Below are 72,089 nucleotides of genomic sequence, written 5' to 3'. Positions count from 1 at the left end.
AAATTATTCTGGATTTCCCAAATTGCTCAAATTTCATTGACAGTGAAGTAACTGAGAGTTCTTCATCTATAATCCATTTCCAAAACAGCATATTATCTCCTTTTTCCTCACCCAGGAAGAATTTGCCCTTTAAGCTTGAATATAAAAGAATCAAAAATAACCAAATAGATAACTAGACAATGAAAGCTGGCATTATGGGGCAGTGGGGAGAGTGTTTAATTTGCATTGAAAGGAGCTAAGTTGAAATCCCCATACCTATTCAAGTATGTGTGACCTCCTTGTAATTTTACTTTTCTTAGCTTCACTTTTCACGTCCATATTATGAACTAGACCTCCAAGATTCTTCTATACTTGTAAAGATAAGGTTTTGTCCATTCTCGACTATAGTATTTTACATTTGTACCTATTAAATCTCATCTTGTTAGCTTCAGCCCTAAATTTTATATCCTTAATCTGCCATCCACTGTTAGCTAACCTCCCAACTCTGTCATCTTCAAGTTTTACAAATTTAACAACCATCCCTTTAGACAAGTAATAGATAAAAAATATTGGGAAAAAAACAGGACCAAGGACAGGTCCTGGGAACACTCTACTGGAGACTTTTCTCCACTCTTTCATGAATCCATAAAAGACTTATTTTGGTCTAGTCAGTCAAGCAGCTCTGAATCCAGCAAATTATCTTCTCACTTGGTTCAGATTTCTCTATATTGTGGAAAGGTTAGCATAAGAAACTTAATTAAATGCTTTGCTGAAATCTAAATATAAAATATCTGCAGTGAACTTGTCTGAAAAAGGAAATGAGATTAGTCCAGAATTCCTTATTTTTGATAAAGTCATATTGCTCCTTAGAAATTACAATATTTTTTCCAAATGGTCTGAAATTATCTCTTCAGTCATATAGTCTAGACTTTAACCAAGAACTTAAAGGCAAGTTAACCAGCCCATATTTTGAAGACTTCATATTTTTCTTTAAAAAATTATTTGCCCATTTTCAGTCACATGACACTTCATATTTTCTATGATTTTTTCAGAGATCATTGGCTATATCTTAGAAGCCACATATCATTTTTTCAAAGTACCCTCTTCTGCATAAAGTCTTTCCTGATCCTTTCAAGTACCAATGCCCTTCTTATAAAACTACTTTGCAAATAGAACTATTTTGTCTATGTTTACATTTCTTAACTTTATATTTATGCTGTGTGTATTTTTGTATTTGTGGTCCCTCCATTCAAATGTAATCTCATTTAGAATTGGGGCTTTTATTCTTTAGCCTGTATCCCCAATGCCTAGCACAGCACCCTCACACATAATAGATGCTTAATAAGTACTTTTTAATTGATTGATTGGAATATTATTTATACTCTATGAACTAGTGAACTGAATTCAAAGAAAAAAACTAGGCACTTTCTTAATATATTCTTTTTGCCTTGACTTCTAGCCCATCGTCAGCATTTCTGCTCTATCTCCAGACTGAAACACTATTCCTCCCTGGTAAGAAATCAAAAAGAAATTAAAAGTTAAATAAGTTTCCCTTTTGTTTATTATCATTAGTTCATTTGACCATTCTATCCATTCTTTGATTTTTCTCTTTTCCCCAACATAGGTTTTAAAATTATTTTTATTGTCCTTGTTAATTACTACTGGTCTTACCTCATTCTGAGTTTTAGCTTTCTTGACACTATTCTAATAGAAAGATACCACTCTTATGTGCCTTACCTTCTATTTTCTAATCTTGTTGCTTAAAAAAAAGTTAGAGGTTCTCATATGCATTTACATTAGTTTCCTTAGCTAGCTATCCCTTTTACTCTAAAGAAAATATTTTCATTCTTTAGAATTCTACATCTTTCTTGACTGAATTCTCTTGTGGAATTTTAGTATATGGAATGCTACCTCTCCTTACCCTGAATACTTTGAAATCTACTTTCCAATAGGGTATTCATAAGACTACACCCATTTCCTTCTCCTTCATTACAAATCTTAAGATAGGTCTCCTCCTTCCTACTTTGGCAATCACTCTTTATTTATCAGAATGGAGTTCAAAATAGTTGTCCCAATTTGCTTCCATCACTTTTGAAGAATGAAATAATCAAATCAAAGAATTTTCCATTATTATGCTTTTGATAGAATATTAATTTCCCAGATGTCTGGAAGGCTGATGTCACCCCAATTTGCACTGTAATGAAATCATATTCTTGTGCCAAGTTTGTAATCAATTTCCTGAACTATTTTCTTCTTCTGGCAGGATGATCTGTGATATACTTATTTGATGATATTGTTTTTGTTTCTACCTCCACTAATCTTCACCAAAATACTCTCTGTCATGCTCCTTGCCATTACCTATGTCCCAGCATTCTTTGCATGAGTTTATTTTCACTATTAATTAGAGAAATGAAAATTAAAGCAACTCTGAGATTCCACTTCACCTGTACTCTAATTGACAAAGGTGACAAAAAAGAAAAATGGCAAATGTTAGAAGGATGGAGGAAAACAGGCATATTAATATACTCCTGGCAGAGCTTCAAATTGTCCCAGTCATTCTGAAAAGTAAATTGGAATTATGCTCAAAAAATTACTAAATTGTGTATATCCCTTGTCACAGTAATAATACTATAAGGTCTTTATCCCTGAGAGATTAAAGAGGAAAAATACCTACACGTACCTATTTATAATGGCAAAGAAATGGAAACCAAAAGGTGCCCATCAAATGCAGAATGACTGAACAAAATATATTATATGAATGTAATAAAACACCACTGTGTCATAAGAAAAGACAAAAGGGATGATTTCGGAAAAACCTGAAAAGACTTGTATGAATTGTTGCAGAAAGAAGTGAAAAGTAAAAGAACAATATATACAATGACAGCAATGCAAACAATAAAAAGAAATAACACAAACAATACAAACAATTTTGAAAAGCTTAAGAACTCTGATCAGTGTAATGAACAGTAATGATTACATAAGACCAATGATTAAGCATGCTACCTGCTTCCAGCAGGATAGGTAATTTATCCAAGATGTAGATTGAAATGTACATTTTATATACCAATATAGAGATTTATTTCGTTTAACTAAACATATTTCTTAGAAGGCTTTTGTTTTTCTTATTTTTTCATTTGGGGAAAAAGGAATTGTTGAGAGAAAATATAGAGTTAAGTAAAAAAAGCAAACTAAAAATGTTGGTAAGCCTGCCATCCTATGGCTTTATCCAAGCCATTCATTAAAAGTAATATATTAAATAACACAAAATCAGTTGAGAAATTAGGAACCCTATAGGTTGAAGGCAATTCAAATCAGAACATTTACTAATTGACAGCTTAGCATAATGTAAATGGTTAAAGGCAACTAGAAATCCAAAGTAAATAAGGATATGGTAAGAAAATACCTAGTTTCCATCGATGAATTCAGTTCACCAGTCCTAGAAAAACTACATTCCAGTCAATCAATCAATCAGCAACAACTAACTGATTCAGTTTATGACTGATCTCATGTATACTGGCCATTCCATGTTAGAGGACCAATGCTCTCAAGTATAAAAAGTCTCCAAACCCTATACATTATTGACAAATTCAAGTAAGATCCCTTTTGAGAAGCATGCATGATGTCCATATTTAAAAGATACACTATATCTCTTCAGATACTACATTACACTCAACAAAAGCAAAAATAAAGGATCCACCATTAGGGCAATGTCCACAGCAACTAAAAGTCCTAAAGGGAGAAACTTACTGCAAGAGATTTCAGAGTATCTGTTCTAATCCCTTCCTTTTACTGATGAGGAAACTGAGTCCCAGAGAATTTAAATGACTTGCTCAAGATCACACAGATAGCAGGCATCAGGACTTCTAACTCCAGACTTTGTAGATAAATGCCTACCACACTGTCTGGTATATAGTGGGCACTAAATAACTGATTTTTTCATATTTACAATTATATTATATAGGATGGAAATAATTCTGGTATTTACTAAAGCCAGATTAAACTACACAACCAACTCCAGTCCTTTAAGTAATAACTCTCTGTTTGCACAGTATTTTAATTGCCAACATTCTTTCACATCTTTCATCGCATTTGTTATTATTACTTTTAAAAACAATATTTTACATTTGTAAAACACCCTGCTGTTTATGCTTGTTATAACAAGCAAAAATCATAGATTATTAGAGCTAGAGGAGACCAAAGAGATTTTCTAATCCAATCCCCTCATTTCCCAGTTTAGGAACACAAAATCCAGAAAAGTATCATGAATAGAGCTAAGTCATGTAGACAGTTACTGAAAAACTTAAAATTACAACTGTGTGTTTTGACTCCCAGTTCAGTGCTCATTAAATCACACCATACTATCCTTCCACTAAAATACCCTTGGCAATATGTAGGAGAGATATTGTTATTAACCCATTTCACAGATAAGGAAACTAAAGCATGTCCTGTCACAAGTTAAATTATTTAATGACATATCCTCCTGACATTTTCTGAGAAAACTCATAGCATATTTAAAGACATTTAGGAACCAAAATGAGAGCACTGGGTACTGGGGATTGTTGTAGATACTATAGAGAAAGAAAAATGGAACGTCAGAGGAAATTGTTCTATTTCATAATTCTCCTGATGGCTATCCCTTCTTAGAATTATCTCATTGTAAACATCACAGCTTTGCTTTCCTAATTTCTGATTTTAAATTGGCAACCTTAACTTAGTGTGTGTGTGTGTGTGTGTGTGTGTGTGTGGTGTAGGAGAGAAAAAAAATGGGTCAATATAAGCAGACTTTTAAAAGCATACAATTTATCACTGTAATAATTATAATATATTTTACTTTACAGTCACCCATAACCAAAAGCCTCTAGGCACCTTAACAAAAACAGCTGAAAGAAAAAAGGAAATTATATTAAGCAAAGGAAATACGACTATAAAAACCTCAATAGCCAAGGAACTAAATGAACAACATAAAACCTCCAAACAGCAAAACTACAATGAAACCAAAGGGGGAACAAAGATAAAAGCATTTCACAAGCTTTACCCTGAAGGATTCCACACTTCCAGATCACATCTGTTTAAAGCATCATAATTTATAGATATGACATCAAATCGTGAAGCAGCCACACTCAGTCTTTCCTGTGGAAACCCCCTTAGAAAATAACCAGGTGATGGGTGTGGGGTCTGGAGCATGGAGCCCCAGCAGCAAAGGCTTTTAAATTTTATGTTCAAAAACACATCCATGTGAATTTTCAAACCTCCATATTGAGATATTGAGAGAAGTTCATTGTATAGGTAAGCAGAATTCATAAAAGCAGCATATTTTTCCTAAGAGGATAAAAATTGGGGGAGGGGGAAAATCATCCATCCCTGTTTGTTTATGGCACCTGTTTGGAATTCATTTTTGCACAGATAATTTCTCATAATTTTTTTTCATAAAAAGAAGACAATGAGTCCCAAATGGAGTGAAACAAGCATTCTTTTCCCTCTGTCTTCCCTTTCCCCAAAAAAAAGCTCCACAAAATATTCAATTCATAAAATAAACATTTTATTGAGAATATGTTACTGGTTCAGATGTTGCTCACATTTCCAAAATAACAACTTTTTTATAAACATTTGTTTAGAGTTCCCTGTAATACTATAAATAGAATCCCATGGGCTGGAATTTTCTTATCAAAGACTTGGAGTCAAATTCCAATTTTGCATGAAAGATTAAGTAAAGAAGAAAGTAGAAAGAAAAGAAAAGGGAAGTATCTATAGTAGGAGAGCAAGAGGAAGTGATGGCATTATTCATTTTGTATGTATCAATATGTTTTTATTCAGCTTCTCATTTGGAATTATCTGAGCATTTTTGTCTATTAAGTGGCTAAAATGATCATTGTTAATACTTATATAGCCACCTACTATGTGCCAGGCACTGAGTTACAAATAGTAACTCATTAGATTCTTACAACTATCTTGGGAAGTAAATGCTAGTATTATCCCAATTTTGTGGTTGAGAAAACTGAAGCAAACAGAAATTAAGCGACTTGCTCAAGTTCACATAGCTATTAAGTATGTTAAGGTTGGATCTGAAGTCATTTTCCTGATTCCAAGCCCAGCAAGTAAATGGTATAAGGAATAAAGTGCCCAATTTGGAATCAGAAAAACATGACTTCGAATCATACTTCCTATGCTTGTTTTGAGGATCAAATGAGATTACAAAAGAAAGGTCTTGCAAACTTTAAAGTGTTTCACAGATACTAGCCATTATTACTCTAATTAAACAGAATATTCAAAGAATAGATCTATCATTTTCTTGAAAATGGACCCATGAGGATTAACTTTGGAATTTCATTTAGGACTGAGAAACTTCTTCTGTGTTTTGTGAGAAAGAAACCCCATGGACTTATTTATAGGGATCCACTCCAAGGTGTCAGGATAAATAGTTTTTCCTAATAGATCCAAAATTCATCTTTAGTTGTGTTTTCATCCTGATGAAAATGTGAATCAGATTCTTGATCCAGTTGCCAGGATACATGATATAATAATGCTGATGTTGCTGCTTCAATTAATTGGAGATGGATCATTATGTCCTCTGTTGTTTGTACCAATCATTCTTTTACCTTGCTCACTTGAACACCACTGTTTATGTTCCAATATATTCAAGAAAGTGAATTTTCCACAAATATCATGATTACCTACTAAAAAGAAGAGGGAAAGGAGGAAAAAATCTCTCTCTCAAGACGCAAGTCTGATGGATGAAAACAGGTTTTCAAATTCAGTTATATATTTGTTTGATCCCACTGATCAATTTGACCAGTTCAACAGAAATCCGCTGTCTAACTTAGGAAATGGGAGAAAAAGTGAGAAACAAAGAAGGGAATTAATTTATTACTTTCATCAAGATTATGATACTATTGTCATCCATATCATAGGGCACATAATCAGCTTATATGAATGGGAAATCCAGAAAGAACTTTTTCTTTCTTTAAATGATCAGGAAGAAAACTTGAAAAATAATCAGAGCATTAGGTCCTAGAAAAGATATTCTTCTTTGTCTCTATCTCTGTCTCTGTCTGTGTGTCTGTCTGTACTTCTCTGTTTCTGTCCGTCTCTGTCTCTCTCTCACTGTCTCTGCTTCTCTCTGTGTCCATCTCTGTCTCTCTCTCTGTTCATCTGTCTCTGTCTCTGTCTGTCTCTTCTGTCTCTGTCTCTATGTGTGTGTTTCTCTCTCTCTCTCTCTCTCTCTCTCTCTCTCTCTCTGTCTGTTGTCCATCTGTATGTGTGTCTGTCTCTGTCTGTGTGTGTCTCTGTGTGTGTGTCTCTGTGTGTCTCTCTGTCTCTCTCTCTCTCTCTGTGTGTGTCTCTCTTTCTCTCTATCTGTCTCTATATCTCTGTCTGTCTCTATCTCTGTCTCTCTTGTTTTACAACCCAGGCCCAGATGGTAGTACTCTGATGGAAAGGGACAGTGAAAGCTTGAGTCAATCAAGGAGCAAAGCAGGGTATCCTCTGTAACTATAAATTTCCTTGTCTTCCTTAAATTCAGTGTATAAGACTCACATTCCCTTTAAAACTGAACCTTGAAACAAATACAGTTTGAGAAGTTACTTGAATATTACATTTCTTGCTGATTCTTTAGATTAAGAAAAAGGAATAGACTCATTTTTCTAGATGTTCTTGGGGAGCTAAGGGTTGGAGAGAATAGCCATTGGTTGATTTAATGATTCCATCTAAAATTAACGCTTGGGTTCTATTTAGAATTCAGCAAATGTATGCAATCTATATAGTGCAATTCAAGTCCTCATTCTAAAGACCAAGTTACTAGAGAGAGCTATTACTCTTTATTTAAATTGTGTCCACCCTTTTCTTCTCCCAGCATATATGGAGACAATAGCCAGATTGTCCCAAGCAGCTAGGTGATACAGTAGATAAAATATTAAGCCTGGAATCAAAAAAATTTGAGTTCAAATCTGATCTCATATACTTCCTCACTGTGTGACCATAAGCAGATCATTTTCTTCATCTATAAAATGGAGATAATAATAGCACCTACTTCCCAGGATTGTTGTGAAGATCAAATGAGATAATCATTATAAAGCCCTTAACACATACCTAACAAATAATAAGTTCTATAAAAATGTTAATTATTATCATTATTTATCCCAATACCCAAGAAATCCTGAAAAATGGAAGTTAGGCTAACTCGAAAGTTATCATAACCCAATGCCAGAGCATTATTCTCTCTTGCCAAATTGAAAAGAGGAAGAAGCAGGTTCTAATACTTTCCGGGAATATATTGTCACTGTTATAACCAGCCCACGTTCACCGAAGCTGCCAATTATTCCCCAGTCACCATTTTTTTCCTTGAGATTGATCTCCTGCTTGAGGCTCTTTCACACCCATGACTCTGAAGCTTCCCTAGTGGCATGTTGGCTAATTAAGAGCAAAATCCATCTCTTGATGAAATAATGCTGCCACTGAAAAGGATTTCTACATTTTTTTAAATTCTTAATCAGGCTGGAAGGAGCAGTATTCTAACACTTGTATTAAGCATAGGAAAAAGGTCTACAGCTAGCAATTAGCGATGATGAAAAGGACAGCGATTTAAAGCATGTTGCCGTGACATTTTTATCAAACTAAATGAGTTTGCTAGGCCCACCAGCTGCATATGCTTATTGTCATTTAGTGTTTGGACAGCAACACATCAGCCACTGAGTATCGGGAGGTGCCGAATTTAATAAGTCATTTTGACACTGGTGTGAAACGAGGAGATCAGCATTCTGAGGAATGTGTTCACACTCCGAACAGACAGGCAGACATTCTAAGCATGTGAGGTGACACCAATCAACAGGGGAAAAAATGATGAAAGCCAGGCTAGGGAACAGGCAGCAGCAGCCTCGGCAGTAGTAGAGACACACCACTGTGAAGAAAGAGAAAGGAAAAAGGAGAAGGGGGAGAAATGAGCAGCCTACTGTCTCTTGGTTTAACTAGACCATTCATCTAAAGAGGCAAAGACTTTTTGGTAACCCAGGAATGTATATCACATTCTAGATGTGGTAAATTTTCATTTATAATTTAAAGTCCTACATAGATTCCCTTTAAAAAAAAAAAAACAGCACTATGCATAACTGGGAAATGTTCAGGGGTTTTTCCTACTTTTAGATTTGAAATAAGGTATACCATCCAAGAAAATACAATATCTCACTGCTGGGAAGATAGAACTAATACTGGGTTACTGAGGGCAGTGGAGAATGTTGGCATTTTCTGAGGTTTGTTATATTGGAGGAGTGGTTGTTGCTGTTTTCAACAAACCTTGTTTTAGAAAATGAAATGAGAAATGTCATTCTAATGTTTCCAAAAGTTTTTTTTCCCCTAAGGGAATATGTGATACCCAATTTCCTAAACATGTCCCTGGCACCAGAGTGAGCATGCAGGAGTACCTATATTGTCAATTACTTCCTGGAAACATACAGGTATAATTTCTCCCCCCCTCCCAAAAACAGGTAACAGGAATGAGACTACCACTTCTGAAGTTCCTGATGCCATCTAGTGGAAATGGTAAATTTTATAAAGTGCAAATGAAAGGAAAGCACCAAAACTAGGATAACTATCAATATTTCATCTCATATTCAGAAACATACAAAAAAGTCAGATTCTGATCTCAAATGCATCTAGAAAAATTTGTTATGCTGCTTTCAGAAAATTGGACTATGACTCAGAGGATATAATTTACTTGGGGCATCCTGAGGTCTTTAAATGCTATATGCAGAGTCAGCTTTAGCATCAACCTATTGCCCAGGGACCCAGTGGTCCCTTCTCCTGTTCCTTTCTTAGCCTACAGCTAGGAAGTAGATATGCTTTCTTATGCTATTTTGCAAAACGATTGAATTCAATCAAACCTGAACATGCTTTCAGGCATGAATTGTTCTCCTGGTTTTAAGCTGTATGACGTAGAGGGAAAAAAAGTTTATTTTTTTAGTATAATATAAGCCAGTGTGCTCTGAATCTTGAATGAGAAAGGTAATATTGAGCATTTTCTGCTTTATTAGATTGTTAAGAGAGAAAGAATTATACTATTTTTCATTTTATCCCTGGCAACTTGCACGTAATATGCTTATTAAATTGTTAAACTTAATTGAATTTTATCCACAAAGATGATCATACCAATATAAAAAAAAACAGACTAGACCCTGTTCCTATTTTTGCCTTTCTCAGAAAATGGTAGAATGTTTAGCATGATGTACCCTGCTTTTCTTGTACAACATAAGTGCCTTCAGGAACTCATACCTCAGCTGTTCTTCCATGACATAGTAATTATCTGAAGTAAGCATATTGTTACAGTAAATGATCTTTTTGATGTCTTTTCATTGTGGTATTGCTACCTTGAATTAATCTAATACCTTTGTCAGAGGATCCCCAAGTATGTGTTTACATTAACTGATCCTTTCAACCTCTCTGTTAAGTACGTGGGTCATTCTAGTCTCCTTTTTTATAAATGGGAAACAAAAAGGTGACGAAAACTAACAAAGATCACAATAGAACAGGGAATGGAATCCAATTTGGCTGTATCACATCCTACTAACTAACTTTAATATATTATATGATTCATTGGCTAGAATGCCTTCTTAAAGCTAAAAGAGAGAGGAAAGGTAGATAGCACTATTACTACTTGCCCAAAGAGTCTGTGTCAAAAATGCCAAGCAGTCTTGGTTTCCTGATAGTAATTTAGAACTATATTCTGTGCAGTGCCACCTATCTCAAGGAAGTTTTCCCAAGGACATATAGAAGATGGAGATTAAAATAGACTAAGACAGGTGATTATATGGGTTAATCCACATAAAGGAGAAAACATAAAATTTTTCCTTAAAAAAACTGCTAAGTGTTTAACACTCTATAGGAGATCCTGTTTCTATGGTACCTGCCATTATATAGACCAAGAAATTTATCTGGCAAAGCAATTGAACTAAAATTGAAAAGCTGTGAAAGGGTAATAAGTGTGGTCTCTAGTTCCTCATCTTAGCACATCACTTACAATGTTTCTCAGAAGGTTTAGCAAGAGAGATGTTTTCTGGATAATTTTATATTCTAAAAGCATAGTTCCTCGAATTTTAACCCTGGTTATTTAAAAACCCAAAAAAACCCACTTCCTCAGACACTACCTGTCTGAAATATAAGACAATGTGACAGCCTAATACAATGAAAAAACAAAGGCTGTGGAGTTTAATTCCCACCCCTAATGATCTACCTGCGTGATATGGAGCAGATCATTTAGCATTTCTGAGTATTAACTCATCTGAAAAATGAGGAAGTTAGACTAGAAAATCACCAAAGTCCTTGCCAGGTCTATATCTTTGCATCTATAGTCCTCTTACATTTGCTTTATAGCTTAGGACCTCTGAGGCAATGTTCAAATCTACCCCATCAGGACCTTACCCCAGTCTTACAGAATAATGAGTAATAAGAAAAAATCTGCCAGTGAAATGGGAGACAATTTATAAAATACCATCATTGTAAAATAAAATTTAATAGACTTAAGATCTCTAGTCATGCAATGACCAATGATTATTCCAGAAGTTTGGTGAAGAATTATTCTTTTCACTTACTGACAGGAGTAATGATTTCAAAATATAGACCGAGACATACATTTTTCAAGATGGACAATGAAGAAATTTGTTTTTCTTGATGAATATTTGTTACAAGGGTTTAATTTTCTTCTAAATGGGGAGAAAGAGAAAATAATTTACCATTTCTTAATTGAAAAATAAGATAAAACTGTTTTTAAAAAGAAAGAAACAACAGAGAAAAGCAGAACCAAAATGATAAAATACAGGCAGCAATCCAGCTTAATTTTTCCAACATTCCCTTCTCTTAGAACTTTGAAAACTCATTAAATCAAATTTCAGGCCAGCAGAATCTACAACATAACAAAGACATTTTTCAAGTTTTAGACAATTTAGGAGATTGACTGGCGAGGTCTAGGATGTTAAGGTGGGATCCTACCCAGAACATAATAGGAGCACCAACAGTAAGCTTTTACCACTGCAGCAGTAACTGCTGTTTCTGAAGCTCTTAGCTCAGACCTAGTAAAAGGGTCAAACAACTGGTCAGAAAAAGGGAATAGAAAACCCTTTGCTGATATGGGGTACAGCTAGAACTGATTGGCAACTTTATTGCCCTTAAGTTTTCAGCTGTGGTTCTAGAATGAAGAGGAGCACTTGTAATCAGTCACAACAATCCCAGAGCCAAGAGAAGTGCTAATACTTGTGGCTACAAGTACTAGGGATCTTTTCTGGGTGAAATTCAGACCACAGACCAGCAGAGCAGTATCCACATGTCTCTCAGAATAACACCACCTTGCCTAGCTGTACCTGATCTAAAACTATATTATAAAGCAGCAGTCACCAAAACCAGTTTGTATTGGCTAAGAAATAGATTAGTTAATCAGTGGAATAGGTTAGGTTCACAAGACAAAATAGTCAACTATAGCAATCTAGTGTTTGACAAACCCAAAGCTCCTAACTTTTGGGATAAGAGTTCATTATTTGACAAAAAATTCTGGAATAACTGTAAATTAGTGTGGCAGAAATTAGGCATGGACCTACACTTCACACAATATACCAAAATAAGATTAAAATGGGTCCATGATTTAGGCATAAAGAATGAGATTATAAATAAATTAGAGGAACATAGGATAGTTTATCTCTCAGATTTGTGGAGGAGGAAGAAATTTGTGACCAAAGATCTAGAACTAGAACTAGAGACCATTATTGATCACAAAATAGAAAATTTTGATTACATCAAATTAAAAAGCCTTTGTACAAACAAAACTAATGCAAACAAGATTAGAAGGGAAGCAACAAACTGGGAAAACATCTTCACAGTTAAAGGTTCTGATAAAGGCCTCATTTTCAAAATATATAGAGAATTGACTCTAATTTATAAAAAATCAAGCCATTCTCCAATTGATAAATGGTCAAAGGATATGAACAGACAATTTTCAGATGATGAAATCTCCACTCATATGAAAGTGTTCCAAATCACTATTGATCAGAGAAATGCAAATTAAGACAACTCTGAGATACTACTACACACCTGTCAGATTGGCTAAGATGAAAGGAAAAAATAATGATGAATGCTGGAGGGGATGTGGGAAAACTGGACACTGATGCATTGTTGGTGGGGTTGTGAATGAATCCAACCATTCTGGAGAGCAATCTGGAATTATGACCAAAAAGTTATCAAACTGTGTATACCCTTTGATCCAGCAGTGCTACTACTGGGCTTATGCCCCAAAGAGATACTAAAGAAAGGAAAGGGACCTGTACGTGCCAAAATGTTTGTGGCAGCCCTGTTTGTAGTAGCTAGAAACTGGAAAGTGAATGGACGCCCTTCAATTGAAGAATGGTTAGGTAAATTGTGGTATATGAATGTTATGGAATATTACTGTTCTGTAAGAAATGACCAGCAGGATGAATACAGAGAGGCTTGGAGAGACTTACATGAACTGATGCTAAGTGAAATGAGCAGAACCAAGAGGTCATTATATACTTTAACAACGATACTGTATGAGGATGTATTCTGATGAAAGTAGATTTCTTTGACAAAGAGAATCTAACTCAGTTTCAATTGATCAGTGATGGACAGAGTCAACTACACCCAGAGAAGGAACACTGGGAAATGAATGTGGCCTACTTGCCTTTTTGTTTTTCTTCACAGGTTATTTTTATCTTCAGAACCCAAATTTTCTTGTGCAACAAGAGAACTGTCTGGATCTGCTGTATCTGAGATATACTTTAACATGTTTAACAGTCTTATACATATAAAACTGCCTGCCATCTAGGGGAGGGCATGGAGGGAGGGAAAGGAAAAGTTGAAACAGAAGTGAGTGCAATGGACAATATTGTAAAAATTACCCATGCATATGTACTGTCAACAAAAAGTTATAATTAAAAAAAAAAAGAATAACACCACATTGGAATCACCGAACACTTGCACATCCTCAGTACTTGCTCTGAAAACAGCAACACAAAAAAGTCTGAAGCTTGGCACAGTGCTACCCCATCTCCAGATGAGCTGAGTCCAACTTTAACATAAAGTTCAGAGTCAAGAAATAGGCCGAGAAAATAAATAACTAACAACAACAATAACAACAACAACAACAAAGAACTTGACCGATAAAAGCTACTATGGTGGCAGGAAAAAACAAGACAAACTCAGAAGAAGAAAATGTGAAAACTGCTAGAAACATGTAAATAATAATTGCATCCAAGTCCAACAAAATTCCTGGAAAAGTTAAAGAGATAAGAGTAAGAGAGGGGAAATGGGAAAGAGAAATGGTGATGACAGAAAATTATGATAAGAGAATTAAATGCTTAGTAAAAGAAGTACAAAAAATGCTGAAGAAAATAGCCTTAAAAATAGAATTGACCTAATAGTAAAAGAGATATAAAAATATTCTCTTAAGAAGAACAAGTCAAATTGGAAAGGTTTAAAAATTCACTGAAGAAAAGAACTCCTTAAAAATTAGAATTGGTCAAGTGTCAGATGATGACAACATGAGACATCAAGAAACAATAAAATATATGATGGTATACTTAGAGAACCCCAGAGATTCTACTAAAAAGCAATTAGAAATAATTCATAACTTTAGCAAAGTTGCAGGATACAAAATAAATCCACATAAATCCTCAGCATTTTTATACATCACCAACAAAATCCAACAGCAAGAGATACAAAGAGAAATTCCATTCAAAATAACTGTTGATAGCATAAAATATTTTGGAATCTATCTACCAAAGGAAAGTCAGGAATTATATGAGCAAAATTATAAAAAAAAACTTTCCACACAAATAAAGTCAGATTTAAATAATTGGAAAAGTATCAAGTGCTCTTGGATAATCCAAGCAAATATAATAAAGATGACAATATTCCCTAAACTAATCTATTTATTTAGTGCTATACAAATCAGACTCCCAAGAAAATATTTTATGATCTAGAAAAAATAACAACAAAATTCATATGGAAGAACAAAAGGTCAAGAATCTCAAGGGAATTAATGAAAAAAAAAATCAAATGAAGGTGGCCTAGCTGTAAAACTATATTATAAAGCAGCAGTCACCAAATCCATTTGGTACTGGCTAAGAAATAGATTAGTTAATCAATGGAATAGGTTAGGTTCACAAGACAAAATAGTCAACTATAACAATCTAGTGTTTGACAAACCCAAAGATCCTAACTTTTGGTATAAGAATTCATTAATTGACAAAAACTTCTGGGATAACTGGAAATTAGTGTGGCAGAAATTAGGCATGGACTTACACTTCACACCATATACCAAGATAAGATCAAAATGGGTCCACGATTTAGGCATAAAGAATGAAATTATAAATAAATTAGAGGAACATAGGATATTTTATCTCTCAGACTTGTAGAGGAGGAAGAAATTTGTGACCAAAGATGAACTAGAGATCATTATTGATCACAAAATAGAAAATTTTGATTACATCAAATTAAAAAGCCTTTGTACAAACAAAACTAATGCAAACAAGATTAGAAGGGAAGCAATAAACTGGGACAACATCTTCACAGTTAAAGGTTCTGATAAAGGCCTCATTTCCAAAATATATAGAGAATTGACTCTAATTTATAAGAAATAAAGCCATTCTCCAACTGATAAATGGTTAAAAGATATGAACAAACAGTTTTCAGATGATGAAATTGAAACTATTTCTAGCCATAAGAAAAGATGTTCCAAATCATTATTAATCAGAGAAATGTAAATTAAGACAACTCTGAGATACCACTACACACCTTTCAGATTGGCTAAGATGACAGGAAAAAATAATGATGATTGTTGAAGGGGATGCGGGAAAACTGGTTCACTGATGCATTGCTGGTGGAGTTGTGAACGAATCCAACCATTCTGGAGAGCAATCTGGAATTATGCCCAAAAAGTTATCAAGTTGTGCATACCCTTTGATCCAGCAGTGCTACTACTGGGCTTATATCCCAAAGAGATACTAAAGAAAGGAAAGGGACCTGTTTGCCAAATGTTTGTGGCAGCCCTGTTTGTAGTGGCTAGAAACTGGAAAATGAATGGATGCCCATCAATTGGAGAATGGTTGAGTAAATTGTGGTATATGAATGTTAAGGAATATTATTTTCTGTAAGAAATGACCAGCAGGATGAATACAGAGAGGTTTGCAGAGACTTACATGAACTGATGCTAAGTGAAATAAGCAGAACCAGGAGATCATTATATACTTCAACAACGATGCTGTATGAGGATGTATTCTGATGGAAGTGGATTTCTTCAACAAAGAGAAGATCTAATTCACTTTCAATTGATCAATGATGGCCAGAAGCAGCTACACTCAAAGAGAGAACACTGGGAAATGAATGTAAATTGTTTGCATTTTGGTTTTTCTTCCCGGGTTATTTTTACCTTCTGAATCCAATTCTTCCTGTGCAACAAGAGAACTGTTCAGTTCTGCACACATATATTGTATCTAGGATATACTGTGACATATTTAACATGTATAGGACTGCTTGCCATCTGGGGGAGGGGGTAGAGGGAGGGAGGGGAAAAGCCAGAACAGAAGTGAGTGCAAGGGACAATGTTGTAAAAAATTACCCAGGCATGGGCTCTGTCAATAAAAAGTTATAATTATTTTAAAAAATAATAAAAAATGTAAAAAGAAACAATAAAAGAAAGTCAAAAGAATGAAAAAATAGAACAAAATGTGAACTATGTCATCAGAAACAACTTACCTTGAAAATAGATTGAGTATTTAGATAACTTAAGAATAATTGTATTACCTGAAAACCAAAATAAAATTTAAAAACATCCTAGATATCACATTTCAAGAAATTATCAAGGAATACTAACCTCATATCTTAGATCTAGTGGGATAAATAGAAACTGAAAGAATCCACCAATCACCTCCTGAAAATATCCCCAAAATAAACACTCCCAGAAATATTATAGTCAAATTCTGGAACTCCTTTATCAAGGAGAAGAGATTTCAAGCAGCCAAAAAGAAACCATTTAATATCATGGAACCACAATCAGGATCACACAAGATAACAGCTTCCACATTAAAGAATCAGAGGATTTGGAATATGATATTCCAGAAGGCTAAGGATCTATAATTAGTGAATAATTAAAGTAAAAGAAGACTAATGATGAATAAAAATTTTAACATTGAAACAGAAGATACAAGAGAATCAAAAAAGATAAACATGAAAAAGTATTCATGATACTCAATAAAGTTAAAATATTTATAATTCTATTTGGGAAGATAATACATTATTAGGGCAGTTAGAAAAAGTCTATATAGATAGAGGGCATGAGTGTGCATTGATTATGTTGGAATTATCTCAAAAAATAAGCACTCACACACACACAAAACTGAGTATAGAAATCCATGTTACCCAATAAGTAAATAAAAGGGGGAGGAGATGAGAGACATGGATGGAGGATAGTCAAAAGAAGAACTGGTTTAAAAAGATAATGGTCAGAAGCAAAAAAAAAATACTTTTGAGGAAATACAGGATGAAAAGAGAGAAAGAAGGATAAACAGAAAAGAATAAGATTGAAAGAAATAGTTAGAAATCATAACAGTAAATGTGAATGGAATGAACTTACCTATTAAACAGAAGCAGACCGTAGAATGTATTAGAAATCAGAATCCAACAATGTGTTATTTAGAAAAGATACCAAGATACATATCAAGTTAAAATGAAGAGTTGGAGCAGAATTTATTGTACTTCATCTGAAGTAAAGGAGAGAGAGAGAGAAAAAGAGAGAGGGAGAGAGAGAGGGAGAGGGAGAGGGAAAGGGAAAGGGAGAGAGAGAGAGAAAAAGAAGGAGGGAGGGAAAGAGAAGGGTAGCAATCCTGATCTCAGATTAAAGCAAAAACAAAAATATGTCCAAATCTAAAAGATAATCTGGGGAACTACATTTTGCTAAAAGGTATCATAGATAACAAAGTAATAAAAATAATTTTTACAGCAAGTTTCTCTGATAAAAGCTTGCTTTCTCAAATATATAGGAAACAGCCGAGTGTATAAAATGAGAACTACTCCCCAATTGATAAAGAGTACTTATTCCCAAAAGATATGAACAGATAGTTTTCAGGCTGAAACTGAAGTTTAAAAGGCAGCAAAGCCCTCTAGAAAATTTTGGAGTAACTATTTACACAGGCTTCTCCAGACTGCAGGACTCTGATGCATTAATCCTATGATAATAGTACCCATTACTGTCCTTTATATTTGCTAGATATGATCTTGAACTAACCATCCTGCCCTTGCTATCAGGTTTCTAGAGTCTAATCCAGCCTGCCTTATTTTCTTTTCCTGCCCCAATGACCTCTTTTTTGTAAGTCAACCTGGTGAACCCAAGAATATAACTATCAACTAGCATTACCAAGCAGCTGGCCCAGGTATACCCAAGTATGGGTAGATATTGTCAGAGGCAATCCCCCTTATAGTCATTCTCAGATATTTGGTCAGCATATGCTTGCACAGTATATCTTTGTAATTGATTTTTAAAATGTGTATATCTAATGCCTCTGAATTTTCTCATACCCTAGTGAAATTCTCGTGTTGATAGATATGAAATTCTTTTTTAAATTTTATTTTATTTTTTTCAGTGAACAAAAATCTAGCTTCTCTTCCCTCATAGATCCTCACTGCCATTGAAAAAAGAGAAAACAAAAGTCTGGTAACCAATTTGGACAGTCAAGCAAAAAAAATTCTATATTGGTCAAGTCTAAAACATACATGACTCATATTGCATTCAGAAGCCTCTCTGTCAGCAAATAGGTAACATACTTAGCAAAGAAATTCTCAACATATTCACAAGGTTCTTCTTAATACCTATCTCCTTGGAAGCAAGGCACTTTAAACAACATGCCAATTCTGGAACCCTTGGGAAGGCTCCCAGATAACTTCACAGGCTAGGCAACAAATTACTGTAATCTAAATAAATTTAATCTATAGCATTCCATTGATCTACCAGTAAAGAATTATGTCAAAAAAAATATGCCTGATATGATCTGTACTTGATGAAGTCATGCTGGTTCTTTATGATTACCATTTCATTTTTAGATGATCCCTAACCATCTCTTTAATAATATGCTCTAGAGTTTTCCCAGAAATGGAAGTCAAACCAATAGACTATAATTTGCAGATTCCATTCTCTTCCAATTTTGAAAATTAAAACATTTACCCTTACAATAGGTACTCTCTAGTATCTCTCTATTCTCCACAATCTTCCAAATATTCGTGATATTCAGTTTAACAATCATATCTGCTGGTTCTTTCAGTCCCCGAGAATGTGATTCATTAATGCAAGATGAACTGAATTCATCAAAGGCAGCTAAGTGCTCACTTGCTATCTTCTTACATATTTTGGATATCAGTTCTCTATTAATCATTTTTATTCCATCCTTCCTCGTCCAAAGTTCACTCTCCTTGGCAGAGAAAATAGATGAAAAATGAGAACTGAACATCATTATCTTCTATCTGTTTTCCTTATGGGCTTCATTTACAAGTAGGACTGCTACCCTTTCTTTGATTTTCTCTTTTCTCTACTAAAATCTTTGTTCATTTATTTCTTTACCAGTCTTGACTCAGTTGACGATTTAGCAGAACTGCTATTCTTCTCATAGGATTGAAATAAGTTTTTGTAGTCATATGTTATTACCTTTCCTTGCTTCCATCTTCTGCACATACCCCTTTAAAATCTAAGCTGGTGTCTGAGTTTTCTATGCATCTATATCAGTCTCCCCAGAAGTTATTTTTAAGCACAACTCTCCCTTCCATCTTAAAATAGCAAGAAATGTTCCAAATAAAGCAACAGAACACCTGAAATAAAAAGAGGAAAAAGGAAAGAAATCTTCCCATGTAATTTTTATGGAAAATAACAGCAAAAGGTTGTGATATCAGTTCACTACTCTGCTCTCTGTACTATCTTCTTGACATTCCCTAGTCCATCTACTGCTTTGAACACCCTTCAGCTAGTGCCATCTATGATTGCCTCTTAGAATCTCCCTTCAGAAACAATTGAGAAGGTATTTTGAATTCAGGCAGCCTTGGTGATCTGGAGAGAAGCCTTAGAAGGGGGCAAAATCAAGTAGAAGTAAAGGAAAATACTTCTATCAAGAAAACTGGAAGGCTGGATTAAAACCCAACTCTATTGTCTAGTTCCCCGGAACAGCAAAACAAATGCATCAGATAAAGTGGATGGAAAACCTAAAAGAGGAGAAAGGAAAGAATTATTTAAAGGAAACTACTACAGAAACAAAATTATGAGAAACTGAGGAAGTAAGCAAAGAAACATTTTCTATATAATGAAGAAATACTACAGCCAGTCAACAAGCATTTATTGAGCATCTACTATGTACTATACAATAAGAGAATCTGAAGATAAAACTCCAGAAGAAAAGACTCCATGAAATGTTAATGCCAAGGATGAACACAGATCACACAACAAAGATCACAACCCATCTATAATGAAAGTCTTAGAGAGTGTTTCAAAGATGGAGATGTAAGTGACTTATAGTCATCTCCAAGTTTATGATTTATACCAAAGTCTTCTTAATATCCCTTAATCATAAGCATATCATTTACTATTCCACTCTCCTCTGTAATATCTTCAACAAAAAGAAAACTCTAGAACTGAAAATCCCACAAGAATCCCAGTCCTTGCTGGAAAGTCTAGTAAACAAACTGCAAGTATTGATAAAGAATGAAATTAAAGGTTTTAATGAAAACTGAAAAGAAAAACTGGAAAGAAAAAAATATCAATAAATTAACTAAACCCACAAAACTTAAGCAGCATATATTCTAAAGAGGCAGAAGAATGGAGTAAATTGAACTCAAAAAATTAGATGACACAAGAAGAAATATTTGAGCAAAGTGAAAACAGAACAAAATTGGAAGAAGATCAGATTTATCTACTACCAAAAACAATTTATGGAAAATAATATTCCTAGAGTGAATCTGAGAATTGTCTGGCTCTCAAAAGAACATGATATAGTAGTCAGTATTTTTTTATTTCAGGAAATTAACTGTAAGTATTGGAATCAGTAGGCAAATTATGTATTTTTAGAATCCACAGGTCACAACCAAAAGATAATCCCATGTTTAACTTATCCAAAAATGTAATTAACATGCTCCAGAGCTTCGAGGTCAAAAAAAAATACTAAAAACAGTAAATTCACATATCAAGAAGCCTTTAAACCCCTACTCTGTGCCAGGCCCGATATTAAATACTGGAAGAAAGAGATCACATGTGAGGTAATTAACAATCAGAATCACTCAGGATGAAGCAATAACAAGATGGAAAAAAATATTGTGATTTGATATTCTTTAAAGGGAGATGGGGGGAAGGAAGGAAATATCTTGGACCCAAAAATATCTTATTCTGAAAATGTGAGCATAAACCTGTAGATGGAAAAATGGACTTTAACAGAATTAATGACTTCTGATTTTTCCCATTGAGAAAACCAGTTTGGGGAAAAGTCTTTGAAATACAAGTAAAACAGACAAAAGAAACTTAGGAAACTAAATAAGTCTGAAGATCCTAAAAGAGATAAATGGGGAGCCCCTCTCATCACACTAAAATCCTTCAAGCAACATCTATATATAACACATTAGTGTCCCAATTTTCCTATATTTCCTTCGATATGCATCATTTTTCTTTTGTCATATTAACCAGACTGATAGGTGTAACACTGTTGTTTTTATTTCTATTTCTCTAATCAATAGTGATTTAGAGAATTTTTTCAAACAACTATAGAAACTCACCAACTAGATGAACAAATAGTTAAGAGTAAATGGAAAATCAAATTGCCAACATTTCAAAATGATAATCTAAGTAGTAGGAAATTGACTACTTTGATTTTGCATTTGCAACTCAAGAATGAAGCACATTGTCTTGCATGTAGTATGCACCTATTAAATTTTTGTTGAATTTATTGACTTGAAAAGGAAGATTTCATACTGAATGGCAAGAAAATACAGAAAATTATTTTAAAATACAATGCCAAATCACATGGCAATAAAATTGAAATTTTTAATGTAATGTGCAATTACAAAATTAATTTTAAAAATAATTACAAAATAAAAACAATATGTAAATAATCTAAATGATCAAATCTTAAAATTAAAAACTGAGTAATCCATAAGTAATCACCTCTCACCAAAAAAAAATGAAATAAATGGATTATAATTTAATGCAAACATTTGAATTATAATTAATAGCCTATGGCAGCTAAATTGTTTACAAAAATAGAGAAAATTGTAGATTCCAATTGAAAATACACATTGATACAAAAATCAAATTAAATCTTATAAAGAAGTCACAAAAACATATCCAAAATTTACTCATATAACTAAGTTGGCTTTATGCCAGTAATTAAAAGATGGTTCAATCTTAGGAAAAATATGAATATAAATAATTTAGTGACAAAATAGCTAAAAAACCACGTGACTATATTAGTAGATGCTGAAAAAAAAACTTTTAACAAAATAGAATTTACATTTTTTGAACTCTAAAAAGGACATTGTAGTACTTTTTCTTAATATAATTATATATACATATATACAGCATTTACTAAGCACTAATTATATGAAAAATATTATGCCAGGTAGCAGGAATAGATTATCCAGTCCAACACATATCCTAAAAAAGACTTTCCTTTACCACACATCCAATAAGTAGTCATCCAACCTTTACCTGAAGAAATCCAGTGTCTCTGTTTCCCTTTCTCTACATTGTTTGCTACCAAAAGACTTTCCTAATAAGATTTTTCCTTAGATTCAATGAGTACTCCTTATTGGTGCCTACTGCCATTTTTTCTAGATTCCTTTCTCCATCCCCCTAAGCTACCCTTTCCCTTATAGTATAAAAATTCATTCACCAAGTCTGATCAGGACTCTCAAGATCCAGATCCATCTGCCTGAAAGAAGCAGCTATAGCCAGACCAATAACTGTTCATTTTTGCATTAACTACTATCAGCCATACCAGAGACAGATATTCTAATGTTAGCCATTTAGTCATAATCTTTTATTTCAAGGAAACTGAGGCATAAGAAGGAAACTCACACAGAAAGGTAAAAGGTGACTGGGCAGAGGATGGTGACTAGCTATCACTATCACTCCAATTCAACTAAAAATAGAATAAAATGGCACTGGTTTTCAAACTGTCATGGGAAAGATTAATAATTACAAGAAAGAACCAGACTAGATTTCCATGTCTCATCCATCTAGCCTTTTTTTTTCTTTTCATTTCAACCATTATAAAGATTTAAATGACTTATGGGGACAGGGTAGATGTCTGTTATGTATTCCTGGATCTCATAAGAAATTTAATTTTGTTCTAGCCATCTAAAGGTTGGTATATTCACAAGTTGGTACTTGGGGACAGATTTTCAAGTTCCAATAGTGTAATGTATGAATAATTATCTTTTACACAAAGAGAAAAAATATGGAATTTGGAACAAGAACAATTACTGTGCATTTCAGTCAAATTGGTCAGTTAGCTTTTCCCTGTATACAACATTGCAACTCCAACCTCCAACCTTTGCATATATAACTGGTCCCTTATTGCTAGGATAAACTTCTTCCTTTCTCTACTTTATAGAATCACTAGTTTACTTACAAACCTTACATGAGATTTTTCCTGATTTCCCACTTTTTAGCACTCTTGCAATTATATACCATTAGACTTGAATAATAAAGATCACACCATCAAAAAATTCAAGAGTGGGCAGCTAGATAATGCAGTGGATAGAGCACCGGTCCTGAAGTCAGTAGGACCTGAGTTCAAATCTGGTCTCAGATACTTAACACTTCCTAACTATGTAACCTTGGGCAAGTCACTTTACCCCAATTGCCTCAGGGGGAAAAATTCAAGAGAACCAGATCAGATGTTTAACACTTATGGCAAAACAGAGAATTAGTCATTAAATAAAGGATAGAAGAAATTACAAAATTAAATCAATGCAACTAGGAAAAGAAGTTATCAGTTAGGAAAAAAAATTATTTGTACCATATATTTCTTTTAAGGATCTGAAATCCCATCTAAATAGGGAATGTTATAAATATATAACTCCAACAGCCATTCCCCAGTGAGTAAATGATGTAAGGATATAAGCAAATAGCTCTCCAAAGAACTGAAAATTATTCACAACTATGTGAAAGATTTGTCCAGTTCACTAAAATAAGAGAAAGAATCAGTCTAAACAACTTTGGAGATTCATTTTATACAAACTGATAAAAATGACCCCAAAATAGTCAATATTAGAAACACATTAATACATGGAAAAACTATAAAATGATTCAACTATTCTGGAGATCAACTTGGAAATATGCAACCAAAAAAGTGATTGGAATATTCATACCCTTTGATTCAGATATTCCATTACTATATGTATAACCCAAAGGATACTGAAGATTTAAAGACAGTTTCTTCATATACCAAAATATTTTAAAATCATAGCTTTCATGGACAGGAAAAACTAGAAACAAAATTTATATTCATTAATTAGGAAACAGTTATATAATAGCATAGGAATAAAGCAGAATATTGTCATTGTTCCATGAGAAATGAAGAATATGAAAATTCTTGTACCATGTAAAATTACAAATATAAAGAATGAAATGAGACATGGAGAAATTCACATGAATTAATGCAAAGTAAGTAAGCAGAATCAGGAATTTATATATAGATAGATAGATAGATATAGATATATACAATGATATGTATATAATGATATATGTAACAATGTATAGAGAAAGAATAACAGCAAATTGAATTAAATGCTATCTAACCATAATGACCAAGATTATGGTACACAGTTTTAATAACCAAAATTGACCCCAAGGAAGTGATACAAGAGTTCACTTGATTTTCTTTTTTGGGTGGGATGGGGGATGTCAAGGAAGATTAGGAAAGAATAGCATGGAAGTGGAATAATGCATATATTGTCAAGTTTGATTGATCTAGTGATTACTGCTTTTTCTTTCTTTTTTGTATTTTGTTATAAAAGATAAAGGGATATATTATAAATGCAAAGGGGGCAAAAATAAAAACTAACAATAAAACTGACTTTACAAGATATTACTTTATATGTAGTTTGTATTTGCTTATTTTCATATTCATTCTATTCTACCAGAGAGTATAAATTCCTTGAAGGTAGGAACTATTTTTAAACTTTTTCTTAAAAAACCCAGTGTGTGGCATACAGTATGCATTTAATAAATGTTTGCTGAATTTTTTAATTGAAATTCTAAAGATGTTCCAAACATTTCAGGATGGATATTTCTTCAACCCAATTGAAAGGACAAAAATAATAGAAAAGATCAAAGTTTCCTTTGAACTTAAGACATCCAAGAGAAAAAGAAAATGATTCGAAACTGTGGTAAGCCATGGGTAAAAAGAAGTCACCCTCCCATCTATTTTCCAATCTGTCTTTCCACCAGCCTGCTGTACTTTCTCCACTCATACATTCAATATTCTATAAGTTAGGATCATCGTCAAATAACATTAACATTTAACCATTAGCACTGAGTGAGCTCCCACAGGGTTTATGGTCCAGCCTGGAGCCATGTACAATCATTAGCAGATGTTAAGTTTTTGTGGGACTTGTTAAGAGGAAGCTTGAGGAAAGGACACCCACATAAACACATTAAGCAGGCTCTTATCACTTCATCTAACTCAACAACAGAATAGTCCAAAGGAAGTGTGAGGAAGATTCCTGGCTGAGGGATAATGATGACACAAGCATCTATTGATTCCATCTGAGACAAGAGGATGGGAAATAACAGACAGCAATATCATCAATGGTCACAAGCTGGTAAAGAGTGGACATCTCCCACCTCATTAATTGAATACAAAGCATGCTTCAGAATAGTCTCTGGAGGATGGGTAAAGAGATTCTTCTTCTTGCATTACAGAAATGAAATCAACACCAGAAAATTAGTAAGTAATTTTTTTTCCTATAATGCTCTCAGCCTTCTCTCCCTTAGCTTTTTGTTCCCTCTGAGATGTCCTCATTGACCCTTCACTCCAATCAGGTACCCAGAATTCTATGCTATTCTTCTCAGACCCTCCAGAAAAATATTTTATATTTGGTATTTATGGATCTGTTGATGACTTAATTCTACAAAAACAACTTTTCCTTCCAATAACAACAGGAAAAGATTTATCCCATAAGACAGGAACTTCACAACTCAGCAGGACAAAGGAAAAGAAATCATTTGGCATAAGGAGATTTTCTCTTGAAATCACACTTTCCATGCAGTTCCCTCCTTTATCTACATGTAAGCTCAGACCAAATTTATATACAGAAAAATTATGTTATATTCAAAGTCTCCAAAGAACCTAATGTCTATGCTCAATTCTTAAAGAAATGACTCATCTTACCAGGGATGCCCTAGCAATAGATAAAGGCAAAATAAACTTTCCCTTTATCTAACCTGGCAAATCAGCCCTTCCCCTCACCACCACCAAAATACAAAAAGGAGTTTCTCCTCATATAATGGCAAGCTTATCTCCCCAATACCTTGCCCAGTCCTATCCAAACAAAGCCCTTAAACCATTTAAATGATTCCTTATGTGGTAAATAATTCAAAATTTTCTATTTTACAGGTTATAAAGTCATGGTTTCTATGAATGAGTCACATACTTAAGTGAATGGTCCAAAGTCACAGTTTTAGCAAAGCTAAATCCTATTGAATGCAAATCCAGAATTATGTATTATGCTTGGGTAATCTCTCTCTCTCTCTCTCTCTCTCTCTCTCTCTCTCTCTCTCTCTCTCTCTCACACACACACACACACACATGAATATGCAGTACAAGCCACATGACAGAACAGATGCCACATATAATAACCGTACCATGATATTACTTTTATAGCACTTTATAGTCCCTGAAGTTGCTCTCCTCAGAGCAACACAGTGAAGGTAAATATTGCTGTTCTTCTGCTCTTCAGTTATTTGCAGTCATGTCTGACTTTTTGTGATGCCATTTTAGGCTTTTCCTGGCAAAAATGCTAGAGTGATCTGCCACTTCCTTCTCCAGCTCCCTTTACAATAATGGAAACTGAGGCAAACAGGGTTAAGTGAATTTCCCAGAATCACAAATCTGGTAACTGCCTGAGACCAAATTTGAACTCAGGAAAATGAGTTTTCCTGACTCCAGGCCAGATGCTCTGTGCACTATGGTGCCACCTAACTGCCCTGAGAACCTCGAGAGAACTCTGAAAAAGAGATGAAAGTTAACATACTTGGTCTTCAGGCAGTGAAGGCCAAAGTAATCAGTGTTACAATGCTTTCAAGTTCACAAAGTATTTCCCATGTGTTAACTCATTTATTGTTAACAACAATCTTGTGAGGTAAGTGCTATAGTTATTTCCATTTTGCAGATCAGGAAACTGAAGTTGAGAGAGTTAAATGACTTGCCCCACATCTAGAAAATGTCTAAAATAGAATTCCAATTCGTGTCTTCCTGATTCCAAATTCTACACTTTATCCACTTGGCTACCTAACTATCCATATGTTAAGGAGAGACATTATTATATAGAACCATAGAAAGAAGACTATATCTGAGATCAGAGTATTTAAGCTCAAACCTTTATCTGCCAAGTCCTTCATGCATGACCTTGGACAATCTTTCATGGATTTTCATTTCCTCACTTGTAAAAATGAAAGGTAGATATCAATGGTTTCTAAATGCCCTTATAGCTCTAGCTCTGTAATACTATAATCATTTATAGAAAGGGATGGTGTTGAAGCTAGGAGGATTGCAAAGGAGGCACCATATGGCTCATCTATAATGCATAGTTGGTTTTGCTTCTTTTCCTATTCCGACCTCTCAGAGTTTCAATCAGATAATAAACTATATAAAGTCTGGAAAACAGATCTGGGTGGACTTTATGCCTCCCAAATCTAAAATTCTGAGTCTTTAAGTTCATTGTCCATTTGGAATAAGTATTTTAGAAAGAACCTGGAACTGACTTGCACATTCAGTATCTTTTCCTTCCGTCTAAAGAAGAAAAAAAAAAAGAAAAGCTTTTTGTACGTGCAAGGAAGGATAGAGAAGGAGGTGTTAATCTGCTTGTGAGAGCTTCTTTATTTTTTGATAAAGGTTGTTGAAGCGATTGACAAGATCATTGACAAGTCAATTACAGACCAGAGTGAGGGAACCCATTGCTTGTTATCCTCTCTGGTTCTCCTCCTGTGCTTCTGTTAATGAAAACATCCTGGGTTCTACTCTCCCATCCACTTCATTAATTTTCACAATTATTGACAAGCACAAGCCCCTTCACCCTCTTCTCAGCCAGTTCCAAAGGCAGCCTATGTATTAAGGGCAGGAAACAATGAAGGCTGAGAAGATAGGTCTGAAAGGCAGGAAGATGGGGAGCAGAGTTAAGATGTGGGAAAATGTTAAATAAAGGAGTAGTCAGGGAAGAGGGTATCAGAAAGTAAAAGGCAAATCAGAAGAATTGAAAATAGTAGTGGAGGACTATTCAGAATGAGCAAGCCATAGGAGAGAAAAGTAGAAAGAGAAAGATACTGAGCCAAAGGCAGAAAGGGGAGGCCATATCAAGGGGAAGGCATGATAGAAAGGCTTCTTCATAATTTCCCATATGAATAAAGAGATATAATTTGCATCTGTATCCAATTGAACTCCTTGGGTTGCCAAAATAAGGTTACAATCCATTCTGCTTGCCACATCATAGATTAGCCTAAAAATGCAGTAGATTTGTAAATTCTCCTGTCACACAGATACACAGTCTAAGTTCTCTAGCAGTTGCAATGGGTTCAATTCTAAGCTCAATTTTGAGCATCCTTTTATAAAACCTCAGCAATGAGTTCAAGGCAAAACCATGAGATTCATGGCTCGAATTTTTCTTCTACATTGAAGTAAGTGTCAGCCCTGTTTTACAAACCTAGTACAATATCTACGGTGTTCTTCCCCTCACTACAAGAATCACAAATGACCTTCAATTCTTACAAAGCCAGCAATGGCATGTCAACAGCTATTTAATGTTAAAGAACTGTAGGTCTTGAGTGTTGAAACACAGGGTCAAATTGTGACCATTTAAAAGATTCTGCATCTGCCTTCCCTTGAATATTTATTTTTTTCTTTCTTAAACATTCTTTTTTGTTACAAAACAATGTGTTAGCATGAGGGATAGAGTACTGGCCTTGAAATCAAGAAGACTTGGCTTCAATTACTATTTCTGGCAGTTACAAAGTGTGTGATTGTAGAGAAGTCATTTAAGCTATCTCAGCCTTAGTTTCCATGTTTGCAAAACAGAAATGAAAATCAGAATTGTAGCATCTGTCCACAGTTTTATTTTGAGGTTCTAAAGAGGTAATGCATATGAAGTACATTGAAAACATCAAAGCACCATATCAGTGTCATATATTGTCTTTAAACCCATTATCAATCAATAAACAAACATACATTAAGAACTTACAATGAGTCAAATACTATATGAAAATGTTGCAGGTATAACTTTTATATATGAAAAAGTTTCTGCCCTTAAGGAATTTATATTGTCAGCATTCATAATATCTTAGACTCCATTCATAGAAGCATAACATTAAAAACAGGAAGTCTTTTCTTCTCTGTTACCTGAACTTCTTGGACAACAGTCTACTGAGCAATAGTTGGTCACTTTCAGTCATGTCTAAATAGTCATGACACCATTTGGGTTTTCTTGGCAAAGATACTGGAGTAGTTTGACATTTCCTTCTCCAACTCATTTGACAGGTGGGTAAAGTGAGGCAAACAGAGTTAAGTGACTTACCCAGACTCACACAACTAGTAAGTATCTGAGGCCAGATTTGAACTCAGGAAGATGACTTTTTTTTACTGGAATCCGGAATTCCATCTACCACACCACCTAGCTACCCAATTGGACAACAATATGTTTTCTTAAAAGCATAAAATAAAATTTGCAAGACTATAAAGGAAACCAATCATCATACAGTTTTCAAAGAAAAAAATCACCTAGATTAAAAATCTCTAGTCTAAAGTAAAAAATAAATAAATAAATAATAGTCCTGCCATATACTCTGTTCTGATCAGACACATCTGGATAAAATGAACTCTTCCATGTGAGCTCTTCTATGGTTGCGAGAGAGTTAAGTAGGGGTGGAATGAGGAACAAGGAAGTAGAGAAGCTTACCTAAGGAGAAGGCATTTCATGTCTTCATTTCAAGTAGATGCATAAAAATTTCCCAAGCTTATTGATAACATTCTTCTTCTTGCTCCTGCCCCTCTCTTTGCTCCCACACCTCACCTCACAAACCTAAAACCCTACCTTAACTAATCATCAAAATCCTCTAGGCTCCCAATGGGATCTCCCTTCTCTAATTCCTGAAACTTCTGGGGTTTGGGACACATAATCTGGTTCTTTATGTCATAATAAGGAAAATAATTTCCTTATAATTTAGACTATAACTCAGTAAAGGACTTTATTTCGTATATCTAAGCAGAAAAAAGCAACTGTTGGTAAATAGTGAAGTATGTCTCTAGATAGTAATTGGGCTCCTCAATATATAAGCTCATTATTATTATTATTATTATCATCATAATCATCATCATCATCATCATTACACAGTCTTGCTGGGTTCACAACCAGTCAGACTGGCATTGAAGAAAGTTTGTTATGTTTCAGTGGGACAAATAGAAATATCCTAATCAGCTAGCCTGTCATTGACCTAGGATAGGATCTGAGGTAGTACTTACTCTGTATGTCTTATAGTTGGTCTTGTCTACCAACACTTATTTTTCATATACATAAAAGTTTTTCATTTATATGTGCATATCTTTTTTCCTACTTTCCCACATACTGAACAATTTAAAAAGAAAAATTAAACCTTTATTTTAAAAAATCCAACAAAGACTAATTCCCACATTGACCATGTCCAAAAAATTGTCATTTGTAATTTCATTGATCAGAATTCTAAAAATTTCCAATTTTCTTTATAATACCGTCATTGTTGAATTGTTCTCCTAGTTCTCCTCATTTCACTCTATATCAATTTACAAGTCAATCTAACTCCCTCTGAAACTGTCCATTTTATCATTTCATATGGTCCAATAATATTGCTATATTCATGCACCATAATTTGTTTAGCTATTCTCTAATACATGGATATCTCATTACTTTCCAGGGTTTGGCTACCATGAAAGTGACTGACAAATATTTTTGTACTTAGGGATACTTTTCCTCTTTGTTTGATCTATTGGTTTATATGGGCATAGTAATGGTATTGCTGGCCATAAGGTATGGACAATTTAGAATTTTAGAAGGACATACATAAGGCTTATCTCCTCAATTAATATAAACTTCTCATTGAGTGGGATCATAATACACACTTCAAAGCTACACACCTTCACTGTTAGTGTTTTCTTACATTTGAACAATTTGCCCTGATATCTCAAAATATCAAAACGTCCAGAATTTCAATATGGTATCAGAATATTAATATCTATGAACTAGTATTAAATATGCATGTTATCTTAGACTGTATTTAAAAAACAGTGACTAAAACTCAAAAAAAGAAATAGTCCTGCCAAACCTGCCTCAGTCTAATAGAATTAGCATTTTGTGTCCAATAATACATGTTATTTGCTTAAGAAGGATGTTAACAAATTGAAGAACATCCAAAAGAGAGCATGCTGGATAGGCAGCAGTCTCGAAATCATGGCATATGAAATTGGACAGTTAGCTCAACTAATATTGTCTGGAGGAGAAAATTCCTGAAAAGACTTCAAATATCTGAAAGGTTTTCGTGTGGAAGAAAGGAGGTGCCACAGTGGGCAAAGAATTGGAAATAGAAGTGTTTTGTTTGGCCTTGGAGGACAGAACATGTTCTACTGGGTGAATTTTTTTAAATAGTTTCAGCTCTATATAAGGAAATTTTTCCTAACAATTTTGTTTTTATTAAATTATTTCAGTCATGTCTGACTCTCTGTGATCCTACTTGAGATTTTCTTGGAAAAGATACTGGAGTAGTTTGCCACATCCTTCTCCAGCTCATTTTACAGATAAGTAAGCTGAAGCAAACAAGGTGAACTTGCCCACGGTCACACAGCTAATGTGTGAACCCAGATTCAAACTCAGATCTTTCTGACTCCAAAACTGTTGCTCTATCCACTATGCCCCTTAGTTGTGCCTTTCCTCAATAATTAGTACTATCCAAAAGTGGTTTGGGATACTTTAAGGAATAATAAGCTCCCCATCAATAGAAGTCACCAAACAGAAGTTGGATCACCATTTGGTGGGAGTGTTGTAAATTGGATTTATAATTTGATTAAGGATTAGACAAAGAAGTATTTGCTTATTCAATCAACCAACATTTATTGATTGCCTACTATGTGGAAGGCATTAAAATAGTTTCTGAGAATACAAATCTATCAATCAGCAGTAAAGAAGCACAATTAAATGGTACCCTTTGTCAAACACAGTGTTAGATACTAGAGGTACAAAAACAAAAAAATTAAACAGGCTCTCTTCTCAAACAGCTTGCAATCTCTCAAGTTATACTTATAAATGTGAACAAAGATAAATACAAGGGGGTGGAGCCAAGATGGTGGAAAGTAGACACAACTTTCTGTGACCTCCTCTGACCTTCTCTCAAACCAATAGCAGATTAATCCTCTAATCTGGTTTTGGAGTCAAAGAACCAAAAAATATTTGGAGTACAACACATTCCCAGAAGAAAATACCTTGGAAGAACTTTCAGAACAAGTGTGTTTCAAATGGGCTTGGTGACAGTCTGCCAAGCCCAGATTGCAGCACAGGGAGACTGAGGCAAGGAGCTGTGGCAGAGAGTCAGAGTATTGTAGTTTCCACTCAACTGGGAATCTTCTATGAGCCTCTTAGGCTACTCTGTCCTGGTTACAAGGAGGTGGTCTGGAAGATTTGCTACAAAAGGCAAATTGTAAACCACTAAGTCCCAGAAGTACACAGGACCTAGTCCAGCACCAAAAGTCAATCAGCAGAACTGCCCCAGGGCAAATTAAAGCAGCTGTTGCTCTTTTGCATTAAGCAGATGTCAAGCCTTAAAAAAAATGAATTTTAAAAAAAAAGAACTCTCACCATAGATAGTTCTAGATGAAGAGAGAGAAGAATAAATTTCAAATCTCATGGTTCCTAAAGGCAAAGCAACTCCACATGAAGTGCCAAAGGGAGATATGAGCTGATCCCCATTTCACAAGGCTTTCTTGGAAGACTGCATAAAGGATCTTAAAAAGAGAGTTAGAAGAAAAATGGGGAAAGGAAATTTGATCATTGCAAGAAGGAATGGAAAAAGCATATAATGCCCTACAAAATAGATATGAAAAAGACACCAATTCACTGAAAAACAATTTGTGAAATAGAAAAAAATGCAATGAACAAAATAATTCAATTGGCCAAATACAAAAGGAGCTTTAAAAAGGTAACTCAGGGAAATAATTCATTAAAAATCAAAACTGAACAAATAGAAACAAATGACTCAATGAGACATCAAAAATCAATCAAGCAAAACCAAAAAAAAAAAATGAAAAAATAGAAAAAATGCTAAATACCTAACTGGGAAAACAACAGACCTCGAAAATAGATCTAGGAGAGATAATCTAAGAATTATTGGACTCCCTGAAAATCATGATAAATAAAAGAACCTAGACATTTTTTTCAGGAAATCATCAAGGAGAACTGCCCAGTTGTCATAAAATCAAAAGGTAAAATAGGCATTGAAAGAATTCACCTAACACCTACTGAAAGAGACCCCAAAATTAAATCCCCAAGGAATATTGTGGCTAAATTTCAGAACTATCCCACCAACAAAAAGAAGTTGCAAGCAGCCATAAAGAAACAATTTAAATTTTTGTACAAACAAAACTAATGCAGGCAAGATTAGAAGGGAAACAATAAACTGAGAAAACATTTTTACAGTCAAAGGTTCTGATAAAGGACTCATTTCCAAAATATATAGAGAATTGACTCTAATTTATAAGAAATCAAGCCATTCTCCAATTGATAAATGGTCAAAGGATATGAACAGACAAGTTTCAGATGATGAAATTAAAACTATTACTACTCATATGAAAGAGTGTTCCAAATCACTATTGATCAGAGAAATGCAAATTAAGACAACTCTGAGATACCACTACACACCTATCAGATTGGCTAGAATGACAGGGAACGATAACACAGAATGTTGGAGAGGATGTGGGAAAACAGGGACATTGATACATTGTTGGTGGAATTGTGAATACATCCAGCCATTCTGGAGAGCAATTTGGAACTATGCCCAAAAAGTTATCAAACTGTGCATACCCTTTGATCCAGCAGTGTTACTACTGGGATTATATCCCAAAGAGATTATAAAGAAGGGAAAGGGACCTGTATGTGCACGAATGTTTGTGGCAGCCCTTTTTGTAGTGGCTAGAAACTGGAAACTGAATGGATGCCCATCAATTGGAGAATGGTTGAGTAAATTGTGGTATATGAATGTTATGGAATATTATTGTTCTGTAAGAAATGACCAGCAGGATGAATACAGAGAGGATTGGCGAGACTTCCATGAACTGATGCTGAGCGAAATGAGCAGAACCAGGAAATCATTATATACCTCAACAACGATACTGTATGAGGATGTATTCTGAAGGAAGTGGATTTCTTCAACAAAGACAAGATCTAACTTAGTTTCAATTGATCAAGGATGGACAGAAGCAGCTACACCCAAAGAAAGAACACTAGGAAATGAATGTAAACTGCTTGCATTTTTATTCTTCTTCCCAGGTTATTTATACCTTCTAAATCCAATTCTCCCTGAGCAACAAGAAAACTGTTTGGTTCTGCGCACATATATTATATCCAAGATCTACTGTAATCTATTTAACATGTATAGGACTGCTTGCCATCTTGGGGAGAGGGTGGAGGGAGGGAGGGGAAAAATCGGAACAGAAGTGAGTGCAAGGGATAATGTTGTAAAAAATTACCCTGGGATGGGTTCTGTCAATAAAAAGTTATTTAATAATAAAAAAAGAAACAATTTAAATACCGAGGAGCCACAATTAGGATTACCCAGGACCTAGCAGCTTCTACATTAAAGGAAAGAAGGTCCTGGAAGCTGATATTCTGAAAGGCAAAGGAACTTGGATTTCAACCAAGAATAAGCTATCCAGCTAAAATAAGCCTTATATTTCAGGGAAGAAGATGGACATTTAATGATATAGGTGAATTTCACCTGTTTCTAATGAAAAGACCAGAACTGAACAAAAACTTTGATCCCCAACCACAAAACTCAAGAGAAACATAAAATGGTAAAAAAAAAAAAAAAAAAAAAGGAAAGAACTCTTGAGAACTATATTTCTGTTATGGGTATACTTAGAGAATGCAGGTATAATTTGATTTTATTATGATAATATAAAAAAGAAACTAGAGGTGGAAAGAGGATCATCTGGAAAAGGAGATTAAAGGAGGTAAAATAAGGGAAATTACATCTCACAAAGAGGCAAAGAAGACATATTATAATTGAGGGAAAGTAGGGAGGGGGATGAGCACTGTGTGAATCTTATTCTCATCAGATTTGGCTCAAAGAGAGAATTTCACAGAGAAACTTGTATTACCTTATAGGGAAGTGGGAGGAAAAAGGGGGAAACTAATAGAAGGGAAAATAGAAGTATTAGAGGAGATTGTAAAAAAGGAGGAGGGGCTCTAAAGAGGAAGAGCTGATTAAGGGAGGTGGTCATCAAAAGTAAAATTCTGGGGAGGAGACAAGAGGGAAAAGAAAGAGAAAAGCATAACTTAGGGTAAATAAGATGGCAGGAAATACAGAATTAGTTATTTTAAATGTGAATGTGAATGGGATGAGCTCTCCATAAAAGGGAAGCAGATAGCAGACTGGATTAAAAGCCAGAATCCTACAATATGTTGTTTACAAGAAACACATTTAAAGCATAGTGATATATACATAGTGAAGGTAAAGGGATGGAGCAGAATCTATTATGCTTCAGGTGAAGTAAAAAAAAAAAAAAAAAAAAAAAAGCAGTGGTAGCAATTCTGATCTCAGATCAAGTAAAAGCAAAGATAGATCTAATTAAAAGAGATAAGGAAGGAAACTATGTTTTACTAATAGGTACCATAGATAACGAAGCAAAATAAATACTAAAGATATATGCAACAAGTGGTATAGCATCCAAACCAAGTAGGATTTACACCAAGAATGCAGGGCTGGTTCAATATTAGGAAAACTATTAGCATAATTGACTATGTCAATAATCAAATTAACAAAAATCATATGATTATCTCAATTGATGCAGAAAAGGCGTTTGACAAAATCTAATACCCATTCTTATTAAAAACACTAGAGAGTATAGGAATAAATGGACTTTTCCTTAAAATGATTAGTAGCATCTATTTAAAACCATCATTAAGCATCATATGTAATGGGGATAAACTGGAACCATTCCCAATAAGATCAAAGATGAAATAAGGTTGCCCACTATCACCATAACATTTAATATTGTATTAGAAATAGTAGCTTTGGCAATAAGAGAAGAAAAAGAGATCAAAGGAATTAGAGTAAGTCATGAGGAAACCAAATTATCACTCTCTGCAGATGACATGATGGCATACTTAGAGAATCCTAGAGAATCAACTAAAAAACTACTAGAAACAATTCACAACTTCAGCAAAGTTGCAGGACGCAAAACAAATCCACATAAATCATCAGCATTTTTATTTATTACCAACAAAGTCCAGCAGCAAGAGATACAAAAAGAAATTCCATTCAAAATAATTGTATAAAATATGTGGGAATCTATCTGCTAAGGGAAAGTCAGGAACTAAATGAACACAACTATAAAACACTTTCCACACAAATAAAATCAGATCTAATCAGTAGGAAAAATGTCAAGTATTCATGGGTAGCAGAGCGAATATAATAAAAATGACAATATTACCTAAATTGATCTACTTATTTAGTGCCATACCAATCAAACTCCCAAAAAAATATTTCACAGATCTAGAAAAAATTGTAAAATTCATCTGGAAGAACAAAAAGTCAAGAATTTCAAGGGAATTAATAAAAAGAAAAGCCTTCATTTGAAGGTGACCTAGCTGTACCAGACCTAAAACTATATTATAAAGCAGTCATCAAAACCATTTGGTACTGGCTAAGAAATAGAGTAATTGATCAGCAGAATAGGTTAGGATCATGGGAACAAAATTATCAATAATTATAGCAATCTAGTGTTTGACAAGCCCAAATATCCCAGCTTTGGGGATAGAACTCACTATCTGATTAAAAACTGCTGGGAAAATTGGAAACTGGTATGAAAGAAATTAGGGCTTGACCCACACCTAACACCACATGCCAAGATAAGATCTAAATGGATTCATGATTTAGACATAGTGATATTTTAAGCAAATTAAAAGAACATAGGATAGTTTACCTCTGAAATCTGTGGAGAAGAAAGGAATTTGTATCCAAAGAAGAACTGGAATTTATAATTGAACACCAGATAGATAATTTTGATTATATTAAGTTAAAAAGTTTTTGTACAAACAAAACTAATGCAGACAAGATCAGAAGGTAAGCAATAAATTGGGAAATCATTTTTACATTTAATCATTCTGATAAAGGCCTCATTTCTAAAATATATAGAGAATTGACTTAAGTTAAAATTCAAACCATTCTCCAATTGATAAATGATCAAAGGATATGAATAGACAATTTTCAGAGGAAGAGATTAAAATCATTTCTAATCATATGAGAAGGTGCTCTTAAACATTATTGATCAGAGAAATGCAAATTAAGACAATTCTGAGATACTACTACACACCTCTCAGATTGGCTAAGATGACAGGAAAAGACAATGATGAATGTTTGAGGGGATGTAGGAAAATTGGGACACTAATACATTGTTGGTGGAACTGTGAACAGACCCAGCCATTCTGGAGAGTAATTTGGAATTATGTTAAAAAAAAGTTATCAAACTGTGTGTATACCTTTTGATCCAGCAGTGTTTCTATGGGCCTATATTCCAAAGATATCCTAAAGGAAGGAAAGGAACCTACATGGGTAAAAATGTTTTTGGCAGCCCTTTTCGTAATGGCAAGAAACTAGAAACTGGATGCCCATCAGTTGAAATAAGTTATGGTATATGAATATTATGGAACATTATTGTTCTATAAGAAATGATCAGGAGGATGATTTTAGAGAGACCTAGAGAGACTTACATGAACTGATGCTAAGTGAAATGAACAGAACAAGATCAGTACACAGCAACAATCAATTCTGATGAATGTGACTCTTTCCAACAATGAAATGATTTATGCCAATTCCAATGATCTTATGATGAAGAAAGCTATCTACACCCAGAGAGGGGACTGTGGGAAATGAAGGTGGATCATAATATAACATTCTTACTCTTTTTGTGATTGTTCACTTGCATTTTGCTTTCTTACTCATTTACTTTTCTATCTGATTTTTCTTATGCAGCAAGAGAATTATATAAATATGTTTATACATATTGGATTTAACATATATTTTAACATGTTTAACATATATTAGATTATTTGCCATCTAGGAGAGGGGATGGGGAGAAGCAGGAGAAAATCTGAAACACAAGGCTATGCAAGGGTCAATGTTGTCAAATTATCCGTGCATATGTTTTGAAACTTAAAAAAAGATAAATACAATATGAAAACCTCTCTCAAGGAGATTATAATAAAATAAGAAGAAAATACATATACACTATGATACAAGGAAAAATAAGATAAATATAAAAGAAAGATTTTTTTAAATTGCAAAGAGAAAAATTGAGTAGGGAAGATCACTTTCATCTGAAAAGATTCAGGAAGGCTTCATAGATAAGGTGGTGCATTGTTGGAATCCTTACAAAGTGTTAAGTTATTAGAGTTGATAGAGACAATAATTATCTAATTTAGCATCGTTCAGTATGATTGATCTGATCCTATGAGGAGATGTTATGGGCCAGAACTTGAAACAAGATACTAAGTAGAACTGATAGAAACAATGCTTGTGTTCACACTTTTAGAGAGCTCATATAAGCAAGAAGCTCTTAGGGCCAGAGAGCATTCTGGGACAGACACGGAGCACTCTGGGACAGACACAGAGCATTCTGGGAGAGCCAGAAGCCCTCTCTCTCGGAGGCAAGACAGATTCACTCCAACTTTCACCTTGGTGCTGGCCGGAGACATTCGGAGTTAAGCTAGAGGAGTCAGATTCATTCCATTTTCCACCTTTGTGCTGGCTGGAGGCTGAAGAAAGCAGAGGCAAAGGACAACTGCAAGAGCTCTTGGAACCAAGCAGAAAGATAGGCCTCTAAGAAAACTAACCGGGCTATTTTGGAAGGAGAAAATAAATGTTTGAACTTTTATCACCTGGCTGTGTTTGGGTGATTATTACTCTTAACTGAAACTAAGGCTGCCTCCAGAAAACCTCCCCAAGAAACCTGCTCCCAGAAAGAACCATTATATTTTAAAGAAGAAAAACACCACAGTGCATGAAGTGGAATTTGAGTGAAGAGAAAAACTTCAAACTCAATAGAGTTGGGGGAGTGAACATTCCAAGCATAGAAGATAATATGAACAAAAACAAGGGTATAGCACACAATGGTGGGTGGAGGGTTAAGAAAGGAAGTCAATTTGATTGGAACATAAAGAATGTGAATAATAGTAGTGTAAGATAAAATTAAACTGCTAAATCGTAAAGTAGAGAGAACATCAGGTCTGAAGTTAGGAAGATATGAGTTCAAATCTAGCCTCTGGTACTCACTAACTGTGTGATGCCAAGCAAATCAATTAACCTATGTTTGCCTCAATCCACTGCAGAAGGAAATAGCAAAGCACTCCAGTACTTTTGCTAAGAAAATCCTGAGGGTAATAGTGTCATGATATGGTCCCTAGGGTCATGAAGAATTGGACATGACTGAATTACTGAACAATAACAAAGGCAAGACTGGAAAAGTAGACCAGAGAAAGATTATGGATGATTTCATGTGCCATCTTGGCACATGAAAGATCAACTGTTTAGTCAGGAGATAATAAGGAGCAACAGAAGTTTTTGAGTAGAGAAATGGTAGGACCAGAGTAATGAGATTTAACAGTATTCCTAGACATATACAATGGAGTCCAGGACAAGGAGGGTTTGCCTGTGGATAATGGGGTTCTCCAAATGGTTCTGTTCATGAATAATATTAAGTTGATGGCATCAAATCCCAAGATATCACAAAACCCCCTGGAAGATGATTTATAATCACTCAAAGGAGTTTGACCAAAGGAGGACAGACCAAATGAATGGATTAGATTTTAACATGTATCTGAGTAGATAGCCTATAAACCTTGTTCATGAATATACAATGATCTGGTGCTAGAATTGAAAAGGAAGAGAAAAGAGAAGGCTAGATTGCTTTTGAGACATTGCAAAGCATCTTCCTTGAGCCCAAACTCTCCCAAGCAAAGGCTCATCTTTTCTGTGCAAACATTCTACCAATGTTGCACATGACAATAATACCTAAAATACCACTATCTCCAAAGAATTAAAGATGAGCATCACACAAAGGGCAAAGGAAATGCACATGGTTGGTGTTAACTTGTTGCAACACATGATCATTGAGGAGTTCTGAATAATAGGAGTAAAGGTCATTCTGAAGAATTTATACAGATAGAAAGAGAAGATGGATTAGTGACATGGAGAAAGTGAGGAATAACAAGTGAGTACCTAAAGCCTTCTTATGATACCCCATGATGTATAGAGTAAGTGAAAAGAGACATTAGCATATTGTGTGTTACATTCTATCCCACCCCCTCTCTGGTGAACTTTAAGGAGCACATGAATAAGACATTTGTAGGATGGGCAGGAAGAGATAAGTTGCAAATGGGTAGCATTGAAGGGAATTTATGAATAGATGATATCATAGATCCATTTGGATATTGAGTAGAAAGGCAGTAACTGATGTAGAAAAACTTATTAGGCAACTATCTTAATAGATTAAGTGACTCTCATCCTTACCATAATCAGAACTCCACAGCAAAAATAAAGTTTTATGCTATAAGAATCAGATTCCAGGAACACTAGCCAACTTGAACAAAGGCTGATACTCCTAAGAAAAAATCCAAAAGATATATAATGGAAGAAATAGCCCCATATGGCAACACAAGACTTGACAACAATAATGGGGAATAGAAAGGTACCAAGTATATAAAACATCATATGCTAATATGCAAGTTCTATCAATAAGTTATTGAACCATAAGGCACCAAAGAAAAGGACTACTGATATATAAGATCCTATGGACTAAGTAATGAAACTGTTTCTCTCCCATTTCCAAACAGATCCACAATCTTATTACTCCAATCTACCTTTATTGAACAATTCCATTAAGGTGATATGGTATCCTTATGGCAAGGATGATCATATCTTGACAATTTATAGCATAAAATATATGCTTATATACATATATATATATATATAATAAATGTAATATGTTACACACACACATCTATACAAAGATGAAGCTTAAAGCTTGGCAGTAAGAGAACCTTTGACCAGGATCATATTACCAATAAACATCAGGGGCAGGATGTGAAATCAATTAGACCCAACTCCAAATCCTCCCCTCTATCTTTTGCACCAAATTGTCTCTCCATTAAAGTATACTTTTTTAAAACTAGAGAGGCTAACTACAGATTATTTTTTCTCTTATGTCATCTAAAACAGACCTATACAATGACCATCTGCTTCCTTCACATCCTGAGTACCTTTTGATGAGAGATAAAACAGGATCCCCTGAAAGCTATCAGTCTGCAGTCAGTTAACTCTGAACCTAGCTATGAGAACTGTCTAAATCCTGACTTGTGTATTTGGTCTCACTCCCTGGAGAAAGGAATTAGGAAAATTTGCCTGAAGGTTTTCAGAAAGAGCTTCCTAGGATGAGGTACCAAACTCACTCAGTAGAATAAAAAAAGTTTTGAATTGTTCTTTCATCTTCCTCCTTCTGATAGAAAAGTCAACAGTGATTCCAGATATACATATAGGTATATATATGTAAATTTGTATTTATGTATGCATATGCAATAATCAATCTATTTGCTACTATACTGTTCACCTAGCATTTAGGGGTCTAGGGGATCTACCCAATAGTGGGTGTAGTTGTTTTTTTCTTAAAGAGACTTGGCAATGGAATGATTTGTCAGTGATGTCAGTCCTCTGGTCTTTTTGTTGCACTGCCATTGCTGGCCACATCCTGAAATTTACCAACATAAATAAAGCCCTTCCATGCCTGAATAAAGTTAAAGTAGTAATCAATTGAGCCTGAGCCAAACCTCTAGCCAACACAAAATGCAGAATGCTATTATTGTGCCATGCTTGACATAATGACATCATATATATCCACTCCCAAAAAGAACAGAACCCAAGCCAGAGCTGAAATGTGAACATGATTCCCCTAAATGACTCAAATTGCAGTGGTCTAGACTCTAGCTCTCTTGATTGTCCAACTTCTGACATTGCTGCCCTTTTCCTGTGGAGTGCCCCCATTATAAACTAATCTATGCCCTGATCTCAATTTTACATTTTCTGCATGATTAAGTTTTGGCAGGAGCAAATCCCTGTTATTCTCACTCCCTAGGAATGTTTGGAAAGTTACTCAGGATTTACCCACATAGAACTGAAGGCAGAGGCACATTGCGCAGCTTCCACCACTGGGCAGTTTGTGAGAGTTGGTGCTAATAAGGCAATGGGAAACATTTTTCACTTTAAAAAACAATTCTAAATCCTTGCCTCTCTCCCTGGTGAATTGCTTTGCCCAAATCAAATGAAAGGTTATAATTAAATGCCTTAATGTAGCAAGAAATCCAACCAAATTATGCCTAAACATTCCACAGCGATATTATTGATCCAGATGAAAGAGGGGGAAGAAACCTTCCAGAACATGCGTGCAGGACATAGAATTAAAAAGGAGAAAAATCTAATAACTAATCGGTGAAACCATAAAACCTGCAGTAAAAGTTTTTTTTCCTTAAACTCCTTTACACAGAGCTGTATAATTTTATGTCACGTTTTATTTATGTCACCATAATGGAACCTCTGCTGAAAGATGAGGAGCTTTCTGAGAATGGAATGAGAGGCGGGGGAGAGGAGAGAAGGAGGAAGAGAGGGAGAAAAAAAAGAAAGAGAGAGAGATGAGGAGGAGGGGAAGAAGGAGGAAAGAATGGAGGGAGGGAAGGAGGGAGGGAGGGAGGAGGGAGGGAGGAAGGAAGGAAGGAAGGAAGGGAGGGAGGGAGGGAGGGAGGGAGGAAGGAAGGAAGGAAGGAAGGAAGGAAGGAAGGAAGGAAGGAAGGAAGGAAGGAAGGAAGGAAGGAAGGAAGGAAGGAAGGAAGGAAGGAAGGAAGGAGGAAAGAGAAAGATCTGTCTCTAAGACTTCAAACAGGATTCTATATAAAATTAAGCTAAAATGTAGGAGAGGATGACTTTTGGGTAAAGTTCTCTTAACTCATAAACCTTTTTTTTTACTAATAATAGAGTCCCTTGCTATGAGCATTCTTCCACTGGTAGCTATCCACCTCCATTCAAAAACAAACAAAAAACCAACTTTCCATGATATATTGATAGTTTACCACAGGTCACAAAATAATCTCATGATCCTTCAAAAGAGGTTGATCTGGTATCTAAAAAGCTGGTGTTAGAAGACAGAATTGATAGAAGAAAGATTATATATATATATATATATATATATATATATATATATATATTATTTGCCCAAGTTAATTCTATTTTTAGCCTACTCTGATTGGCTTAGATTCTATATGACTCTTATTGCCTGATAATATTATATCTATGAGCCTGAAAATACAGCTTACTCTGGCCAAAGCCAGGGTATCCTATCTTCTGGTGGAACAGCTAAGTTATCTGACCCTCTAATACTCCTTCCTTCCTTCTTCCAAATTCCCAGAATAAATCATTACTCTGTATGACATAGCAATTACAGCAGCACAGTTAATTGCACATAACATAGTCCTGGAAAAAAGAGCAAGGACATAAAGCAAGGTGAAAAGCAATGTAGTGTCATGCAGTGGAAAGAATGTGATATTTGAAATCAGAGAATCTGAGTTTCAATCTCTACCTCCCTCAGGAAAACCTGAGTTCAAATCCTGCTTTAGACATTTACTAGTAGCATATCTCTGAGCAAATCACTTAATCTAGCTCAGCCTTAATGTTTCCATTTTTAAAGGGAGATAATAATAGTACCTACCTCACAGAGTGAAAATTGAATTAAATAACATAGGGAAAATGCTTTGTTGTCCTCAATGTTAGCTTTAATAATGATTATTGTTAATCCTATAATTATTTAGTAATTACTTAAAGTTATCAAATAATTTTATTATTAAAACTATTTTTGATGATGATGATGATTAACAACCTTGCAACCTTGAGCAAGTGCTTAAATTCTCTGTGCCTCTGTTTCCACATTTGTAGAATAGGGTTAGGCTACACAACCTTTAAGGTTCTTCCCAGTTTTAAAGCTATTCTGTCCATCTGTAGGCTTTGTATTAACAGAATGCTTCTGTGTTTAGGAAACTATCCAGCATTAAAACAACAATCTTCCTTTGTGCAAGTTATTTCTCAAGCACTCAAATATTCATTAGCAGCAACTAGATAGTGCAGTGGATGGAATGCTGGACTTAGAATTGAGAAGGCCTGAGTTCAAATTTGGGCTCCGATAATTCTTAGGCTGTGCAACTCTGGGGAAATTACTTAACCTCTTTTAGCCTTAATTTCCTCATCTGTAAAATGGGGATAATGGTAGCACTTACCTCTCAGGGATGTTGTGAGGATCAAATAAGATTAACATTTGTAAAATGCTCTGTAAACCTTAAAATGATTAGAAATGCTAGTTATTATTTCACATAAAATAGGACAACTTCCTTTCTTGGCCCCATAGTATATAATAGCCCAGAAAATTCTTCATTAAAGAAAAGACAATCCATTTAGAAAACTAAAGGGAATCATGAGTTAATGATTTTTTTTAATAATTTTCATATTTAATCAGAAATGTTTGTTTAAAATAAATATTAAGTGGAGGAAGGAGAGTATAGGTTTAAAAAAAAACAAAATTGTAAATTAGAGTTTCTAAAATTCTCTTAGGGAAAATGTAGTTACTTTCTGAAAATGCAGTCCCTCTCTCCCTCCACTTTTGAAAGGAGGATGAGGTTGTTTTTAGAAACAATTTCCCCTCTATTAACAATGAAATACAATTCGGCTTAAAATATAGGAAAGTGAAACATATATACAACTTACTAGGCATGTTGACGTATCAAACAGATTGTGTATTATTTAGATAGGCTAAACATTCAAGTCCACTTTACACCATTATGGAACAGACTAAACAAACCTGACCTGGAGAATGACCCCCGAAGGATCCCAAAAGATTGAAAACTATGAGTAGGCAACCCCCACCAGACTTTTATGGCCTGGTAATGGCATGCTAACGACACTCTGTCTCTGTCACACAGCCAAACGTTGGTGTTGTATATGAGAGCAATTTCCTCAAGAATTTGGAGAAAATGTGATACTTTTCCTTTTATGTACAGAGTTCACAACATCGAGTATATTTACTAGCCTGCCATGTTGAAGCCCACTGATGATTGCCCTCCTCTCCCAACCCCCTAACCCTCCTCCACCCCCACTCCCAACACAGGATCAGTCTGGTCTGGGCAGCAGGGAGCACCCCCTTGGTCTCATCATATTTAGCTAGTGTTAGGATGGCTATCAGCACCATGGATATCAGAGCCATGGAGAACAGGCAGTTCTGTCCAGAGAGAAAGATCCTCATTCTCCCGACTGGCTGAATTTATGTGCTAGAGAATGTTGCCAAAGAAAACATCATCAGGATTCATGGTCACTTTTCAATCCAGAGACCATTTTTCATTCAGATCCTCTCAGTGTTGTTCCCATCAGTGTCTTTAACTAGAATACTTCAGTGAAGAGCTTCATGCACCGAGCTGGGCTCTGTAATTCAATCTCACTCATGATCTGACAGACGTGTGTGTGTGTGTGTGTGTGTGTGTGTACACACGCATACCAAGAGCTGCTGTTGGCAATGGGCAGCCACAGAGCCAAGATCAGGCTCCAGTTCCGAGAATTAAAAGGGCCTGTTTTCACATGTTCCTATGAAATAAATGTATGCACAGGGCAAGATGATTCAAACCCACTAGGCTATTTTACATAGAATCAGTTAATCTCCCAAAACCACGTAACAAGAAGCCTTGGTTATGAAAGAAAAGATGTTTTATTCTCTTGGAGGCTTTTAAAAAGTCAAGAAAGCTAACTTGTCCTAAAAAGAACAAAGACCATTAGATTGAGATTCTGATGCCAGCTATATTTTGAATCATTAGATAAAGTTCCACCAGTCTTCTGCTTGAGGATCCCTGACCCAAAGCTTTCCTCTTCTAGTCCATTTTCCACATGGCTGCCAAAGAACACTGGTTAGCTCTGTCTTTCCTCTGCTCAATAGACCTCAGTGGCTCCCCATTGTCTCTGAGATACATATAATAGATTCTGCCATTTAACTCTACAACCTGACCCTAGCCTCTTTCCCCTTTACCCATTCTCAAATTCAATCAAATTGGTTTTTATTCTTCACACACGTTGCTCCATTCCCATCTTCAGACATTCACACTGGTCATCACCCATTTTTGGAATGCATTTCCATCTTACTCCTATGTTATAAAACCCCTCTCTTCCTTTAAGATACAGTTAAAGCTCCATTTTCCACATGAAGCAATTTCTGATCACTTTATTAGTGTTCCCTCTCCCAATGACCTGGCATTTCACTATCTTAAATTTAATTCTATTTATTATTTTTATATTTGTTCTGTGTATTTTTATATATGTAATTGTTTCTACCAATAGAATATACACTATTTGTATTTGTCTGCCCCAGACCTCACATAGTACCTAGCACATAGTGAGTGCTTTAAAAATACTTGTTAATGGATTAAATAAACAAGCTAGTAAAGTCCTTCTGGAATTATCTGGATATTGATGTATTTTTCCGCAAGGGAAAAAAACAGGTCCCATTTCTTATTTTTTATAATATACTCTCTACTTCTCCCCTCAAAGATTTCTAAACTGTAAAGAAAGGGGATAGAAGAAAAGAGATCCCTGTTCTCAAGAATTTTTACACCTCTTCAATCTCCAAACTTCCTGTATCTTGTTTATAGGCAAGGTACATAGCCCTCTCTATGTGTTGGATACAAATCAAAATGAAATGATATCTATAATTCTTAACAATTACAACAAAAATAGAAATTTCCACCTAAAACACAAGCACTCTTGCAGTGGCTTCAAAGGCTTGTGATAATTCCATTTAGAAAGCCCTTCTCCTCTCAACACTGTTTCAAATCTAGATCTCAGTATTCATGTTCTAGCTATCATCTTTTACACAGATGTCATGGTTCTAGAAATTAAATAAATCAACATTAGAATAGAAGCAGTGAGATAATCAATATTAGAAAAAAAAACAGTGAACCAAAAAATATTATACATCTGAAGTTTGGCAGAGACTCTATTCACCATATTCTTTCTTAGATTGCTGCTGCTTTTTAATGGGCAGAGAGGAGGGTATCAGGACTCCTGGTGAGGTACCCTTATGGCGTGGCTGGAGAGCAAGACCAGCTATCAGAATCTCCTTTTGCACCTCAAGTAACCAAAGAACATCTCTCCAGTGAAAGAGGAGCCATAGAGTTTCCTTCCTGGAGTGATATTAATTATTCTAGCCACAAAACAACCTCTGCTGGAATGGCCACTTTCTGAGTTAACTCTGGGATCCTTAAGTGTTAATACAACTTCAAAATAGTAGGAAATTACTTTCCCGACACCAGCAGGATCAAGCACATTATTGTGTCCTATTTATTAAATATGTTCATTTAGGGGGAAAAAAACTTAGCAGAGCATTTCAATGAGTGGCACAGGATGGCCTCAACATCCTGCTATAATAGCCTTCTTTCATCTCCATGAGGGTCAGTTCCCAAGTAAACTCTCTTTTCCAACAAGTTGAGAAGAGGCATTCCTTTCAGACCCAGTCTCCTGTATATATAGCATGTTTATATAATTACAATCCAAGAGACCTTCCCCCTTCTACCACCACTGTTTCATCCCTTTCAGGGGAATTAAGTTATGCATATTGCATGAAAGGAGGACCACAGGCCGGGCCTCTACAAGCTGCTAATTGAAAACCTTGTCAGGAGAAGGAAACGGCCCCAAAAAGGGGCGGGGGGGAGAGAAAGAAAAACTTGGCAGGATCCCTCTCTTTTCAACAGTACTTGGTGCTCAATACTTGTGAAGAGCATGATTCCTCCCAGTGGACTCCAAGTGGGTGCCTACCACCAACCTGGCAAGAGATGGCACACATGTGTAACATAACTGGGAAAGCGCCACATGAGACTGCCACACTGGCAAATAAATGTTCCATCAGATTTATATAGGACATAAATTCCCAATGATGAATCTGTCACCAATTTGCTTGTGATCTTTGATCAAAAGGCTTGGCCATTCTGTTACATAGTAGGTAAAACAATAATAGATAGTAACTAATACTTATAGAGCATCTATTATGTACCAGGTACTATACAAGCACTTTACAGATATATCATTTGAGAGTGATGAACTTGACCAATCCAGATGATGGAGCTTTAAAGGAGAGAGTGGGGAAAAGGTCAATCAATATATCAATGACATTTATGCCAGATACTATGCAAGGCACTAAGGATGTGAATATTAAAAATTCCCTATTCTCAAGAACTTTATAGTTTATCCAGAAGAGGTAACAGGTATGTGTGTGTATATATATACATATAAAATAGAAATAAAAGAAATCAGATAGCAAAAGGAGCAGCACTAATCAGCTTGGGGAATCAGGAAAGACTTCATGTAGAAAATGGAGCTTGCACTGAAATCTGAAAAAAAAAACTAGAGATTCTGAGAAACAGAACTATCTATTAGCTAGATGGAATGATAGATAAATCACTGACTTTGGAATCAAGAAGATTCATCATCCTGAAGAGTTCAAATCTGGCCTCAAACATATGCCAGCAAGTTACTTAACCCTGTTTGCCTCAGTTTCTGTAAAATGAACTGAGGAAGGAAATGGCAATACTTTAATACTTTTGCCAAGAAAACCCCAAATGGAGTCATGAAGACTAGGATGCAACTGAAACTAGTGAACAGTAAAAATGATCCTGAGAGATAGCTGTGAAGAGAGAATGCATTTAGCCAGTGCAAAGTCATGGAGATGGGAGAGGGAGCGCCATGTAAAACAAACAAAAACAAGATTAGTTTGGCTGGAATGCATTGTACATGGCAAGGAGTAAGGTGCAATAAGACTGGAAAGGTAAGTTAGGAACAGGAGTGAGAACAGGCTTTAAATTCTAAATAGAAGAGTTTGCATCTGATTCTAGAGGTATTAGAGAGTTACAGAGTTTATTGAGTGAAAGAGGAATAGCATCAAATATTCACTATGGAAAAATCAATTTGGCAATTGGCAACTGTCTGAAGGATGGGTTGGAATGGAAAGATATGTGAAGCAGGAAGAACCATTAGAAGGTTATTATAATAGTTCAGGTAAAGGGGACAGTAGATGGCCCAGTGAATAGAACATCGGCCCTGAAGTCAGGAGGACCTGAGTTCAAATCTGACCCCAGATATTTAATACTGCTTAGCTGTGTGACCCTGGAAAAGTCACTTAACCCCAATTGCCTTGCAAAAGAAAAAGGGAAAGGAAAAGAAAGGAAATAAGAGATAATAAAGTCCTAAATAGAATAGTGACTTTGTGAGTGGTAAAGAGGGGATATATGCAAGAGATATTAAAAAGACTAAAACAGGTTTCCTTGGGTTTGGGGGCAGGTGGGGAAGGAGAAGCTATTTGTTCCCTTCAGTAGCCTTCCATCATTATGTGTATGGATTAGATGTCAGCTTTATAAATATGTTCATTACATTTGCTTCAATAAATATCTTAACCAATACTGCACAGGTAGTAAGCATTAGAATCAGGATTAATTTAAATTGGTTCCTATGATCACAGAGTCAGTGGTCTTTCCACTAGATGTCCTTTGAGTTCCCCTTTAAGTCTAAATCTATGACCTTACAGCTAGATTAGGGAGGATAAATCCAGAGTGGGTAGCCCATTATGTATTTGCTTAGTTGGAGGAAAATACCCAACCCTTGAGCCAACACTAAAACCAGTCACATAGCCTTCAGACTCAGAGATGCGCTTGTGAGTATTGGTATATGTGTGTGGTGCATCTTTATTAGTGCATGTATTTTGATTTGTATGTTCAGAGGTCATAGAATGGAGAGAATATAGAGGAAGAGAGTAGAAGAGTCTGCTCTATAGAATTTCTGTCTCAGAAAGAAGAATAATTTTAGGTAATAATATTACTCCATTTCCAAAAGGATACTTTGGATTCAACTGTGAATTCAACCTTGGAGTGACCTGTGTTTTTCTGCTTTCTTTGAGCAGAAATCACATTACCCACTCATTCGTCTATGACAAACTGTTTTTAAAATATAAAAAACCATTACTCCGCAATGTTGGAATATTTCTTTCAAGAGCTCAGGTGGATGTTGACAGTGAACTAACCAGGTTAAGAAAATGAAAACAAGTTAAGTGAAAGCCCTGTGATTACGATGGTCGCAACTATATCAAGAGACCCCCAAAATTGCTACAAATTAGGCAACCTGAATTGCCTACATTATGAAAACGGCAATGATTTCGTGGCTGCTGATGAGGATAATGACTAATACATTCAGTCAACAGACATGACAGCTGTCTGTATGTATTTAGAGGTATATATTTTTAGATGCCAGTTATGGTATCTCGAGATACTTGAAGTACTAAATTCTGTTGACACGATGGAGCCCAGTAACAAGGAGGCTTAAGGGAAAAGGTTAAATTTCCTTTCCATTTCCAGCTGTTTCTTGTCCTTACATCATTTTTGTCTCATTATGCACTAGGATCCATAAATCTGCCGCTCAGATTCCAGGCTAAGTGATATGCTACAGGGAAATTGCTAATGACAGTAAGAAGTGAAATAAAACTCTTTACCCAGTTCCCAGCATCCATGCAAGAATCCCAGCAAGAATCATGTCCAGTTTATTAGTCCCTCTAACTCGTTCAGACCCTACTGACCAGAAAGGCTTCATCTGATAAGGAATATGTGTTTTATTTCCTCTCTTTCTCTCCCCCCATTTTCCAACACAGGGAAATTTGCAAGGCGAACTCTAATTTTAAGACAAAAGCCAACCCATTAAATCTTAACAGATGTTTCTCAAGTTTAGAAGATTAAGAAAGATTTCAGCATCAAAAATCAAAGAAAATACTCCATGACCTTAAAAAAGGATAAAATACAAAGCTCTAAACAAACCAAAAGTCCACTTTGACAGCTGCATCTGACTGAATTGATGAGGTGCTATTGATGTTTGGATTAAACTATGCCTGTGTGATCAAGTACTCAAACATGGGATGAAAGACGAATATATTCTTTAATCCTACCAACTAATTTTGTGTAGGCCCTGGAAAGCAGTGGTTACTGAACCAATGTTGAAAGTGGCTTCACTTTTGCTTATTGACAGAGCTATTTTTATTTCATTAATTTGCCAAGTATACTATCAGCATTTAAACCAACAGGGGGAGATCTATACAAGACAGTGGACTCACCACAAGCAAATCACTACAAATTTCAAAATCATTAAAGACAGAATCAATGACATGTGATTGGGGAAAGCAAAGGAATATGCTACTTGAAAATGTAATAGAAAAAATAGAGGCCAATTTTTAAAAATTTACCTTGCTCAACCAAATAAACAATATTAGGGATTTTGATTGTCATGTTGGGGGGTGGATGGGTGTGGGGGGTGGATCTAAAAGGAGAAAAGAAAGAACTTTCAAGAAAAGAGAAGGGTTAAGAGGCAATTAAATCATTAATTACCATCTTTGTCTAATGCAGTCTAACCCTTCAAACTTACCCACTTCTGTCTTCATCAAAGGTGGTGTTCTCTGCACTTTACAAGTATCTCTTAATAAGACAATCTAATGTTTCAAAAGCTACTCTATAAGGAATTTAGATGAAGATAAATTAATCTAATACTCAGCAGGAGATCCCGTTGCTTGACAGTAATACAGGATCCTATGACACCCAAAGACCTGTTATTGACATAAAAGGGTTATTACAGCCAAGACAGGCTCACAGAGATTGGGATGCTGGTGACAAGGGCTAGAATTCTTGGGGATTACCCAAAAAGGGGAACTTCCACAGGCATAGCATCAAAAATCAGACAACTAATGTAGCAAATTGATTAATCTGTAGAAATCAAGTCAATATTGCCACATATCAGTCAATTATCCTTAGGCATTCCTCTACTCACTATCCTCAGACCAAAAAATACTTCCCTAGCTATCATATCCTCATACGCATTGTCTTCCCTTATTAAAATGTAAGCTGCTTGAGAACAGGAATTGTTCTGCTTCACACACACACACACACACACACACACACGCACACACACACACACACAAATATGCCTACTTCATATATATATATATATATATATATATATATATATATCCCTCATTAATTATTTAATTAATATATACCTTGTAAGAGGGAGAGAGAAAGAGGAAAATGGGACTTTCCAGTCTTGAAATAACAAAGAGACCTTGTTCAACCATGAAATAAACTTGAAAGTTGTGAACTGAGTTGAGGGGATAGAAGAAGAGATGACGAATGGATTCCACAATCTTCTTGCCCCAGTCCCCTACTTAAATTGCTACACAACAGATACTGTATGACCTTCAATCAATTGGGTTAATACAAAAACTTTTTTTTGTTTTTTTTCTTTTTTTCTTTTTTCTTATTATAGCTTTTTATTTACAAGATATACATGGGTAATTTTTCAGCATTGACAATTGCAAAACTTTTTGTTCCAACTTTTCCCCTCCTTCCCCCCACTCCCTCCCCCAATGCCAAAACTTTTTAAAAGCTGTACACCCAATGTGAGTGAGTCCTTTGGCTTCATGAATAGAGTGCCAGATTTGGAGTCAGGAAGACTTGAGTTTGAATGCTACCTCAAACATTTACTAGGCTCAGTTTTCTCATCTATAAAATGAGGATAACATAACATGATTGTTGTGAAGATCAAATGAAATAATATATATGAAACTCTTTAAAACACTTATAAATATTTGTTTTTTAATGCTTGTAGATCTTCACAATCATCTGGAGAAAAGAGGAGGGAGGGAGGGAGGGAGGGAGAGAGAGAAAATGAGAGAGAGAGAAAATGAGAGAACTTTTCTCATCTCTGGTCTAGATGGAAACTTTCCATTCTCAGACCTCTAAAACAAATATCTCTAGAGACAGAAAAGAAACCAAAGGGATATTGGAGCTGAGTGAGCATAAAAAGAGGTAATGAATGTGAGAAGTGCATTTCATTGTTATTTTGGCTTACTGCAGTGCACTACAGACACTCCCAGGTTTCTATACTCCTAGGAAACAGATCTGCTTATGCTTTCAGGAACTTGGCGATGTGCACAGAGAGATGTTCTGCAGTGCATTTGCTAGCATGATGCTTGGATCCTCCACAAACAAGATATTGGAACAGCACACGTACAAGTGTAATGACAACAGCTTTATTTGGAGGTTGCCATGGAACTCTGAAAACAAACCCACGAAAACCACTGATGGGTGCCTTGGTAATTGTGACAAAAACTTCTTAGCCACAGTATTGAGAATAGGGCCTAATTATTCTATAAACACACTTTGATTTGTTTACTTCAACGTCAAATTAACTTCAAATATGTAACAACAGACGCTGATTTGAGATGGTATACAATACTGCCACAGACTGCTTTCATTGTACCTTGTAGAAATCTATGTCTCTTTTTCAATGGGCTCATTTGTAGAAATATCTCCATAAGATATTCTGCATACTAAATAGAGAACTACATATGCATTTTATTTAAAAGGAATTGTTTCCAAAGAATTCAGTGTATGCTTTGGGGGGATTTAACATGTTGGCTCCTTTTCATTTTTTCCCTTTTGCACAGTAGAGACAAGAACTTACAGGGGGAGGGGGAAGAGGGAAAGATTAATATTTATAATTTAAGAGATACCAGGAAAATTGTTACCCACCCAAGAAAGCATAGGTATTCTTTGCAAAGATAAGAAGCTTCTTCAACTAAAAAGTCATTATATCCTTAGGTGGGATGAAGCAAAGTGGAAGAAACTAGCAAACTAACCTATAATAGGTTGGACTCCTTAGCACTACTTGGCCAGGGAATGTTCTTTTTTGGATGGAATATTTGCTCCATAGGTCACAGGCTTCCAGGACAAACAGTATTAAAATACAACTAACCTAGAAGCAGCAATTGGAGAGTGATATAGGGCCCCATGAGCACTAACTTGTGTGGGACTGCTCAGAACTGACAAAGGAAATTGGGAATTTGGATGATCAGTTACCAGTTTCAGAGGGGATTAGACTAGATGGTTCCTAAGCTTCCTTCTAGCTCATAAATTAATGTGAAACTATGTCATTCTTTCATGATTCCTTAGTATCCTGTTTGTGAAATCACTCATGAAAGATATCCTGAAGTTATAATGATCATCTATCCAGTGATGTCTGATTTCATCTGATTTCTGAATCAGTCATTATGTGAATACCCAGGAATAAGTAATATGAAAAAAGACATATAGCCTCAACTAAGAGGAGACAAGGCTTCTTTAAAGACTGTCAAGAGCAGCCTGATTTCAGAAAATCCTGGAAAGACTTATATGAACTGATGCTGTGTGAAGTGAGCAGAACTAGGAGAACATTGTACACAGCAACAAAATTATGTGATGATCAAATGTGAAAGACTTGGCTCTTTTCAACAATGTGATGATTCAAGGAAATTCCAATAGACTTGTGGTAGAAAGTGACATCAACATCTAGAGAGAGAACTATAAAGACTGAATGTGGATTAAAGCATAATATTTTCACCTGTTTGTTTTTGCTATTTGTTTGCTTGGTTTTTTTCTTGCATTTTTCTCTTTTGATCTAATTTTTTTTCTTATGCAGCATGACAAATATGGAAATATGATTAGAAGAACTGCACTTATTTAATCTTTAGAGGATTGCTTGTTGTCTTGGGAAGTGGAGAAGAGGGAAAAGAGGGAGAAAAATTTGGAACACAAGGTTTTGCAGAGGTAAATTTTGAAAATTATCTTTTCATATATTTAATAAAATAAAATACAGTCAAAAAAAGACAATTAAAATAGTAACACTTCCCACTTATCTTCAACCTAATTTACAATGGATTTGATTGTTAAACTGTTTCATTAGTATAAAGGCACATTGCATTAATTGACCAATCTAAAACAAGATTCTTTACTCAGGATAAAAATGGAATTCAAAGACGCAAGCAGAACCTTGAAAAGGTAAACCAAATCATTCTGTTTTTCAGATCAGTACCTAACAGAACATAAAATACAATAAGTTCCCAAAGAGTTTCTCTCTTTCCATTATACAATAAGTTCCTTGGTCCTTGAAGATTCTATTTCACTGTTCTAGAATGGTCATTTGTGTAGCTAACCAACTTGTCTTTATCAAAGGAAATAAGTATGTGAAAACAAGTTGAATCAGAAGGATATGCCACAATAAGCATTTAATAATCCTTACTATGGTAAACTTGAGGATGCCAATAACATCTACATATTTTGCCACTTCAAATGTGGAGGAAGGGGCCTATACGTCCCACTTATTCCAAATCTCAGACTTAAATTCAAATAGTGGGGACTTTTGAATAGTATCTTATCTAGCTGGCTGGTTGATCCCCAGTCAACTATAAAAAACATCTGAGGTTAAGTCATGTCTAGGTATTCAGTGGCTCACTGTGCTAAAAGATTCAGGCAAAGAATAACATTGAAACACTAAAAAAAAATTTATATGATATTTTTATTATATATTTTAAAGAAATAGCAAGTTGTACATATTAGATTTCTTGTTTCATGTGCAATCACCTTTTTATTATACTGTTATAGAAATGCTTGTTTTATTCCACAAACTAAAAATAAAATAAATAAAACATAAAAAGAAACAGTAAAACATTTAATCAAGACATAAATAAATTATAAACTAACCAAAAACAATTTCAGTCAGATTCTTGAATCCGAAACACTTCTATTCCTCTTTGCCCCTAGAATAATTTGAAACTAACAATTCACAAAAACTCATAACTATAAAAGAGAAGGCATAAGCTATTTCTTAGTAGACTGGTAGTCTTATTGGATATATCTTGACTTGGCTTGCCTTAGTAAGAAGCAAAGGCATGCTGGTAAATGTTTAACAATCAGCTTGAGAGGGAAAATTGGAAGGGAGGGAAGGAATGTACACATATAATTTTTTAAATTTTAATGTGCATTATTAACATTCCCCTATCACTTTTTAAATTCTAGACTGTCAACAAAACAATAAATCAAAGTCCTACAATTTGTAGTATTTGCCTATTTACTCACATTCAAAGTTGAACAATTGACTCTTCAGAACCAATATGAGCTAGCTGCAAACCAATCCTCTAAGAGCCACATTTGTGTTCTGTTGATTACCTGATCACCATCATCTTTAATTCAATTCCTGTTTTGACTTGCCTTAGATACTGCCTCGTAGGCCCTGGTTACTATCATATTCCACCAGCATTTATTTGCACAACTAGGATGTCTCATCTTCTTCCTTTGTTGAGTCTCAGAAGTCCTCTAGGTCCCTGGAAACCATTCTTGTTTAGCATGATCACAGAACTTCGTCACAGTTCATCTTGTAATATCTCCATCAATCTCCCTGAAACAATCAGCCTGTGTTTTTGGCAAACAACCTTACAATAAAGGGAATCCTTGTTTTCTTAATAAGTTCTCACATTCTGGGTAGAGAAATTCTGAGAACTCTTGTTTCTTTCTCACCTTAGACACTTCTGTTATGTGCAAGTGTATCAGAAAAGTTGAGCTAGGGATTATTTATATTTGTATGTCTTTCAGGAAAGATAGTTTCCTTTCTTGGGTTGAAATGGTTTTCCTAAGGTACTTCCTTTTTTCCTTAAAGGCATACTTTTTCTCTCAGAATCTGAGTTAAGATGTGTTACTGGTATTATAGTTCATTACCCATATAGTTCATGTACCCATCCATTATAATCTCATCAATATTGACTGTCAGCTAACAATTTCTTAATATTATTGAAACAATATCAGTTAGCTTTTACAAAGGGATATTTATTGAAAAGATATAGCAAAGACTGAAGCACAAGAACTTAGTTATCAAGGAAATGAACCCAAATTTAAAACATTTGTTATAAAACATTCCCCCTACCACCAAGTTCAGAACCCAATGGATAAGAAATCTCACTTTCAGAACATAGTATATTAGCTGGCAGGTCAATTTCCTAATGGACTGAAGTTACTCCTCAGAGCTGATTCTTCACAAAGACTTAGCTCCAAATGCTACAAGCTCTGGTTGCCAAGGAGACTTTTGAAAGCTCTTCTGAATTTTTGAAATTCACAGGTTATAACCTGGGCCACTTTGTCTCTGAAACACATTCACCTAAGATCAGAAAAGAATAAACACAACAAAAACAGAAAAAATAAGAACAGAATGTGTTCATGGTCACATAGCTGCTGGATGGAGAGATAAAGAAATAGGTCACTGACATTTCTATCACAGCTATTTCTCTGTCCTTTTCCCCATTACCCACCTGGAGGTTTATAGTTATTCTTACCTCACTTCTCACCAAGGAAAAGAGAGTTTATCCATTTGAGATTTTTGCATATAAATTCATTTCTAGCTCAGCAGCAAATTAAAAGGCATTTTATCATCATGCAATAAGTTGAGAGCATATAATCAAAAAATAACTGTGCAAGTAAAATCAGTTAATCAATAAGCATTAATTATTTGGCTACTGTGTGCCAGGTACTAAACTAAGTGCTGGGAAGATAGAAAGACAATCCCTACTCTCAACTAACTCATAACCTCATAGGGAAGACAACAAGTAAAAGAATATATACAAACAAGTTATATATGTGATCGATAGGAAATAAGTAACAGAAGGAAGGCATTAGAATTAAGAGAGTTGAGAAAGTCTTCCAGTAGAAGAGAGGGTTTTAGTTGGGATTTGAAAGAAGTTAGGGAAAACAAGAAGTGGAGATTTAATTTTTTTTTAATTAAATACTTATTTTGTACCAGACAAAGAGGTAAGGACTGGAAAATCAAATACAGGGGGATAGAAGGAAACAATCCCTGCCTTCAAGAAGCTTATAAACTAATGGGAGAAGATAACTCACAAAAGGAAGCTAAAAAGATTGGGGGAGAGACACCCAATTTTAGGATAAGAAGTCAAAGTCCCAGACTAGTGCAACCAGGTGAGAAATGAGATGTCTCAGCTGAAACCCCTCCTTTAAGGAAGATTTTAGAGTTCATGGCTACCCAATCTGATCAGAGAGGCAGAGGGTAGTAATGAAGTGGATTACCAAGGTGTTTGGAATCTCCTTACAATAATGAGCTTACTAGCACATGGTGGGAAAGTGAGCCAGAGAAATCCCAAAGTAGTACAGTCAGGTGATTGATGAGGAGAGAGAGATGAGGAACACAGCCAGAGAAAATGCTCAGAAACAGAAATCTTTTGTTCATGGAACAGAAAGGGGACCAGAGTCACTAGATTAAAAATATGAGGTAGGAAATAAGGTGTCAGAACACTGAAAATTTGGGGGCAGAGCCTAGACTGTGAAGGTTTGAACAACCAAACACAGGATTTTGTATTTGATCCTAGATGTAATGAGAAGCCACTGGAGGTTATTATGGGGGGACAGTGGAAAGGAGAGGGACAATATGATTTGACCTGCAAGATCTCTTCTATCAGATAAATATCCAGAAGCTGACTCATCAAGTCTCCACATAAATATGCAGGAAGAAGAAAATATTGTATAAGTTCTATGTACTGGGCCTTATTAGCCAATACTTCCATTACATATACACACGTGTGTGTGTGTATGTGTGTATGTATTCACATATAGTGGTACATGAATTGAACAATTATTTTGATATGGTTTTATTTTGTGACAGCAATAACCATTTGTGTATGCTTCCAATAACATTAGACTTCTATGTGATCTCAACCAGATGAAAGTGAATTTAGCTGGTTTTCCTACCTTCAGTTATTTCTCTGTCAGTTAAATGTTGGATTTCACATCATGGACATGTATTTCATTGCTTTCTTTCTTTGTGTTTTTAATTTCATGGTTTTTAAGATGGATATTTTTCCAAGGAGACATGTAAAAGTTATAGTTCTTGAAGGACACTTTTCAATAACTATTAAAGATATTGCAGTGCCTCTTGGTATTAAGAAGTTAAAGGTTTTGAGTATCACAGAAGCCCACAGTGAAACAATTTTACTTACATCAAAGTAAAGAGAAAAGTGTAGCCAAAAACTAGTAAATTAATTTTTTCTATAAAGTAGCTTACTTAATCCTCAGAAAATAATCCCCTCTTAAAAGGAATTGGTCCCTAGAAGAGCTGTTATTAATAATTCTACAACACAATATAGGCTTCTTAAAGCAGGAAGACAAAAAGAGAAGAGAGAGAGGGGAAAAGTACAGAATGAAGAAACAAAGGAAAAGGAAAAAATTTTAACGATTTCTCTGAAGAAAAACATTTTGTCATAGGCAAGAAAATTGAATGACTATAAAAGACTATAAAAATGTAATTTCTTTTGATGAAACATATTTTTTTAAATCAAGCTAATACAAAATCCATTGTCAGAACAAATCCAGGTGAATCTCTATGATCTAGGCATCTTCATCAACCTTTAAAACATCAACTAAATACATTTTGGGGAATTTTTATTTCTAATGGGCCTAGAAGTCTTAGCCCTATTAAAGGAATAGTGAATTTGGTAAATATATTGATATATTGAGAAACAGAATTGTTTGAGAACTATTTAAATTCCAAAATGAAGATAAAATGCTGCAACACATCCTGTAACATACCACTCATTACAAAAGGTTAAGGAATTTATCTAAGAAATGGAGATAAACATTCCTTATTGGCCTAGAAACTCATCTGATTTTAACCCCATTGAAAATCAATGAGTTATCATCAAAACTAGTCTTGGGAAAATTGGTTTTTCATAATAATAAAGAAAATAAGTATATCAATAACAACATTTTATAAGCACTTTAAAGTTTGAAAAGCACTTTACATATGCTATTTCGTTTGTCCTCACAATAATCCTGTAGCATAAGGCTGATACAATCATTACTGTTGCCATTTTATAGATGAAAAAGCTGAGATAAAGAGATTAAGTACCTTCCCCAAAGTTATACATTTAGAAAATATCTGATGCAGATTTTGGATAAAAAATATGTATAATATTCAATGTGATAAAAGTATGGTTTCATGATGAAAATTAAATAATGTGTCAAAATCTTGCAAACTCAATGAAGTAATTGCTATAAAATCTTTTAACTTTGCATATTTCAAAAGGGTTTTTAAGATGTAAAAAAGTCATAAGATTTGTTGTAAACCAAAAAATTAGTTAGCTATGTCTCAAATAATACACATACCACATACTTCTGTACACACAAACACATCCACACACTTTCACCACCTCTGAGAATAAATGATTCAAAGAAACCCTAATAAAGATATCTTTACTATCCTGCACTACCTTTCTAAAGACATTTTCTCTACAAATTGTAATCTCTGCCTTTAATTGTTTACATATGCATGTATCTTCTCCCTCTTGTAAAGCTCCATTAATCTTATTTCTCTGTTTGTCTCTTCTCCCTAACTGTGGAATACATGAGTTTATATTAGAATTTTCAAAATAGAGTTTCTCATGAAAAATAATTACATGAATGAACTAGTGCTTATTTTCATCAACTATGTGTGTGCTATTTGTCTTTGAGCTAAATTGGCCCCAAAATTACCAATGTCTGTTTTCATGTAAGATTTTAATAAACATATGTAGCTTTAGAGTCATTGGCAAAAGAAACACATATCCAGTGAATGTAGGTCACTAAATTTTTTCATTTTAAAATGTAGAAATAGAATTTTAAGAAAATATAATCTCCCAAGCATCCCTCAGTTATTGCAAAAAAAGTTGAAAAAAGTGGACTAAGGATAGAGTGGGGCCCTTGATAAATGGATCACTTCTTTTAAGTATTCTATTAATTACATTTGCAATATATTGGACTCATATCTAAATCTGCCATAAAGAAAGTTAACCAATATCAACATTTCTAGATACTTGTCTGCTTTTTCTATAGAGCAGATAATTGCAATATCCCTTTCCTCATAGAAAGCCAACTTTGCTAAAGTCTCTGGTTCTAACAGTTATTTCTGAAAATGAGCCTCCATGTCACTAGGTACTCAGCTCAAGAATGGACCAGGGTGACTAGTGGAGACATTGGACTTGAGATCTGAATGTGAGTGAATCCTCAGAAGCATCTATGATGAGTGGGACAACCAACAAAAGCTGGTTCCCAGATCTCTGCTCTCAGTGTCTTTACCCTCATGAAATTCAAGTCTATCCAATCCAACCAAAAACATTTAACAAAGAGTAGGCCTATTATGTGCAAAGCTTTGATTAAACATTGGAGACACAAAAACACAAATATAAAATTGACCCTGGCCTTAAGCAGCTTTCATTCTACCAGGAAAAACAAGTGACTAAATGGAGAAATAAATAAAAGACCACTGGAAAAATGGGAGAGAACTAACAACTAAGAGAATCTGGAAATGCTTCTCATAGGAATCAGTTATACATCACAAAATGAAGGAGGCAAAAAGGAGGGAGAGAGAGAGAGTCAATAATTCTGGTGAATTCCCAACCTACCCTCAACATTCTTCATTTCTAAAACATGAACAAATGTATCCAACTTTATAGTCTAGAAACTATAGATGAGACATGTTCAGACTGAACAACAAGGATATGGAAGAATGCATGTATCATTGATAAACCAAGTGTATGGAAAAATGAAAATTCACCTTACTGACTTCTTGTAAAGATAACACATGTCCATACATTCTGCTCTGTGGCATATTGTGTCATATGTGTGTGCATATATTTTTTTTATTTTGGTCTTTAGCCTTCTGAGACTATAACCATTTATTGGGGGAAGGGTTAGAGGGAAAAGAGGTAACTGGGACTAATTGACTTACCCAGGGTCACACAGCTAGTAAGTATCTGAGATCAGATTTGAACTCAAGACTTCATGACTAAGAGCTCCTGACTCCATTTGTTGTTAATATGAACACTTTGGAGGCTAATTTTTGTATCACGGTATGAATGAGAGGAGAAAAATAGTGAAACAATCTCTCTAAATAAATCCTCTTTCATTTTTATTTCTGAATTGGCTTAGATTACATTCAAACAAAATGTTACTATCAAGGACTGCCTGAGCAAGGGAAGACTACCCAAAAAGCATGTCTAAGAGAAATGGACCTTTTGAAAAATATACTGCTCTTGGTATGCAGAGATAACTACCTATGGCCAAAAAGACTACGAAAGCTAAGGAGTCTCCGCATCCTGTGCCTAGGCTGGCTTTGGATAAATCATTCTGCTTTGTTTCCCTATATCTCCTAAGATCCCCTGTCTCTGAATGATGCACACCAAGTTAGTTTGTTGGCTACTGAGTTTTCCATAGTGATTGTCACATCTTTTCAAGTTGAACTTTAGTTTATCTATAAATTTATGGTATTCTTTCTATATCATTCTGTTTGTAGCACGTGATTGGGATCCTATCACTAGCCTCCATCTGTCCCTGTCTAAGCCTGCTTGGTGCTATATTGAAAAATCTCTAAGCCTAATACCTGGATGAAGTAAAGAATCTAGGCAGTTATCCTGTCTTGATGGTTAATTATTTATGGGGAAAATTAATTGTAATTGAAGTGAGAGTAAACTTTCAGCAAGATTGCAAAAAAAAAATCCTGGTTTTGAGGCCCTCCCTTTTGGGGAACCTTTTTTATTCTTTGATATCTCCCATCACTAATCTTAGTACTTAGAAACCTCCTAGTGGCTTTATCTTCCAGAGCTGGCCACTGACCCCCCTCTTCCTTCTTTCCTCTTTTCAAGATCTCATATTTGAGTATAAAGTTTTAAAAGGGCATATATGTTCATTAATCCCAGTGAATTCATGATGAGATATTTGGGCAAAAGGACTTTACTATTTCCCTTAGAGTAGGGCTTCTTAAATTATTTTAACTCACAACCCCTTTTAACCAGGGAACTTTTTCCACCACCCCAGGTATATAGATATATAAAATACATATACAAATCAAACTTTTATGATAATAAAATCATAATTTCTTTCTAATAATAGACTATGAATTTTATAAGGACATGATTGTACCTCATCTCAATGTTCCTTGACCAGTGGATACTTTATTGGATGAAATTTGTTTTATTAAATCTCCTACTCTGGGCTTTGAGAACAAAGTCCTAGGCAAAGAGCAGCCTATAGCCATTGTCCTTTACTCTCTTCTTCCCTTCCATTGTGAGATGTTATTTGACTTATTTAATCATTCCTCAATGCTTCCCTGTTAAGGTCTCCCATGGTAGTGTTCATAGGAGATGTCCATAGAAAGAGAATGAAAATTGGGACCCCCTTCTTGATCACCTAAAGAGAAAAATCCAGATGGAGACTATTCAACTGCACTGTAATGCTATGGAGGAAAATAACCCCATATAGCTTTTCCTTTATTGTGGTTTACTCTACCTTTAGAAAAAGTTCAGTGGAATGCTATCCATAACTCCTCATCTTGTACAAATTGTGGCCATATTCTTGTACAAGTCATCCACAGGATACCATCTATAATTTCTGGGGCCTTCTTTTAGATCATTACAATAATGCTGGCATGAAATGATGAGAGCTTGGACCAGGATGATGGCAGTATCAACCGACAGAAGGGTGTCCCCCTATTAGGAATATAAAGGTGGAAATGACAAACCTGACAATAGATTGGATATATCACAGTGAGATGGGGTTGCTTGTTTGTTTGTTTTTTATTGTTGTTTGTCCTTCATTTCCTTTTTTTCTAATTCTATTTTATTTTTCCACCTACATGTAAAAATAGTTTTCAACATTCATTTCTGCAAGATTTTAAGTTCCAAATTTTTTCTCCCTTCTTCCTTCACTGTCCCGCCCCAGGACAGCAAGCAATCTCATAAGTTATACATGTACAATTATTTTAAACATATTTTAATATTAGTTATATTGCAAAAGAAAAATCAGAACAAAGGGAGAAAAACCACAGGGAATAAAAGCAAACAAACAAAAAGGTGAAAATAGTATGCTTGAATTCATATTTAGTTTCTATAATTCTCTCTCTGGATGCAGCTAGCATTTTCAATCCCAGGTTTATTGAAATTAGCATGGCTCATGGTACTGATGAGAAGAGCTAAATTTATCATCCTTGATCATCAGATAATTTTGTTGTTACCCTGTACAATGTTCTCCTGATTTTTCTCACTTCATTCAGCATCAGTTTATATAAGTCTTTCCAGGGTTTTAAAAAAAACAGCTTGTTCATCATGTCTTATAGAACAATAATGTTCCGTTACATTCATATGCCTGACTTATTCAACTATTCAATTGTTAGAGATCAAGTGAGTGATATGGTGAAGTTGACACCTTGGTTTAGGGTTGGGTGTCTGGGAGGGTGGTACTAGCTTGAGGCTCAAAGCAAATCATTTCACATCTAGGCCTATTTCTATATTATAAGAACATGAGGATATTTGACTTAGTTATTTCTAACTAGTTCCTTCTAGCTCTAAACCCTACAAAATTTATAATCAGATTTATTCCACTTTATAAATATTTGTTACCTTCCAATCACATTAATAAATTTTCTCAATTTTTCTAAATTATTTAGCTGGATTTTATAGCAAGCAATCTGTAGACTTATTTTTTCTCCATGTCTATAAAATGATACTATTCATAATCTCACATCATCTCTATAATTTTATAAATGAACTTAGGCACTAAACTAATATTGCCCTTGGTTATCATATCTCTTCATTTGGCAAAAGGATCAAGTATCTACTGGATCAGCTAACAGATCCCCTGGACTCCCTTCGTCTCTTTTTTGGGGCAACCAGGACATGGAAACTCTCTTGTATTTAGGGCATCAACCAGTTATAGACTTTCTCTTTCTCCATTTTCCTCTCTTTATACTTCTTCCTGCTATACCTGATTTAAAAAATAATCAATCAGCCATTTTACATTACTGATTGAATACCTATTCAGTGCACCATTTATCTACATTGTGAAAAATGCTAGAGGAAACACAAAGATAGTATAAGGCGAGGAAGAGATTATAGGTCACATTTTTACACATATCCTATAACACAATCATCAAATGAGTAATACAGAAAAATAAGAAAAAAATTCAGATGAAGAAGAAATTATTTCTATTTGAGATGATCAAGGAAGGCATTTTGAGTGCTGCCAAAATCACATTACTCCAGAGTCATCAATTCACATGAAAAGCCAATGGAAAAGAGAGACAAGGTAGGCAATGCCAAATTTCCCTTAGATCTACTACCTTATTTCTAATAGGCATAAAATGATTTCTGGGGTGCCACCAGATAGATGTACAGGTACCTAGCAAACTATCACCTAATATCGGGAGATTTTTTTTTATATAAAGAATTTTGAAGTCAGTGGAAACATCAACATTTATTTACCAAATGGACCCACTTTGCCTACCTTGAAGAACAATATCCTTTAATCACTAAGAATGTGATGATCTCCTTATCTCCCCAGTTTCATTACTAGATAACACCGCAATTTAGGGCTTACAAGCATTCAGACTGAATTTCAACAGATTTTTGAAAACTTTATGTCACATGTACCCATAAATTGCTTTAATTGAGACTAGAAAAAAGGGGGTTTAGTGGAAGGGTAGAGTGGGGGGGGGGAAGTGCTTAGTGGCATATAAACATAAATCCTCATAGAAAAATAGGGCAGGCTTTGGTCTTTCATACCCTAGGTTTCTTGTGAGTTGTACAAACTTATAAAAAGAAAATGTCTCTACCAGCAATTAGTTATTCTGGACCAAATTCTGGACCAAAGACTCAGCTCATCTTTCAGTAAAATATGCATGTACGTATTACAATATACATGTGTACATGTGTGTGCTATGTGATTTAAAGGGTCTGAGGAATGTCCCCTCCCCAAAATTCTTTTTCTCACTTAACTGCCACAGTATCTAGAAATAGCACCAGGTTCTTAATTATTTGTTTCTTTGAATAAAACATTTCCCCCTTCTTTATAAATAAGATAGGGATAGTTCTTCCACCTGTGCTTTCTTGATAGGGAAACCTCCTCTATCTACATAGGTCAGAACTTTCTGTGCAATATACAGTCTAGTGAGAGAATCTTGGACAGTTCATGACTTGTTCAGAATGACAAATGTGTCAAAGGGAGGGAAAGCAGGTTTTCCTAGTCAGTTCTCCATCCATATTCCATCCATACTACAATCTCTACTCTTTAAATAAGAATAACTTACATGTATAGAAAGATATACATTTACAATAACTGCAAAGTTGATCATGAAAGTATTATTAATATCAATTTATAGATGAGAAAACTGAGATTTCAAATGACTATATGACTCATGCAAGATGATATAGTTGGTAAGGATTAGAGCCAGGATTTGTCTATTCAGAATCAACTGTGATATTTCCAGTTCAACCAACTGCCTCTGGAAAAAGTGATACATTGAGTTACAAATAACTCAATGTTAATCACTTTTTAACAGGTCACTTTCTGGGTCAGCATGAAAAATACAGGTACATGGCAAGAGGAGATTTAAATGACTGGGATAGAAATGCTAAGGAGAAATTCGATTTGCACATAGCTGACACCTTCCATTCATGTCTCTTAACCAAGAACTCCCCCATTTCCTTCTCCAACTCATTTTACAGATGAGGAAACTGAGACAAACAGGACTAGTTGACTTGCCCAGGATCACACAGCTAGGAAGTATCTGAGGCCTGATTTGAACAAAGGAAAATGAATGCTTCTGACTCCAGATCTGATAGTCTATCCACTGTACCACCTAGTTGCCCTCTAAGTAATTTAGGGTTGGATTTATTTCCAAAATCCCAATCATCCAGATTATTTAATAACCTATTATGGTAAAATACGAACACCCAACTCTTCAAATTCATTTGCTATCTATTATAGCACTCAAGCACTACCCTGTGGCATCTCTTGTTGGTTTTTTTTGTTTGTTTGTTTAACTTTTCCATATATGCATTGTGTACATTATATACATAATCATACACATATTGTTATGTGCACATACACCCACTCCTCAACACTCCTTTAAGATAAGAAAATCCATAGTTAGACTGTCAATAATTAGTCAAATAGCAAATAAGTGCCTACTAAGTGTCAGGCGCTGTCCAAGTTATCAAGGATATAAATGCCAAAAAAAGAAAAGAAATAATTTCTACTTTCAAAAAGTTTCCATCCTAATGGGGAGACAAGAAGTATGTATGTATGTGTGTATGTGTGTGTGTATATATATATATATATATATATATATATATATATACACATATGTGTGTACATATGCATATCTGTATCATTGCAGAAGAATATATAGAGAAAACAATAAATACCAGGTAGTTGCATTGAAAATACATGCATGTATGCATATATAAACAATATATGCATGTGTATATATTTGGTATACACAGAATAAAAACCAAAAAATACAAGGCATTTGCATTTGTGTATATAAATATATATATGTTTATATCTATGTAGACATATACACAGAATAAATGTTTTTTAAAAGGCATTTATATTTATGTATATATAAATCTCTCTCTATATGTGTGTATTTATATATTCTTTTCAGCAGCAGGTTATGTATATTATAAACATAAGGAGAACAAAATACAAGATATCTATATTTATGTATATGTATATATATACATATGTAAACATATGAAACATGTAAACAGAATGAAAGAGAGAATAAATGCAAGGTATTTCTATTTTATACATTGTGCATATATTTTCAGGTATTTATGTATACATAGAATAAATATAAATGTAATAAATACAAGTATTTGTATATATGTGTGTATGTATACATGTATTCACATAAGTATTTATAGAACAAAGAGAATAAATACAAGGCATTTGTGTTTATATGTATTTACATATATACATGTGTGTATATTCATATGCAGAAGTATATGTATATACAGAATAAATGCAAAAATACAGGATACTTTAAAATAGAAGGTATTTATATGTATAGAGGCAAACATATATGCATATATATGAATATGTAGAAATATATATATATGGAATAAGTGTAAAGAGATAAATACAAAGTATATTCTAAAACTTATGAGTATAGTAATAGTAATAATAATACTATTATTATCTGTATTTATCTCTCTTTACACTTATTCCATATATATGAAATAATATTATTATATTTTTATGGGTATACTATACCCATCCTCATTACTGAGAGTCTTAGTGAAATTAATGGCAAACAGCCCTCCCCAAAACTGATATCTATCCCTAAAGCAGAATCCAACATTAGCTATTGACCTAGTTTTTTAGGACTAAGGGCAAGAAAGTTAGGAGAGGAATTCTTGTAACTCCTAGAAATTCTGTCTGGCAATCTAGTAACTTAGAAATTTCCCTGACCCTTTTTCCCCCACCTTGAACATTCAATTTTATTCCAAATAGATCTACTAAAAATTGCCAGTGTCTCCTCCCTTGATTCTAACAGGATCCGTGTAGCAACATAATCCTAAGAGTATGAAACTTCTCTCCCCAGATGCCCTTGTTTTCACATCTGAACTGCCATTCCTTCCTCAAACATATCACTCCATTTCTCCAGTAACTTACTTTGTAGTTTACAAACAGAAATCCAGTAATGGGCCCACTTAAATCCATATCATTCATTTTTCCAAAGAGTGTTTTGAAAACTAAATCCAGAAATAGCTCTAATTGGACAAAGCCAAGATATAGTTGGCAGTAGGAGGATTTTGTTTGTTTTAAAGATTCTTAATTATTATCCCCAAATTATAAAGGTTCTTCCTGAATGTTATAAAATTGACTGGGAAAGTAGCAATACTATTCCAAAAATTGTTTAATATTTTTTATTTAAGCCACTGAAATGTCAGCTGCCTTATCAGCCTCCATCATCCAAAAATACACTTGAAAGACCAAAGAACAAACAGGTGGGGAGGGGAGAAAAGGGGGAGACAAAGTCCATATCACTTTTTTAAAAGAATAATGTTTTGAACTCATTTATTCTGAGATAAGCCTAAATACATTAGAGACTTTAAAATGTAATCCCAGTATTAGTCTAATCGCTTGCATTACATTTTGTCAAATATGCTCTGATGGAAAATGTACTTGATCATACGGAAGCAAAACCTTATGTGAAATCTCAAAGGGGAGGGCAAAAATGTCACTTCAGAAATTAAAATTCTGTCTCAAAAAAAAAAAAACTAGGATTTGCATTTTCTTTTTTTTTTTTTAAGTTTCCTATTGCATGACAAAAGAAAAAAAGTCTTTCATTTGGATATTATAATTTAGTTTAAGGTATTATTTCCACAATTCAATGTTTTATACTTTCTTCCTGGTCCCTTTCTCTCTCAAAAAAAGAGTATATGATAATTCATTTAAATTTAATTTTTTCAGTTAACCAAAGTTGATTTTTCTCCCACTTTTTCTCTGATTTCAAAACAAAACAAAAAGAAAATAACTGACATGGATAATCTAACAAAACAAATTACCACATTGTCCATGTCAAAAAAAATACATATATTTTTGATTCTGCACTGAGCTCATCATGTCTCTGTCAGAAAGTTTCATCATGTGCCCCCTGGAATTGTTGACCATTGTATTGTTTCTTTGTTTTGGGAAGAAGCAATCAGGATTAAGTGACTTGCCCAGAGCCACACAGCTAGTATTTGAAGCTGAATTTGAACTCCTGTGCTTCTGACTCTGGGGCCAACCAGTGCTCTATCCACTGACCCACCTAACTTCCCCTATTAATCAGTGTTTCTAAGTCTTTCAAAGTTGCATTTCTCTACAATGTTGTTCTTGAATAAATTGTTGTATGGCTTCTGCTCACTTCAGACTGCATATATAATAATTTATACAATTAATCCACTAAGACAGTAAGGTATAATGGAGAGTGCTAGACATGCTACCCAGGAAGACTTGGATTCAAGTCCTTCTCTGACATTTACAAATTATGTCATCATAGACAAAAGGTTTAATATCTCTGCGTTCCAGTCAATTCTCTAAGATTCTAAGAAGTTTTATATCAATTGCTCTATGCCTCAGAGGCCTCATCAATGAAATCACCAATCATTATATGCTTCTCTACCAATATCCCTAACTGAGATACTTACCTAAGAAAAAGTTACACTAATGTATAACTTGAGCCCAGCTTGCAAGGCAATCCATGTGAAAGGTAAGTCATCAAAATACCATCAGCAAGTTATAAGTTCCTTATTAGAAAAAGGTCTGGGCATACATGACCCCATGGAAATCTCAAATCTGTGATTTTTCCTTAATTCCAGGGATAGTAAGGCTAAAGTAAAGGTCAGAGAGAGCAATTTTGCCTATCTGAAATTGTATTTCTTTGTAATGTGTTTTTAATTCCTGCCCCTAGGACAGGAAATAGCAAAAGTCCTTGCCTCACTTAAGTGCCATGAATCTATCTAATCATGGTCAGCAAGTGACCCTAGAGTCCTGGTTCATCAGGGATGCCTTAGGTCTGAATAATGGACTCTCTAGCCCTAGGAAATTCCACCTGCGGCACCCAGACAAGAAGGAGAATGATGTAGCGAATTGGACTCTGAAATATCTATCATCCAACCTGATTAATTTAGGTCAAAAGAGCTGCCTTAGCTTCAGCTGCGGGGTATTTTTCCTCACTTATATGGATAATTGCTTCAGACTCTTCACTTTTTTTCCCATATAGAAAACCATGGAGAAAAACTTGCATTCCCAAGTTCCCAGTGAAAATGGTTCTAACACAATGCTGTCTCTCTCCAGTCCCCACATGAATACTCTCAATAATCTCTGCTTTAAAAAAATAAATAGGTCAACTTAGGCCAGACAAAAGAAAAACTAGGGGCCCAACTTCTCAATGCCTGAGTTAGTGAAATGTTCTAAAAAAGGTTCTGAGCTCCAAGATATTCAGTCAGGAGACTTGGATTCTAGGTACAACTCTGTCATTAACTAGTATGTAAATTGTGTTCTATTGTTTAACCTCTCTTTGTTTAAAGGAAAATGATTACAGTTTTCTATCCTATCTCATGGGGTTGATGTCAACATTAAATAATATATACATATATATGTATATATAAATACTTGGAAAATACAAAGTTTCATATAAAGGTAAAATAGTATTATTATTACTAAGTGGAATCTAGGAAATATTCCTTTCATACACTGGGTTCCAGAAAAGTTACCCCAAATTTAATATATTCTTTGGGTATACAGTCACTCAAAATAAACAAAGGCCCATCATTGTATTTACTTTTAATAATCAGGTTGAAGTCCTTCACAGAGAGACAGAGATAGAGACAAAGAAACAGAGAACATCTATAGATATTTTGTGATACAAGTTCAGAGAAAAAAACCTGAACATTATGATCTTGGCTCCATTAGCTACATACTCATTAGGGGGGAAAAAAAAGGAAAAAAAAAAACCTTTGATGAATGGGACTGGAGTTGCTAGATGATGTCACTCCTTGGAAGCAGTAAAAGGACAGTGAAGATTTAACTCTCCTCCCCCTTCTCCAATGCTTGCAGCTGGCAAGCATTTTCAACATGGTTTCTCTGTTTCTTTAAGCTGTTTTTAATTCCTGGTTTTGTTTCATGTAAACTATGATGAGTCACAAATGCTCTGTGACTCATGTCTGTTAATTAATTGTGTACAGGGCATTTAAAATGGAGGAAGCCAGTGAATATCTTGGAATTCACAGGAATAAACAGGATAGAGATTTGAATGT

Source organism: Sarcophilus harrisii, chromosome 2, assembly GCF_902635505.1.
Source record: "Sarcophilus harrisii chromosome 2, mSarHar1.11, whole genome shotgun sequence".
NCBI classification, from domain to species: Eukaryota; Metazoa; Chordata; class Mammalia; order Dasyuromorphia; family Dasyuridae; genus Sarcophilus; species Sarcophilus harrisii.
The sequence above is the reverse complement of the archived record's forward strand: the minus strand, read 5'-3'. Positions refer to the sequence as shown.